The following is a 72089-nucleotide window of genomic DNA, read 5'->3' as shown; positions in this document are numbered from 1 at the left end:
GAAAGTAATTTAAATGAGCGGGTCTCATTATCTCCAAAATGCCCCAACTTCTCTCTAAACCACTTTGACTTTAAAAGCTTAAAAAACAAATAATATAGTATATTTGAAGTATTTTTACAGTTATTGGTTGCGGAGAAAATTAAAACAATTGAAGGGCCACGGGGAAAAACGATCAAAGTCCAATTTTTTGACAAAATTAGTTTCCAAGGGAAACCAGTAGCTTAGTATTGATATAAAACATCTGTGATATCATTCGGGCAAAAAAGATCATAGTCACGAAGTTATATAAACAATAAGATAGGGGCTAACGGGCAAGAATGATCATAGTCCTCGCGCCGACGGGCAAGGGGGATCAATGTCCAGTATGCCCCCTCCACTCACAGTCCCATTCCTGCAGCTGTGTTTAGTTGTCTATGTGCAAACATAACCTCATTTCTTTAACCTAAAACTTTTAATATTGTGTGTGGTGTTGGTGTAGGCCTACTTCAGTACTTCAGTTAAAATGTCGAGTGATTTTAGTGGTACAGACAGTGAAGAAGGGACTAGTTTCCGAAGTGATGTGAAGAAAAGGAAGAGTACAGGTAGAATGAAAGACGTGATGAAGAAGCTGCGAGCTTCAACTAATGAATTAGGAGAGGATTGCAAGTGCTTTCGCCATAAATGTTTTAAGGTTATTTCGCCCGAGGAACGGCAGCAAATTATATCTAAATTTAATGCACTGGGTGATTACAACAAGCAGAATCAGTATTTGAGCGGATTAATCAGTGTTATTCCAGTTCAGCGGCGTCGCAACAGAAAGGATGATGCAGAGGCAAGTAATCATGTTTCTTCTTATTCTTATCGTGTACGTGCACGGATCAATGGTAGTGATACATTGCAAGACATTACTGTTTGTCACAAAGGGTTCATAGCCTTGCACGGCATCACAAACCGCCGTGTGCAATCTATTAAGAAACATTTGACTGAATTTGGCAATTTTAAGACAGATGGTCGAGGTAAACACCAAAATAGACCAAATCAATTAAGTGAGGAAACTAGAGTTAAAGTGTTAGATTTCATCAAATCTCTGAAAGGAAGAAAATCTCACTATTCATTAAAAGACACTTCTAAGGTGTATTTACCTGCAGAACTAGATAAAGCCAAACTACACAGAATGTACAACGATTCTAATAAAGAGCACACTATTGGTTTAACAACTTTCCGTGAAATTTTTGATTCCAATTTTAACATTAGCTTTGGATACCCGAGAAAAGATACCTGCAGCAACTGTGACGTATTAAAGTCAGAAATATCTGTGCTAGAAGGAAAAATGCTTAATCCTACTGACGAGGAAACTAGAACATCTTTAGAGAAGGAGTTGCGGATTAAGGAAAAGGAGAAGAAAGTACACTTGGCAAGAAGTGAAAAGTTTTATTCAATAAAGAAAAAGTTTCGTAAAGAATCAAGAAAACATGAAGAACTTGAGGCATTTACTATTGATTACAAAAAAAAATCTACCAACCCCAAATATAACTACATCTGATGTGTACTACCGACGTCAACTGAATTTTATTTCCTTCAATATTCATGTACTGTCAGACTCAACCTCAGTATTTTACACATATGATGAAAGTGTCGCTCGAAAAGGGGCGGATGACGTTTGCTCAATGCTGAAACACTTCTTTGAAAACATTCTGAGCCCAAAAGTAAAGCACATTGTTATTTTCTGCGACTCATGTGGGGGGCAGAATAAAAACTTTACAGTCATACGTTTTCTGCACTACACAGTTCATACACTTAAGCGATTTGAAAGCGTAAAAGTGGTTTTCCCTATAAGGGGTCACTCTTATATGGAGGGGGACAAGGACATGAGTCTTATAAATCCCAAATCTTACACAGAAACACCTGACGACTGGAGGGACGTCATCAGAAATAGTCGAATCAAGCCATCACCTTTCACTGTAGTAAATTGTTCTTCAGAAGTAAAGTTTGAAACTTGGACGGACTATTTATCGGGACTTTATGTTAAAAAATGCCCTATGCCTACAAGACCAATACGGATTTTGAAAATTGAACAAAGTCAGAAAAGATTTGTACTTCACAAGGAAAACTACTTCGGGAGCTATCTAAAGGCGGCTTTCGTTCAAAATCAAGGCACAGAAAAGAAAAAATCAAGAAAGGCTGTAAGTCAAAGTGAACCAAAGATACTGGGGAACCTTTACAACGGTAAACTACCAATCAAACCAGCAAAACTGAAGGATCTTCTTCATTTGAAACAATTTTTGACAAATGCTAATTTTTCGACAGTGGCATTTCACGAGAGAGTCACGAGAGAATAAATGTTTAGTGGATGTGCCGGGGATTGAACCCGTCCCTCCCGCACCGAAGTCCGAGACGCTAACCTAACCACTAGGCTAGCAACACAACCAACTAGTGACCAGCTATTGACTAGCGAGTCTATCTATTTTTATTTATTTTACATTCCAACGGACAAACTCCATTTTTACATTCTTAATTACAACAAGACAAGATGGAAAAAATATTTAATAACAATAATAGCATTGGCTCTGGCCTTAGTGAAAATACATGCATTTAGATATAAAGAATGTACATAATGATTCAAATTGTACATAAATAACATAAATAATAAATAGATAGTGAAATATACAAAAATAACAATACAAATAGACTACTATTTACAAAACAACAGCCTTGCCAAGAAAGTCCCTGCATTTTGATATAAATAGTGTACATAATGATTTGAAATATAATGGCCCTTCTGAGACTGCGGTCTCAGCAATTCCTTCGAAGTTGTGAGTCACGATCTGCTATGGCTAAAAAGCAAAGCAAAGAAAGTATGGAGTTGGAGGAGCTGTACTCGACACCTTGTCCTGCTACATGGCCGACCCGACCGCAAGCAGGTTGCCTCCCTAACGGTGAAATGCCAGCTTGAAATCTGACCAAATTGAAGGGATCCCGTTTGAAACACTATTATATGTTTTTCAGACTTTCTCTGAAGGTACTGTAACCATAGAAAATTAAGAAAACTGTGTACACTGTTCCTTACTTCCTATGGCTGAAACCTGAAACCATTGACTAAGGAAATAAAACTTTATTTCCCTTGTCTGTGCTGAAACGAAACACACCTGTTCACTGTTCTATAATCAGCTGTGAAGAAAAAGTAGTTGTCGAAACAGAATAGCAGAAAGCAGAGAAGCAGAAGAAGAGCGTAGCTAGCAGTTAGCGCAGGCAGAACAGGAACAGAATAGAAAGAAAAGAAACAGAATCATAGTTCGCACTTCGCAGATGTGGTGAAGTTCGCCGAGGCCGAATGTCAGGAAAACATTTCTCTTCGCTATTCATTTTGTTCGGTTGTCTTGTGAAATTCGATATGCATATTTAATTTGTGGCCAAATTATTTTTACTTACCAGTATGACCGATAATTCGGTGGTAGAACAGATCAAGCACTACCAAAAAGATATCATAAAATGTCCTGAAAATTCTAAAAGGGTAAGTTCCTATGTGATCAGAAATTTCTTCGCCCAGCATTTAAACATATTTCACAGAAAGCTGATTTAACTTATCTCTGTTCTCCCATCCTGTTAATTTCAGCAAATGTTAAAAATAATTATTAGTATATATCTTAGCAATCGAATTGCTTGTTAGTTCTATTTCACTTATTATTATAGTAAAAATATTCAATTTAAATCCTTTTCAATGAAGCATGTCAATGTGGCAACTTTCAAGGATAAGTAGGCCTAAGTTAGCTTTTAGCTTAATACTAGTAGCCTACTACTTTCAAATAATTGCTTTTAAGTTAGGGTAGCCTATATAATTTGAATTTTATTTCTCGATGCTCAGCCATGCTATTTGAGCTATGAAACATCATTCATGTAGATGATTGATGTTTAACCTTATTTTACAAGTTCTTAATATTTGATTAAGAATATTATGTTTGGCTTAACTTAGTTGGTTATTAAATCTTTCTCAAGAGAATGTCAAACCCAAAATGTTTTAACCAACAATAGATTAGGGCAAGTCATTCAGATAACTTTTTTTTAAACTTTTACTAAACTTAGGTTACCCTAACTTGTAAATTTGTATAGGCTATATATTAATTGTAAATAGTTTGACTCTGTCTATCCAGCAAGAGCTGGTCATGGACGTCGAGGGAGGTAAGTTAACTCAGGTAATTTAGGCTATTCCTTGTCTCAAATTTTCTCTTCATGGTGATAACTAATTTTCTTTGTCATAACTTAAGTCAATCGATTTTACTTCTCCTGGGTACACTTCCATATCTGTTGGCACAAACAACCAAATGAGTAATATTGATAATTCGGTTGTTTAATTCGATATATTGATCAATATTTTCATTCGGTTTTTGTGTCAACGGTATTTCTGAACTTTCTAGACTTTTCTTTTAAACGTTTTTAAATTATTCCTACAATCTTAATAAACAATAAAATACCTTTAAAACATTTTTTAAGGCGCAAAATTCACTGCGAAAATATACGGAACTACTTTCTCAATGCGCGGAGCATATCGCACGTCAAGAAACAAGGAGCAGAGTGATACGGACCGGTGACTACTTATTTATTTTATTTTATTTTTACCTTCCAACGGTCAAGAACCAATTTACAATATGTTGTATAGATGACTTAATTTAACTCAAACATATACATACAAAAATAATTTTTGACAATGACATGCAGTACGGTAACTTAAGTAAATACAATTTGAGCAGTATCAAAATAGACTTACACAAAGCAGAACTTTAAATAACAACCAATGAACAAGAACAACAAACAAGAACAGTAAGTGAAAATATAAATGAACGACAAACAATAAATATATGAGTTTCAACAATAACAATAAATATACTATGAGTTTTAACAATAACAATAATATATGAATTTCAACAATAACAGTAGGCCTAAATATAATTTCAACAATAACAAAGAAAACAAGATTTTTAAAAAGAGAGAAACATTCATTGGTTTGAAACAAATATAATAACAGTAATTTTGGGTGGTAACTATGATGAGCGGTGGAAGTCAGCCAGTACCCTCTTCCGGATTGTTTTTTGGCTGTCTGTGAAGATGTCAAAAGTGGCACAGAAGACATTCCCATTTCGAAGCATCCTTACAAGGGGTCCATGGTACAGGTATCCACGTGCATAGTGCCTCCTTCCGAATAGGTCCTGGGATCTTGTACCAGATGGAACACGAATGTCCACTTCAGACAGCAAGGCAGGACAATCAATCAACCCGGTTACGAGATTGGAGAGGAAGACCATATCAGATGCACAGCGCCTCGCCCGAAGATCCTGGAGATTTAGGTTTTCCTGCATTAGAGCCACAGGCACATCCCGATACTGTAGACTTACTCTTGCACCTATTTGTGTTGCCAGCTGATTAGAAATAAGAATTAAATAAGCGATATATCGAACCGCATCGAAATTGATATTTAATACCTCACAGGTTATATTTTGAATTACATTGACGGTAAGTTACAGTAAGTTATTAGCCTACACATTAATAAAACACAGATTGAACACTGATCTAGTTTAGGCATGTGGGGAAGGTAGGTCGGGGTTTATGAGTATTCGTGGCTCCATTAAGTGTTTTGAAGTAAGGTTAGATTAGGAAGGTAATGTGTAGGTTATAGGTAATCGAGTTGTTTATTTGTGTTGCACCATATTGTTTTTTATCTTTTAGAATCGTTTCCCCGTTTAAGCAACTACCTATTCAAAGGACTTAATGGAGCCACAAACTCTCATAAACCACGACCTGCCTTCCCCACATGCCTTTTCTGCTGTAAAACCAATTTATGTAACCATACAGCACGTTTGTTAGGTTAGGTTGCTTTAGAATAGTTTCATTTTATCAGTCAGTTGGTAACACAAACCATTCTAGGAGCCCAAGAGTAAGTAGTCACCAGTCTGTATCACTCCGATCCTCGTTCCTCGGCAAGCGATGTGCTCCGCGACTTGAGAAAATAGTTCCGTATATTTTTGTAATTTGCAGTGGTTTCCGCGCCTTATAAAAATGCTTTAAAGGTTTATCAATATCGTAGGAATAATTTTAAAAGTTTTAAAGAAAATTCCAGAAAGTTCAGATTTACCGTGGCAACAGATATGGAAGTGTACCCCTGTCCCCTTCTCCTTGCTTAAATGAATTGTTACAAAGTTGCAGTAGCCTTATAATTTCTTCCTGATGATTAACGTCAAGGATTGAATTAAAATCTAAGATTTGTGTGATGAAAGCCTGAGTAAAATTTTCGGATGGCTGTTTCTGAAAGCAAATAACGTAGGCTAACTTATTGGCCAAGGCCTTAACTTATTAATGATGTAATGCAATTTTATCCACTTTATGATAAGTTAGTCTTTAAGATGCAGTGTCTTATAGCCTATAGCCGATAACTTAACTTATTAGGCTACCTACATCAGCTTACCAACTTAAATATGTTAGTCAGGTTCAAGTGTAAGAAATTTGCCTGGATAAATAACGATTTTTTCATTTCATGGGTACAGTTTCGTAACTGGGCTACGCCAATATGTAATGTCGATATTGTAGCACAACGGATTGAGTTATCAAATAATTAAATAACTTACGTCATCAATCCATAAATTTCTGTGGAGTACGCGTTTCAACCATCAGGTCATCCTCAGCTCCACTGTCATATTGTAGACATATTGTAGCCGCAAACCTGAGCCCGTCCAGCCGTGCGCACGGTGTTATATAATAGTATTTCGTTACCTAAATCTTTCGTACGTGTCGTGTATGTGTTGTTAATGTAAAATGTGTTTGGACTATTTATTTAAATCGACGCTGTTGCTACAAAGCAACATAGAAACAGATTCAACCTAGTGACAGTGGAGCTGAGGATGACCTGTTGGTTGAAACGCGTACTCCACAGAAATTTATGGATTGATGACGTAAGTTATTTAATTACGCCAATATGGATTGAAAATATCGATTAGTAAACCTTCATTTGATTTTTTATTCATCAGCAAGTTTGTTCAGTTAGGTTAGTTATTAACAGTTTCATTTTATAATTATATAAACTTAGTTTAAAAAATCTAATGAAGTTTTACTAGGTAATCAAATCAATATTTTCAATCGATATTAGCTTAGCCTAGTTAAGATACTGTAGACTACCCATTGTTATATCAAGGCTAACTTAAATAGGTATGCATTTTCAATTTTTAATTCAAATACGGTATTACAATTAAATTGCATATATAACTTAGGTAAGTTAGGCACTTATAGGTTTTCAAAACAACTGGCTACAGAATATACAAATGAGTACCGGTAGGCATAAATCTGTTTTAAACACTGATATCTCAATGAATAGCTAACTTACTTCGCCTTGCTAAAAGGAAAAAGTTTTTGCAGTAAGTAGGCCTATGTTGGTATAGGCCCTAATATGCAGTATTTTTGTTATAGTCTGGTTAAGTTATATAATTGTAATACCGTTACTTTTCAGTCTGGTCTAAGTTTTGCACATGGGGATAAAAAAAAAATAAATAAAAGCGAGCTATTAGCGCTTAGAGATGTAAGTTTTTAGCATGTAAAATAAACCTTAAGAGTCCATTTCATGATTATGATTTCTCTTTACGTAGACTTCCTTACCGTAAGGAATTAAACAGGTCAGGGTAATTACTTTATTTGTCTCAGTGACTTACTGCTGGCCGGAACTCTAATAATTTCTTCTTGAGAATATATTAAGTTACAACAGTTTGTATGATACACAGCAAATTTTGTTTTGAGTTTTTGAACATTAGTAATTTTATCTGATTTTATAGATTTATTTTATTCATAGAGTTTTTCCATTATTTTTAGATGATCCGTTGCATTGAGCGACTAATGGTACTACCTGTGACCATCTCTCACCTACAAGAGACAGGTGTCGGTCGTTCTGTCAATGAGTTACGCAAGTGTGGAGGAGAGGTCGGAGCTGCTGCTAATGCTCTGGTCTGTAAATGGAAAAGCATGGTGCAAGCAGAAGAAGATAGTGATGCAGAGTCAGAAGTTGAAGAAGATGTGCCCAAAGAAACTGTGCGAGTTTCCTCACCTGATGTAAGAAACAGCCCTTCAGTAAAAAATGATTCGGTTGATAAACACAAGAAACCCCAAATCAGTGAAGAGAACAAGAAGCAAAAAACAGACCATAGTAGTAAAAAAAGACAATCTTCTCATTCAGAAAGCAGAAGTTCTGAAAAAACACTTGCTGAAAAACATGATCATAAGTCACACCGAAATAAAATGTCAAGGTCAGAACATGGATCAGAATCTGACTCTAAACATAGTTCGAGTCATAGATCTAAATCTGACCATGGTTCAAGATCCAATAATAGCCGTAGATCAGAGTCCCAATACAACGGAGATTCTAAGACTGAAAGGCGAACTTCCAAGTCAATAAATAGTGATAATAAATCTAGTAAGTCCACTTCAATAGAAAGTAAAAATGATGATATTAAACAAAATAATTACAAAGAAAAAAGAAGAAAAGAAGATAGTGGAAGTCGGAGCGAAAAGGAAAACAGGAGAAAAGACGAGAGGTCTCATTCAAGTAGTAGCTCGAAGAAGTACGATGCAAGGAGGATTGAGTCTGAATCCAGTGATGATGACAGTGTTTATAAGCCTAGAAATAAAAAAAGGAAAAAGTCGGATTCTGAAGAAGACAGGAAATCAGAAACTGAAAGCAGGGGAAGGTCAGAGTCAGAAGAAGATATTAAGCCTAGTGACAAATTTAGTGGTCGTAGTAAACATAGAGAATTTATAAAACGTGAGAGTTCAGAAAAAAGTGACGCAGAAAATGATTCTGAAGAAGAAGAAAAGAGTCCTAGTAGCGTACATTCATTTCCTCAAAATATATCAGACAATGATGAGGAAATGTCTAACAGAAGCAGCCCTAACAACAAAGGCTTAAGTGACAACGAGGTTGAAAGTGAAGGTAGGAAAAGCTCCTCAAGATGTGAGGACAATGAAGAAAGTAATTCTGACAAAGATAGTGATTCCGATGAAAAGTTATATTCCCCCGAGAGAGAAATTTATGTTCCAACCAAAATTAAAAGGGAAAAAGAAAGTCCACCAAGGCATTCTAAGTCTTTAAGTCCACAAAGGCATTCTAAATCTTCTAGTGATAAATATAAATCAAGTCATTCAAAATCTAGCCATAGCTTATCTCACAAATCCAGTAGCCACAGTTCATCACATAAATCGGATAGTCGGTCTACAAATGGAAAAATATCTAGTAATAAAAAAGAGGGAAATGAGCATGTTAAAATCAAGAAGGAAAAAGAAGAAAGTGATAATTTAAAGAAGCGTAAAGAAGAAAAGTCTAGTGAAAGCAAAACTCATAGGTCAAGTAATTCACATTCAGATCCGAATGAAGGAAGCAGTTCTAACAAAGCTGAGAAAAAGGCCAAGATTAAAGTAGAAAAACAAGATGATGGCAGTATTGACTGTGTGTCTGGTAAGTAAACTTCATAGGTCTTACAATTTCAATTTTTCAACATATAATTCTGGTAATTACTGGCTCTAATTTTCATTAGTCAGGGATGCACAGGTGCGTAGTTTACTGAATATAAGTTATGAGTTAGTGTGGAATGGAGTGAGATGGTAGGCCTATGTGTTACAATTGTAAGTAGGCGTAACTACATTTTTTATTACTGGGTATTATCATAGACTAAGCAACACAAGTAGACTCCTCATCCCATTGTAAATTTTGAAGCTTGTTTTTTGCGTCTAGTTCATGTACGTCCACACTGATCGCTAGTGTAGACAACATTTTGTTTCTATTATTTTAGGGTTATTTTCATGATTTGTGCTTTACTATTTGGTTATATAACTAGGAGACCAGTTATTGTTTATGATTATATTGTTTTATTAGGTTAAACGAGGTTTTAAATTACTGAAATAACAAGAAACAAATTGTAAACAAAACATAACCTCTACAGTTGGACGTACAGAACTAACAATAAAATTGGCTTCAGCTGTTCTATTAGGATGACTAATCTACTAAGGGAGTATGTTTTATCTATGGTATTATCGTGCAATCACTTAGTCTAAATAGTTTACAGAAATAGTACGAATCCAAATTGGTAGACGGTGTCTGTGTCACTTTACAAATTCCAGGGCATAGTATAAACCAATGAAATTCTCTTTTAAAATTAGGCAATTTACCTACTGAAAATATTAAAATACAATCTTTTGAAGATATAATTTGATGTGTTTGTACTTTATCTTTGAACTTTTCCAGGTGCAAGTTTTGCTGATGCACTAATGGGATTGTCTGAACTGAAGAAAAAACAGTCACTAAAGAGAAAGTCCACACCATCCTCACCGGAAAAGCGATCTCGGCCTACTGAGAAATCAAGTGATGAGAAGTCGAAAATCTCTATCAAGTCTGAAACTCGCACTTCTACTTCATCGTTATCATCCTCAAGTAGCAAGACGAGCTTCAAAGAGGTATGATTCTTAACTTATACAGACATTTAGCAAAACTTAGTTAACAATATTACTTAAGGATAAATTTAGTAAGCTTTAGGCCTACTAATACATTTTGCAAAATTGCCAAACCAGTGTTAACCGTTGGATTGTTATATTCAATCAAACCACCGTTTTTATTTGAAAAAATGTATGCCGTATTAAAACTCTCATTGGAGGCCATTATAGAGTAAAACATGACCATTGTAGGTTAAATTATGATGTACATACTTGCAAGACCACCAAACTATTTTGTGTCTGGTCACTGACATTTTCGGCTAATTGTATTAAGTGTGCTAACTATTGTTTCATAGATTTCCTAACAACGTCCAGACAGCTTACATTTGTTTGTTCAAGCCTTATAGGATCAACCATCTGGGTGCAAAGATTCTGAGTCTTTTCACTTTTATTGTAGCAATTTAGGAGATCCTACACTCATTTTTCCAAGAAGCTGTTTCTGTTTACTTTGAATCCAAATACAAACCGTATAGCACACTTCTGAAGTCTTCCGCTGCAAGATTCAATTTGGGTCAAGTTACATTAGGATGTCAAGTCATTATTTGGGTCAGATTTTGTTAGGTTTGTTAATTTCATTTGATTATTTTTTTAAATGCATATCAATTAACCATTTTAACCTAACATGATATTACCATTTGCAGAAGCAGTAAGGGGCAGCTGACAGATTTTTACTTTAACAGTAGTTGTCTCAAAAAACTACTGATTACTTACATTTATTAATTACTTATTTAATAATCTAAAGCCTAAGTAGGTCTATTTACCTTGCTGTGTTAGCCTACTTGAACTGCAACTGTGACTACAGTAGCAGCAACAGGAAACGCAAGAGTACAAAACCCTTTAACGAGAAAACACTAACACACATCCAAGGCGTTTCTGCACGCAGACAGTCATATTTTAAATGTTCAGTCAGACCTCGGGCACGTAATACAAAATTGTATATATGAAGTGGAGGTAAATACAATACAATTAACCAACCCCAATTGACCATTTTAGCCTGATCTGCTGTCAAAGAATATAAAGTTGGAACCTCTTGATGTGGATCTCAAATCCACCTTGCCGGAGATATCTCCGCACTACAAGCCCCTCCCCCACTACTCCCCTCCCGACAGTCCGGCTGGGAAACGCAACAAACAGCTCACTCAAGAGGAGGCCCTCAGTACGATCATGTCCAACAAAAACCAGAGGTAAGATAATAGGATTTGTAGTTTTGTTAGTGTACAACACATACCTATTAATTTTGCAAATTTTTTGCTGGTTTTAATTGTAAATTTTTAGTTGATTTAGCCTACATAATAATAGTGTTGTTTGTACCATTAATAATATTGTTTTTGGTGTAATAGTAAATCATTTGTTGCATAGAAATTACAATAAATGAATGATTATGTAATAATACTACATATAATAATAATATTTAGGAATCAACTTAAATATTGGTGATGGTGGGAAATCTTCATGGACGTTGCCATGATCGCTTGAGATATCACAAACTTTGCCGGAATTTCAGGAAATCATCACGGATTATGCTGTGATTGCATGAGATGTTCGCAACATTTCTGCTAGTACAGTTTTACCAGTTTTGAGAGTCAGTCGTAAATTTAGAAGAAATAGGTATAACAAATTATTGTAAATAACCACTGAGAAGTAAGGAACAGAAGAGAGATTCAATGGTACATTTGAGTGGTGTCTAGCACTAGAGTGCTGGTGACTAGGGCAAAGTTCCGAACCCCCCCTCACCACCCTCACCCTCATGTACTACAACGCTCATTGTGGAGGAAGACCCCAAGCCTTGCGCGATATGAATTTCCCCACAGTGCTCGCCATTCGGGTTCTTCCTTGCTCGTCACAAGTACATTTCCGCCCCAACATATTAGAGCTGAAAGCACTGTTGTCCCATAAGCATGAATCCACTGTTCCTTACTGCTCTGTGAAATAAGGGTGCAGACATAAGTTCATAATATGTTCTTGTTGTGTATTTACATTTTAATGTATTCATGATTGAGACTAGTTTTTACTCATTAAGTTTATACTTAAATTAATTAAGTTCTCAAAAGCTACTGTTGATGCAAGGACACTCTAAGGCAAGGATAAAACCTACCTTTGGCATAGGTTGAATATTAAAATTGAATAAAAAATTACCATGCCAAGACTGTTATGTAAATATTTTTTACTATTGTAGAAAGAAATTAAATAATCACCAAATGAACAAAAATATGGTATTTAGGGTGATAGTGACTATAATACTATAACAATGAATATTAATACTTTACATACACTTATTTTTATTTTGTATTGTAGAGATAGACCTACTAATTTGTTTAGTTAAATTTTTTAAATTTCAGAACTAAGGGGCCCCCCTCTGATAGGTAGTTTATATTAAGCCCCGGGGCAGCATCTAAAGCCGGCTCTAAGTAAACATTAAAATAAGTCAAATAAATATCAAAATTGTAATTATTAAATGTATGTTTTAATTACAGGACAAAAGTGTTTTCTGGCAGTAAATCAGGATATTTGAAGGTCCCTTCGCTGTTTGACTTGTGTATACAAGTTTTAAGAGACAATATTGAAGGTAAGATAATTATTTTATAATTTGTCGACGTCATGTTAAAAAAGATATTAGACTACACTGTGAACTTATTATTAACGAATATTGTTATTTTATTGAGAAGTATTATGAGCTAGGCTACTGTATTGGTTTTTGTGATGGTTGTATTAACAGTTATCAAATTATGAGTTCAAAACTTCCAAAATCAAACTTCAATTTTAAAATATTTAACTAGTGTTATTATTTTATTTAAGGCTATAAGGGCAATAAATAATTAAATAGCTCTGAAATGAGCAAAACTATGGACTAACAATTAATTTTAACCTTTGCAAAAACAAGTAAATCTTGTAAAAGTTACACAACAGGCCAATATTAAAACACCCACATAGTATAAGAACCAGTCCATCTAAGCCCTGTTTCAAAGTCCTTTAACATTGAAATTTTTGAATAATTAAAGATTGGAAGGAGAAAATGGAAATGTGAGCAAAAGGTTTAATCATTGACTAGTGGTACAGTATCTTATTAGTCAATGGTTTAATGTAAAGTGTAATTTAGAGGCAACAAATCTGGCCTTGAAGAAGTAAAAACTCAATTGGATAGGTTGAAAGCGTTATGGTAAACACATTTAAAGGATTAGTTTTGTCACATCACGTAATGCTACAAAGTGGTTCAGGGAGCGCCTGTAGCACAGTAGACACTCACTAATTTGGCACGTTAAGGACTTTTGTAGTGCTTAAACACCTGAATTGCTGGATTGCTCAGTCTAAGAATAGACGTTGCTAAAAAAGCAGAAATGCTGCTAAAATCAAGAATCAAAGATATTACTCTACTATTTTCCTATGAATTGTGATTGCTCAGTTTGCAAGACCTTGTGTCTCAAAACTATTTAAGATTGGTGAACTCTGCCAAATGTGTCCAGAAGGCTTACTTAGAAAAAACCTTACACTGATTCGGGCTTTTTGAATGTTGCTGGAACTGAGAAGGTTTTCTTATAGATTTTCACAAATGACAGTTTTAATTTTGCGTTTGCAGCACTGGAGTACACTGGAGGTGTTCCTTACGACCTGTTGAAGCCTGTCCTAGACAGAGCCACAGCCTCCCAGCTGTTCCAGTTAGAGCACTACAACCCCTACCTGGTGGAGGATACGGACGGCTTGTGGAAGTTCCATTGCAACAAGGACTTCCGCGGCAAGGAACCCGACGAGTTTGAGACTTGGCGAGAGTTGTATGTGGTGAGTTTACTTTCAAATTTTTTCCTTTTAATTTTGCTGCCAAGTTTTTTGTTTCACCTTAGCTTATAGACTGGTGTTCACTTCGGGAATTTTGTTTTATCGTTTGTGTACAACGCCAGTAGCTTTTTAGATTATTTTATATGTAACTGTTCACATTTTGATTTTATTACTTCCTGATTTTCAGGATGAAACAAAATGTTTCCCGGTGTATAAAGAGGGTTTGTTTTTAGAATCTTGAGTAAAAATTCTTGCAGGTAACAATAATGACAAACAATTCAATCCCAATATTAAAGACGTTATTGTCACTCGCGACTTGGCAAAATGTATGACAAATCTAGAACTTTTATTCGCCAAAGTAAACCGGGAAAATAAGACTAATAATGTAAGGGTATACTGCAGTACTTACGCCTGTCAATACTTATTTTTATTTTTATTTTTTTTTATCTCGCTTGTTGCGAGTCGCATCCACGCCTTATGCTCTCCGCTGTAGGGTCTTGGGAGAGGGTGTTTAGCGAACGTACGCTCGCCGTCAACTGTCCTAATTATCCTCTACTTCTACTGTCCACCGGTCTCAGCGCCCCCACCATCGCTATGTCAGCGCCCCGAGGTCGCGGCGGCCAAGTCACGAACTAGGACACTTGGACAAGTGGACAACTGGACATGTTTACTTCCGATTATTTTTGTCGAGCGCGCTCGAGCACTTCACGGCCTTAAAATAATTAAAACGAACCCCCTAATAAAATTTGACCATTACATCAGAACAAATCCCATAACGAGAAAATCTGAAATCAAATGTTATTCCGTCCCTTGGATGATGCTTGGAAATATATTGTTCCCGAAAATATCACAAAATTTCAGGACTATGTGATCCCTAATTACTATCTAATTCGTTTAGAAAAACCTACTGGTTAGAAATTTGCCTCACTTATCAGATCTACTCGTTGATATCTCAATTTAACAATGGTTTTAAAGTATTTTAATAAGTTTTTACAAAAATTAAAATTGTATTAACTTTTTTGTTTGCAAATTTAAATGTTATCTTTGAAGACTTATCTGCTTTTCTACAAAAATTAAAATAGTTAGGATAGTCAGAATTGCGCATATGACTAACAAATAAACAAAGTGTGAACATCTCCCCATATTATATTATTTACCTCCTGCAATCGTCCTAAAAAAATATTTATTAGCATGTCTATACAGTAAGTTACAGTCAGCCATGTTTGAGCTGTTGTGTGTTGTTTCAGCGACTGCTTGACGAGAGGGAGAGGAAGCTAGAGGCTCTGAAGGCAAACATAACACAGTCAATGGCCAAGAGCACTCCTGTGAGGCAGACCAAGCTGGCCTACGTCGACAGTGTAGTCAAACCTCCGAGGAACATTGCTAAGAAACAGGTTTGTCTTAGTTGCATACCTATCTGACAGAAACCCAAATCACAAGAGGTACTGCTCTTGTGGTCCGTGGTTTTACACCTTTCACCGATAGTTTTACTATGTGATAATGCTGTGACTCGGTACTTCAAAGCACAACTTAGAATGAAGGTTGTTAGTCTCTTATCTATCTGGAAATTTATATGTATTTCGGGCAGAAAGAACTTTGTTTGTATTAGAAAATTGCCTTTTCTTAAAACCATGCAAAATGATGATGATGATGGTTGTTTATTCACCAAATTCTCACTACTCCTAATTTATTTATTGTTAGTAAAATATAGAATTTTGGTGTATGAGGTACGTGAGGGAGCAGTACAGTAAAACCTCGATTATCTGGGGTAGTTGGGGGGAGGGAGAATACAGATAACCGAGAACCACAGTTAACGGAATGTTATACAAAAAAACAACCTTAAAATGCCGTAGTAACATATAAATTAGACATTAATGTCATACTTTGGATTTTTACATAAACAAAACTCAATATTATGCAATCATGATATTTTGAAGTCATTAACCTTGGTTCAGTTTTATAAACGGTCAGTTTAAAAATCACATCTTCCTTAAACTAAAGTATTTCAATAATTTAACATGTAAAGAACAGTTTATTAAGCTGCTAGTGATAGGCTGTAAATGCTGTTTTAGAACTATAATTCAACCACAGCTGTTAAATATAAGCGCACACTACTGTACTGATAATATGTACAAATTCAGCTATTCTAAAATGAGGATGTATTTCAGATGAAGTTCGGCACAGGCAAGGCAGTCAAGCATGAACTCGTATCCAAGGCGATGGTGGGGGCAGCTAGTAGCAACCCCGCACCCGCTGCAGTTCCTGTCCCCGCTCCCCCCGCCTCTGCCAGATCTAGTCACTCCAACGCCTTCCCCATCCCAAATTTCTGTGAGTACCCCATGTAGTTTAGTGGTTATACTACTCACCTTTATATCTGAAGGTTGCTGGTTCGAATTCAAGCAAGATAGATTTTTTTTAACCTGATGCCTTGTCATTGGACTATCAATGATGTTAAATAACCAAAAGTCATCGTTAGTTAACGAGGACTTGAACGGTTCGCTTGCAAAAACAAAAAGACCAACAGTGTGTAAACACAAAAACAGTTATGAATTAAGGATGTTTAGAGCTATTAAAGACTTTTAGGTTAAATAATTGTTTTTAAATTACTCACTAAGCAAGAAAACCTTAAGGAAGAGGGAATGGATACACAACACAATATAGAACCTCAGGATCTCAGGAGAAACTTCCAGACAGTTGACAGTGCACATAAAGTTAACAACACAATGTGTTCAACAACACAAGTTCAACCCTACAATGTGAAGGAAATACGGTATGGTACAGTAGGTCTTTCTCCCTCCAGTTGGCATACAATGCCAGACCGGCTACGTTTCAAGCAGTGCTGCTATCTGTGAGTGTTTTAGCGAATTACGTCGACTCTCGTCGTAATGAAGCACATCACCGCACGTTATTTGCTATTCGCCAGACCGAAGTTTGAAAGCCAATCGCCTGGCACTCGGGTTTGTTCAACATTGCGCCGCACCGGGGCTACGCCTGCCATTGATGGGCTGCAGCGATCGTGTTAAATAATTTTAATATTATTTTAGGTATTGATAGTGTGGAAGATCTTCTACTAAACAGACAACTTAATGAAAATTGTGAAGATGATGTAATTAAAGTACATAATATTTGGCCCAAAACAATAATATTTTGTCAAATTATTGGAGACTGAACTTTACTATTTACAAGATACTATATCTGGATTGAATGTTGACATTTAATGTAGGTGCTGGAAATTTTCCACACATAGCCTATTTCTGTATTTATTTTTCAAAACTCCCAAGTTGATGATACACTCTTACACAAAACCGTTATCCTAAACCTAATTATATTTTTACGATACTAGCCTACTGAATTGATACAATTTTCAATTGGACATAAATTTTAATTCTGCACCTCTCCATGCACGTTTTAAATGTGTAGCTATGATTCTTATTAATTATTCATACTAAGTAAAGTGTACTTAGAAGTTGGAAGATAACATACGCCATGAGATACTCTTATGAATTTTATGGTTATGAATTGTCTTCCAATTTAAGCAAAGTAAGGGTCTGCGGCAGTTTGTCGACCTACTACTATATTATAAATGTAGCTTACTTAATGTTGAGCTTTTTAATAAAAGTGAACACCTACATTTTTTATTTGTAAATTCAGAAAGCCATTGGAACTCAAAAACTGTCATAAGTGTTTCAGGAAGTTATTTGTTTGGAATTTAACCAAGCCTAACTCTTATTTAAACCACAAAAACTCAAGTTTAAAAAAACAAAGTGATTTAAAGCATGTTTCATATGTTTATAAGTTGTTATAGTTTATTGTGTATTTACCAAAATCCTTGATTATAATTCATAATTACAGAACTAAAGTGATCATCTCCCACAATCTCTGTTTACATCAGAAAGATTCATAAAAAATGGATTAAGTTGATCTGGTGCCAATTTGCACATATAAAAAAATTAAGAAAAACCATGTAGGAGGCATTTTCCAAAATCGCACTATTAGAACATTATTCCAAAAAATTCCAAAATCATTCAAATCCAAGATTGGGAATAATGATTTTTACATTCAGTCCTGAAAATACCTAGTTTAAAGCTGAAAATCACGCCTATGACGTTACATTGTCAATATAATAAACTGTTAATATACTAAATCCATGTGTGGAAAGTTAATAAAAATAAAATATAGTAGTATGGCAAACATATTTTTACGTAGGGTACTGCCTTGCTCCTTGCTAACTAGACATTATTACCATAGACGTATGTTTTGCCTATCGTGTTGCTCTGGTGATTAGACGTCCGTTTTTTGCGTTCTATCGACTGACTGAAACTCTTTTCTTTTGTGAGTTAGGAAACAAACTCACCAAACTTCATTTATCAACATACTGAGTTTGAAGTCTTACGTTTTACTGTATCACTTCTCACTAAATGTTAGTGAACGGTGGTTGGTCTTAACCAACCGTTTCACTATTGTCTTGGTACAAAATAGAACATTATACACAAGAGAAATTAAGAATCTGAAGGTAAACTCGTTTTGATCATAAGAGAAATTAGTGAAAGTTGTTAAGGTGTTAAGTAAGTTTTCTCGTTCCTAGCTCATTTTACTTAACCTGATTAATTATAAACTTTCTTTTTTGCAGTGAAAAAGAAAAAAGCTCCCTTAATGCAGAAAACGCTCCAGCTAATGAAGGGTAACCGGTTCAAGAGGTGATAGATTATACAAGTAATTAAAAAAGGCTGAGTATCCGCAGTTTCTGATGTATTTGATTTTCTGTATAGATCGGACGTAGTAGTTGAATGTGTGAGATGACTATTTTTGTAGTCTGATGTAAATATTTTTTATTTATACAACCACTAAAACGGTAGTACCTAGTAATAGTTGGAGCTGGTGGGTTGTTATGAGTATTTTACAATTTTAAATTTTAAAAATTAGCTTTGCTGATTTCCAGTTCCAGGAAATGTTGTGTAAAGATCACATCCGTTTTTAATGCGCTGTAAGTAGTTTGACAAAACATTGTGATTAAATGTGATTCATCACAACTACCGTGTCACCTTATCAGGTGTTTTACTTTGCTTTAAGTCTTTTTTCATGTACCTTATTTATTCTTATTAGTTCACATTTTACATTTTTAGATTGTTAGGACCGAATTTAATAGGTTAAATTTTATGATTAAAATCACAGTCCTGACCAGATTGTTTTAAAAATCCATTTTTACATGGTGGTACATTAGGAATGTCGTAGAAGCAATTGTAGAAGTATTGTATGTAGTAGATAATATGATTTCTTCACATCACAATTGAAGTTTGAACATTTTCAAAAGCAGTGCCTTTATTGGGTAGGTGACAGTAGCTTAATGGATTTTTTGTGACGTTTAAAATCAACACAGGTATAGGAGTGTGCAAATATACATAAACAACTTAGATATGAAACCTGTTTGAAGTGTAAAATTGTGGTATTGGTTATAAAGAGCAACTACGTTTTAAAATATTAATAGAAAGTAAAGTGGTTGATTAAGATTTTTTGGAGAAGATGATAGAGTTTAGCTAGCCTACAAGAACAAGTTAGAATCCAGGGGCTCATAGATACACGAGAAAAAGTCACTAGGTCCTATAGGACTGTTTCTGAGAGTAGGTTGAAAGTCTATGTTGAAATTTAACTTCTCTTCAATCTATTCTCTGAATAAGTCTATATACACACGAGATATCATTGTAATTTTGTATGACTTTTTATTGTCTATCTATTAGCTTCTGGACTCTGACTTTCTCAGGCAGGTTCTTGCTGAACTCCGATCATTGTTATTCTTGGTTTGTTGGTTACTCATCACTAAATTAAAATTATACACAATTACTAAATAATTAGGTACATTTCGAGCTTTCATCAAAACTCATCTTCAGCCTCTGGTAACATCATATCAGGTAAATAAATAAACTATAATTTGTTATGTTTGTTTATAACTTAATACATGTTTGAATTCTTTTAATGATGAGTTTTGATGAAAGCTCGAAATATACCAAATTTTTTTAGTAATTGTGTATAATTTTAATTTAGTGTGAGTAACCAACAAACCAAGAATAACAGTGATAATTTCAACATGAAAAAATATACCGCTATCCACTTCTCCGTAAAATCCAATTTAAAAAAATGTAACTTAAACTTTCTAGAAATTGAAAAAAAAACATGTAGTTTCGATGAGGTATTTGTACACACCATTTTTAGATTTATTTATAGTTTTGCCTGTTTTCAATGATTTCTAGAAACGTTAAATGATGTGATCATTATATTTATTTCAATATTTATGACTTCATTTTAAACAAGTTAGAGGAGATATTTTTAGCGGAAGTGTGAGCCACAGTGAGAATAGACTGATTTGTACCATTTAGTAACCATACTGCACCTTAGATTTGCTTAAGCTTTATAAAAAAGTTTGGTTGCCTGTTTATATATATATATTTTATATGTTCATTGTTGTAATTAGTATCATGAATTGCCCAAACTGCAACAGTTGTGTATAGTTCTGGCTGGAAACCAAAATATACCAAATGTTATGTAGGCTAACCAACTTTTTGGTAATATTGTTTGACTGTACACTATTCTTTTGTAGATTCAAATAGTTTCTTGTCATGAAATACAGTGGGGCCTCAATAACTCAAACCTTGACATCTCGAATTCCTTGATATCTCGATTTTTTTCATAATCTTGAATCTTAGGTAAATTACAATGTTAAAAATAACTTTATTAGTCAAAAGTTTAAAAATTTAACCTTTTAAGTCAAATTTTGACTTATTTGATTATTTGAGTAATCTGTAATACTTAATCCTAATCTCTTAATTTACTCAATCTCAATTACTCAAAGTTTTATCCTATACTGTGCAAGTCAACTGTTTTTTTTTATTTTATTTTTGTTGAGCTGTGAAAATCCATCTTCTTTGTTTATTAAGCTAGTTCTGTTGTGTTTGCCTATTATTTATTGAGATTATTAAGTGCATGTCTGACGTCATGTCGTCAATGTACAATGTTGACACACGACACAAAAGAATAGTGATGTAGTCATTGTATGACAAGGTAATGAAAAAAGTTGAAATCGTTTGGGAATGTCGAATTCCACCTGACATCTCACACCGATGATATTGTAAAACCGGGTAAAGTATGAGCTTGAAAATGGATTGTTTGCAGACATAAGTCCAAAAAATCAATCTCAATGTTCAACATAAATTTACAATTACTATAGAATAAATTAAGTACGGTGTATGTACTAATAATTGTGGTTTTTTTTCATCATACATTTTTTAAATAAACAAAGGAGTTATTCTTTGTTATTATATCGTAGTTTTTCATGTTCTGTTCAAAATCTATATTTCGTAATTGTTAACTTGAATTGTACCATGCAAAAGGTTTGACTTAAGTTCTTCCAAAATTGCAATGCATATTAAATACTGTACTGAGTATTCGCAATAAATTGTTTATCTTGCTGCTACAGTTACTCTTCAGTATGTAGAAATAGCTTGAGCTCTTGATAAAAGCATAGTGTGTAAAATTCGCGTTATGAAAATCGAGACGTAACATCTTAGTTTAGTTCTGAAATTCTATTGCACTTAATTGCACTTCAGTTTCTCGAATTTTTGGTATTACACCTTGTTAACTCAAACCTCCTTGCTTACTCAAAAAACTTGATAACTCTAAATTTTATCTTTACCCCTTCAACTTCGAGATATAGAGGTCCTACTTTTTACTTTGTATGATACTTTTCTAATTTGATTTGATTGTTTCAATTAAAGAAGTGTTTGAAATTAAGGAATACAATACTGTGAAATGCAATTTTTTTCTCTAATTGATATACAAATTCTATGATACTAACGCTCAATTGTAGCCCAGTGGTTTAAATAACTTTGATTAGCTCTGGTTTGGTTTAAAATTATACTTTCTTAATTTCTTATCTACATAAGTACTGCAGAAGAAGCTTTAAAGCTAACAATAAAGCTGTGTTAAACAAATATTGCCAACTGTTGGATGATTTTGATTTAATCTAACTCTGGATAGTTGACAGAACTGTAAATTTAAACTACCAAAAAAGATTGTGTGCAAATTTTAGTGTCTGGTTCTTACTAAGATTGAGTTATTCTGTAAGCTCCTTTGTGATCTTGTGTGCTTGTATAATTTATCACCATGTCAAGTTAGTAAATGCTATTTATTTATGAATCCTCAATAAGTTTGAAACAGAACTGAGTTATGTTTATTTTTTAAAATATTATTTCGAGTAAAGCGCTTGTCATTAAGTAGCTTCCAATTTTACACAGAATGTTTTTAAAGAAAGCTTTAAGATAAACTTTATGTCTCAAGGGCTTAAAAAGTACAGTAAGAATGTTATACAACCTATTTAAAATTTAGTTTTTAGATTCTGTGATATTCACTCAGGAATGAGAGCCTTCAAAAAGTTTATGCATGTAAAAAATTTGTGATTGGCATGTCAAGTCAATGCTGACATTCACTTCCATGTTTTGATTTAAATTAAATAAAATGTGTCGCCTGTAAATCAGTTTACCTTTTAATGACTAATTTTATTACATCAGTGAAAAAATTCTACCATTAAAAAATGGCCTACTTTACTTAAAATAGTAGGAAAGACAATTGTTAATAATGGACCTCTATAATTTGTCATAGTTATAACCATAAGATTCCTAATATCATATTAGATTGATGTATTTAATTTATACCATTATTTTAAAATGTATTGTTTTTGAATGTCTATTTTATAATAAAATAGCAATTTTAATTGAGGTTTTGGTATTTTCCGTGTCCTCTTACAAGATAACTGCACTCAAGTCTTATCATTTGTTTATCTTTGTTATTTGTTAAATTTAACCAATTAATTCATCAGTTTTTGTTATCTGAAGATAATCTATTCAAAAATAGTTAATTCATCATATACTAGTTATCCAGAACAAAGTTTAGTATCATCGACATGATGCGAGTACCTTGACATCAGATACATTCATTCAGTAGATTGTTTTGTAAGCACAAAACTTGGGAAAAGGTCAACAATAACAAGTGACCTTGAGTTCTGCTGATTACAGTTGGACTCAGCAAAAATTGTGAGACCATTAGAATGAACTTGCTCACCATACAGTTTTTTAATGTAGACAGATAATTTGCTGACTTTGAGAATAGCTTCTTACAGTAAAATGTGTTAAATTCAATATTAAAAGGGCTAAATTAATTCTACACAGGGTGTTCAAAAAAGGTAGGGACATAATTTACTTATTGATTCCTCGGGTCAAAATAAAGAGAAAATCAAGAATACATTTTTTCTTTCAAAACCGCTTCCTTAACCAGATATCCGACATTACATTACCATAAAATGGCAATGATTGACTTACAAAATATTGTAACACCAATCTCAAAATTTGTATCTCTTATATTTATAAAATTTATCCTTTTACTCAAACTCCCTGAGAGAAGGCAAGTAACCCACCACAGATAGTAATAGTATGCACATGGATAACAGTTTTTGAGGGTATTTTTCCAAGTTTAAAGTCACTTGTTGTTTAAGCCAAGTAAGGGTTTGGCTTGGGAGCGTTTCATAAACTCCAAATTTCACAAACTCCAACGCTTAAAATATTAAATAAACAGAGTGGTTCATAACCTCCAATTTTCATAAGCTCCAAATCTATAACATACAAATAATCACTGTTTCACAATGTCCAAATTTCACAAACTCCAACGATAAGATACCAAATAAACAGTGCGGTTCATAATGTCCAAATTTCATAACCTCCAACGGTACAGTCTGGGCCAGAAGTCTCTACAGTGGTTGCCACAGTCAGATAGCAGGCACCGTTCGCCAGCGCTCAACTACTGATAATACGTGCATTTTATGATTGAAGACCACTCAGCTGTGTGACTCAAATATGTGTTAGCACACAATGTGCAAATCAAATTTACATTTTTAATACCTTTAATTCAAGCTTTCAGCTGAGTTTCTTAACTGTTCCGTCTCTCAATTAAAAAGTCAATTATTACATTACAAATATCGTAAGAGATTTTTTTACCGATGAAAAATTTTAAAACATATAAATATGTTTTATAAGTATATTTTCTAATAGCTGTTAAAATTTCATAATGATTACATCAGTTGTTTTTTTGTTATGTGTAAAAATAGCCCTTTGTTAGAAAAGTGCCGAAAACCTTGTACTTTATTCATTCAACCCACTAAAAGGATGAGTTTAAACTACATAAAAAGGTAGAAACTAACATACATAAACGCAGAAATACATTTTTATAAGTAGGATTTAACTTATACATCATATTGTAGGTATACTGGTCACGTTTCAATAAAAGCTCATACTCGAGTATTTACACTTTTTTACTCGACAGCAGTCTCGTTTTCTCTTTGCAACTTAATGTGGCTAGTTCAATAATGTTAAAGTTTTGACAAGGTGATAATTTATATTTTGATTGACTTTTCAGTGGAGAGCTAAGCATTGTATACCTTTTATTTACCAATAAAAATGCGTAATCACAAACAGTGGAGTCTTTGACTGTCGTATAAAATATTAAGGTATGAAGTTGTTGTTGTTGTAACGATTATTGCATATTCTATTTAAAAATAGTGTTCAATGTAAATAATTCAACAAGTTATTAGATAGGTACCTTTTAAAGTTTTTAGATTCTATTTAGCAAATTTCCCTATAAGAAAGTACAGTAGCTATTACCGTAGGTGGCATGGTAAGACCTAGGTCCGGGAAAATTGTTATATTTGTATATATATGTGTACAGCTGTCCGTGTGAAAGCATGCATTTTCTAAATTTAAACCGACGACAGTCAGGGATTGCCCTGGTGTCTTAAAATGGTTATTGCGAAAGCAAGACAAAAAGGAAATTTTAGTTTCTTAAATTCAGAGGGTAATTCGGATGAAATCATCATTATTCTTTGGATTATGACTATTTCTCCTTTAAACTTACCACTGATAACTTTTGCTTCAATCATTTTTGGTGTCATTTTTAGCGAATTTCCTTATAGGGAAATAAGCTATTACCGTAGGTGGCATGGTAAGACCTAGACCCGGGATGGATTTACTCTTTCATTTTGATGTCCCCAGAGGCCAAAAACACCATTCGTTAAAATTTTTATATATGTATATATTCAATTCAATTCAAACAATTTTAATTAATGCAATTTTTTTATTAAATACATAATCCCTTGTGACATGCAAAGCACGCGCGGGATGAAAAACATATTTTTCTTAATACATTTCATTTTCTTGTTTCTGGCAGAAAAAAGCTCATTTTTCCTTTTTGTCACTTAAACAGAACAGTGAGTAGACATTTCCTATTGCAACAGCTTTAATCATATAAATAACACTTAGACAAATTAGAATAATTTAATAAGAACACGGTTTTTAGAAAGACAATAAACTCTACATGCAAATATAAATATTTATTTATCTAAAACAAAGCTAAAAATAAGTTACAGATTAGTTATGCTATATTATGATTGATAGAAAACAACAAAGCTTTTGACTTTATCACAGACCTTTTATCATTATAAACTTCATTACCGAACATTTTTACAAACGCATTAAACATTTTTGGACCAAGACAACAAAACTGATGTCTACTAGTTTCCTTTCTGCTAACAAGTAATATTGTGCTGATCGAGATATTCTATTGACAGGTTTCATTTTAAACATGTACGGAAACGGATATTAAAAAACAAACATAATCAAAGAGTTTACGTGCAATTGATTGAAGGTTAAAAGCTCTTCATGTTCAAAAAGATAACTTACTCTATCATATTTTTTTAATCCAAAAACAGCCCTCAGTGCATGTCTTTGGTTCGTGATGACAGGTTGTAATATGGTAGGATAAGTACCCCCATAATGTACTATTCCATATCTCATCACACTTTCAAATCAGGAGATGTATACCTTTTTTAAATGCTCACTCTTAATGTTGTCTCTTAAGTGATATAAAGCATAATTTATTTTCCTTAATTTAATTGAAAGTTGTTTTACATGCTGCTCCCACTTTAAATGATGATCAACAAACAATCCTAGATATTTAACATATTCTACTACTTCAATACAACTGCAAGAACAATTATACAAACAAGGGTGTTTACGGTACAATAAATTAAATTCATTTTGTAAATTTTCTCGTGATTGATTATAATGTTTTGAGTGAAGTGCTTGATTTGCAATTTGACAACCCTCAAGGAGTGGTTTTGGGCCCCATTATTTTTTGATATATATAAACGATTTGCTGGAGCTTGATTTATGTTCAAAAATATTTGCCTATGCTGATGACACAGCTCTTGTGTGCTCAGCTTTCAATAAAAGGTCGCTGAAACTAAAAATAAGAAAAGATTTAGACAAGATATCAAATTGGCTAATTGAAAACAGATTGTTAATAAACTCCTTAAAATAGAATTGTTTATTTTTCGATGTTTATATATAACTAACGATGTACGGAGGGATAATGCTACTTGATATTTAGATTCAGTGATATCACTACCGACCGTCCCCCCTCCGCGCCACTTCCGGCGTTCGAGGCCGGGTAGCACTGGTAGCAGTTCCTCACTCCGTATTTACTCGAGCCGTGCGTCGATTTTAGGATAAGTAAAAACAGTCGATGATGCGTAGAACCATTGCAATAATTAAATGCTGCTAAGTTTCATCGTAGGTGAACGCATTGCTTAGAATCTGTTTTAAATTACACAAAAAATGACAATATGTATACATGTACTATGATCTGCTAATATTTTTAATGGTTACGTAACACTAAACATTACGTCAAGTTATTTATAGGCCTACTGTGAATTTATATATATTCTGTGATTTACCTTTCGGGTTTTGGACGACTTTTAACTCGATGTATAAAAAGTATATGTAACATAGTTACTACTCGGTGTAACATATTATGTTTTTCCGAGGGAAATATATTCTTCAATAACCACTAACGATTACAAATGATAAAATTGTAAGTAGAACCTTTGTTTTAGTAGGGTGATCCTTAATCCGAGTAGTTTTTGCGTGGACTAAATAAGATCGATATACGGTTTACTGTTAGTTTTTTATATGTCAAAGAGTCGTTTTCACCAAAATTGTTACTGTTAACACGCATAGATTTTTTACTAAACTCTGTACTACATTAACATTTCACTTCATGACGGTTACCCCTATTGTATTAAAAATACTAAACGGCCCAATCCATCCCATGTATTCCATCCCATGTATGTACATATATTATCGGTATTATACAACATACGAAAGGTGACAGTGGATTGGGCCGTTTAGTATTTTTATTACAATAGGGGTAACCGTCATGAAGTGAAATGTTAATGTAGTACAGAGTTTAGTAAAAAATCTATGCGTGTTAACAGTAACAGTATTATTTATAAATGTATTTAAACATTATTTTTTAATGTTTTGGTGTAAATTTTATATTTTTGAAATGTTTTAGTTTTCCTGCAAAGTGATCTGAAGGAAAGTGGTAATTGAGTTTATGTTTTGAGTATGGAATATTCGTCTCTACGGCCACCAGAACAATCAAGTTGTACAGATAATTAATTGCTAATGAGAGGAAAACATATACACAATTTAACATAGGTGATGAATCTTACTCAAGGTGAGTGTTTGATGTTCAGCAGTACCAAAATTTACTTTCTCGAGATGGCGAGTACGCTGGATACGTTGAACTACAATGTAAATTTTGTATTATTGAAAAATGAGGTAATTGAGTTTAAGTTTAAGTATGGAACGTGTAATAATACCCATAGTAGGGGACGTAAACCGTTTGTTCTGATCAAAATCATTTATTCTCTACGGCCACCAGAACAATAATGGGGAAATCCACTTGCAAGTTGTGCTGATAATTGCTAATGAGTGGGAAACATGCAAACATTTTATCGTAGGTGATGAATCTTACTCAAGTTCAGTGTTAGACGTCCAGCAGTACCAAAATTTACCTTTCGAGATGGCGAGTACTGGATACGTGGAACTACAATTTATCAGTAAACTATACCCAAATATATTTTTTTTTTTTGTACACAGGGAAGTTGCTTACACAGGGTGTGAAAAGTACAAAAAGAAAGAGAAAAGGTAAAAAGTCATTAACTGTGCGTAAAGAGACAACCAGATTGAAAAAAACACGTAGAGGAACCATCAAACTAAAAAAAAGTAAATTGCAGTTAAACGTGCTCTGGAAGTCCCTACAAAAAACACTGACTCTTTTGAATTGGGTCGTTAAATTAGATTTGTCACTACTGAAAATCTATGAATTTCGAGTCAGAATAGACTAACAGGGACACAAATATACTCTCCTGATGTTGTCACAATGGGAAGGTAAAATTAGCTCCTTATCAACATTCTGAGTTAATGGAACATCTTATCAACGGGGCTACATACATCGACTATAAAGAAAATATTAAGTATCAAAAGAAACCAAAAACTTTCAAAAAACTATTTGAATAATACATTTGCAATGGTGAGTTATAAGTCTCACTTAGATGAATCAACATCATTCTGGTAGTCTATTTAATCTTAAGATCTGGGACTACTACTTTTACCATCTGATTGGACCGTTAATACCCTCTAACATTGTACCAAAGTATGCTCAACTTTATATACGACGTAAACACAGCTGTTGCTCACAGAATAGGTCAAAGATGCGACCAAGTGCTGATGCGTGATTTAAGTGACTAACTTTATTCCACACAACAAATATAATGAACAGAAATCAGGGAATGTAGGAGTATACATAAACAAATTATCTCCATAGAATAAGTAGCTTATTAGGTTATCAGCATTGCGCAGTTCGTACATTATTTATTTTTCAAATGAAACTCAAATTAAAATAAAACATTCATTTCGTTAAACTAATAAAATGGGTTTGATTAACATAAAATAGTTTATATAGGCCAACTATCAGTTCTATTTTATGTAAAAAAATAAGCTGCCCCTAAATAAAATACAAAGATAACCAGTATTTGTTAATTATTATGTCTCTTATTGCTGACAATATTCCCGTGGCAGAGCACGGGTGGTTAACTAGTATATTTTAAAATCAGTAAATAGTATTGCAAATACTTCTTTTGGACAGTTCAATAACTCCCAATAAACGTGTGTTGTTTAAAATACAATTTAAGAATTAACAGCTGTTTAATTCAAAAGTATTATCCACATCATGAAAATGTAAACAAATCTGTGGAGGAAGCTTTAAGGGCTTCTGGGGCAGAGCCCTAACGGGATTCACTTCGTTTTTTCTTTTGGTAACTCATCTAGAGACCAAGACCTTTCTTTTTACACCTCTACCAAGTTTCTACGACTACTAGTAGTCGTTCTCTCAAATTAGCGGAGACAAAGTTTCCAATTAAATATTTAGATTCCTCCATGTTAATCCTATGGAAGAAAATCCAACTTTGATGGAAGATCCTGCCCAAACTAATAAAGATTTCAAATAATGACAAAGACTTTGCAAAACTACAGATCAGGGCCATTCTTTTGGCACTTTAATCATCGAAATCGGTCCAAAAATGAGGGAGGAGGTCTGTTTACAAAAATCGGCTTAGCGTATTATATATATAGATTTCCGTAGTGGTTAATTATTCATGAGATTTACTTTCTGGAGAGAATTTGTAGAATAGTGTTTTATTAACTGTAAGGGTTTCTGTAATATTATTTATAATATGTTACCTTAAATTATCACTTACATTTCATTACACAGTTTAACTTTAACTAGTCTGAATCTCAATTTTTCAGTGAATATAAATTAAAATGTATGCAGCACTTAGCTCGAAATGATTAGGGGTTTAGGTTGGATAAGAAAAAGTACAGTCCAGCAAAAACTTCGCACCACGGCCTTGCTGGCGTTGCAGTCAAGAGGGAAGCTATCGTCAAGAGGAAACACCATACTTTGCAAAAAAATATATAGGCCTATTTTTTGTTTTGGTCAGAGAGGTTCTGCCTGTGGCTAAATTGTAGCCAATAGTTTAATGCATAAAATAGCCTGTATTTTTTAATTTTTTACAAACAATGTTTCTGTAGATTGCTTAAACAGGTAGGGCAATTTAGCATTTTGCAACGTGTAGAAAGAAACTACAATCGTACGCGTGCCGTATGGACTAATGTTTAATTACCTAAGGACAAAATAAAAATTAATTTATCTTTTACTGACTTTAAAAAAAAAACTGCAAAATCGGCATGTAAACTGCGAACTCAATTAGGCCTTTTACCATCACTAACTTTAACAACAAAACCAAGATACCAGAAAACGCCAAATAAAATTTTAACACAAATCACTAATTTCACTAATTAATTATGGATTCAATATTAAATGGAAAACTCCTGCTTTGTTTTTATTTCAAAAACATTATAATGAGATGATATATTCTAAACGTTTCTGTAAACATTTGACGCTTACTTTAGTGTTTAATCAATATTTTGTTTAAAGTGGAATGACCTCAACGGCTACTCTGGAACTAACCTGAGAATTAAACTAAAAAAGTTCGTAGAGACAATATATTTTTTCACTAAAGCAATTACTATGACAAGTTCCAGTGAGCGGGATTTATTAATTTTGTTTGGAGAAGGTTTTAACTAGGTACATTCTGTTTCTCAAAGGAAAAGGGGTTAAAATCATATAGACTAGCATGCATAGTATGAATAAAGTACAGGGAAAACCTATAACAGTAATATTTTGAGGTAGTTTCCTTTTCTTTATATGCTTGTCAATGCTGGAGAAACGTAATTTCGTGATTGGTTTCGACAAATGGGTAATCAAACCCTAACCATGCACTGCAGTGGCAAAAATGTTAGACGTGAGCCGTTGATTAGCTTTTTCAAATATAGATGAATATAAACTCGTTAAATGTTTTAAAATAAAATCATAATATATCCATTGAATATAACATGTAATACTATCTAACAACTAAATGGCTAAAGAGGATGAAGAAGCAAATAAATAGGTATTGTAATGTGGTCTCAACCATGGTCTCAACTGAGAACCCGCTGAACGTTTTAAATAGGCCTATTTCGATAGAATGTAAAGTCAATCGCACTTTTAGCAAGAATTCCACCACATAAACTTAGAATAAGAGTAGTTTCTATTTTCGTTTATATTATTTTGACCAGAACCAAATCTAGGGTAAAGTTTAGTCAATGGGATGCATTTACACTAATTTAGTTTACCTTAACGAAAGGAGAATAAAAGTAGAAATAATAACTGGGCCAGGTCGCTAATTCAGTGGGTTTTACCAAGAACTTAAATTATCTCCACATCTTTATATGCCTTTTCATATTTCACGAAGACAATTTCCGAAATTACAATCGGGGAAGCATTTGTATCAAAGAATTTTGTTAACTATAGACTACCGGTAAGCATTAAAATGCACAAACATACGCCTGTAAATTAAGTTACCATTCTTCGTAATGTAATGACATATTTGATGTAATACAGTATAATGATAATTAAATGCTAGAAACTCAGTTTCTATATCCCGTAAACTGATGCTGAGCCGGCCAAACTCCTAGCGCCAATGCCGCGCCAAGCGATTTTATGCCTATTTTTAATCGCTTAAAAATGATACAAGCAGGCTCCGTATCAAAAAAAGCTTCAAATAAAAAATAAAATTCATACTTTGATCTAAAACTTTGCCGCAGGAATTTTTTTCCTGACCAAAAAATAAAAAAGTTCCTCGCTTACTACATTTTTCATGTTTCTTATGGTGTTAAAAAACAATCATCTGTTTTAATTTGCCTAAATAATTTATAAAAATTATGTTAAGGTAAAAACTAGCTACATAGTAATGAGCACTGGTTTTTCCAGAAAAATAATATATCAATTTGAAATTTGTATGTTAACAAATAAGTGTAGCAGAGCAGGTTGAGTGAATGTATGTTTGTGTAAAACAGAGAGGTTCATTCGGCCCGTCCGCCTCGGTATCCCGCCAATTCGATTGACTTATGGCAGAGACTGTACCGTTGGAGCTTATGAAACTTGGAGGTTATGAACCGCTCTGTTTATTTGATATTTAAAAGTTGGAGTTTGTGAAATTTGGACATTGTGAAACTGTGCTTATTTGAAAGTTATAGTTTTGGAGTTTATGAAGTTTGGAGGTTATGAAACACACTGTTTATTTAATATTTTAGACGTTGGAGTTTGTGAAATTTGGACATTATGAACCTCACCCTTTGGCTTGCAGTTAAATAATAAAAGGTTTTTTACTTCAATTTATAAAAGAATCAACTTGCTTGGACTACACTAGGAGCTACTATGGATTTAAAAACACTTTTGCAAAGTATACATTGCAATAATAAAAATATTTTAAATAGTGAATTTGGCAATTTACAATATCTAGTTTTTTACTCATTTCAGGATATATTTCACAAATGTAGGGCCAAGTGTGGAAAGTTTTTCTCCATTGTTGGAAATTAATTTATACTGAATTTCAACTTTTACTGTGAACATTGACTTTTTTAAATCATAGAATAATTAAGGTTAACTTGTGTATGTTGTTGTTTCGTATAGTCCTATAAGGTCAAGATACGTTAAAATTTTTATATTTCAATTTCTCACTCTTAATGGCGAGAATGTTTAAAATTTGAATATACTGTAGACTCCATTGCATTTAGCTCAGTTTATTTTGGATGACCACCTATATACAATGTCTGTGTATGATGACCACTCGTACATTCCCTCAAACAAATGCCTCTTTTGTCTAAAAGTACAAAAACAAACAAACAAGGCATAACCTGTTTGTAGAGCGCCTCAGTACAGATGTTAGTTTCATACCTCTTTATTGTACAGTAGACTCTCAGTAATCGGGCAGATATAGGACTGTGGTGCTGTCGGATTAGTGAAAATGCTGGATTACTAGAATGTTGTTAATTAAAACACTTAAAATGCACTTAATACACGTCTCCGGAGATCACACAATCGGAAACCGCTATTGCCGCGATCGGGCATGACGGCGATGACGCCTTTGTGACCGCGGGAGGCGATGATAAGGTCTAAACGGTCGCAGGAGATGTTCATGATTTTGCCGCAATCGCGCATGACGACGATGACATTTCTGTGACCTCGGGAGGCAATGATAATGTCTAAACGGCCGCGGGAGATGTTCATGATTTTGCCACGATCGCGCAAGACGATGATGGCATTTCCGTGACCGCGGAAGGCAATGATATTAGATCAATGGTTTGTAGGTAGTACTTATCTGTATTTTAAAAGTCAAATGATGTTGTTAAAAAACATTATAAAAATATGATTTCTATTACATTATGGAAATCAGTTTTTCACAACCATTATTTCTCTTATGGTAAACTACTCAAACAGTTCAATATATCTATGTTTCATGTAGTTTTTATCTTTTTTCAAAGCCTCTTGAAGATCTTCTTTAGTTTTGAATATCACATCTGCTTGTCCATTTGGTTTTCCTCTAGAGGTAAAGTGGAAGTCAATCCCAATTATTTCAATGGGGCTAAAAAACTGAAAAAGATAAAAAAATTTAATTCCGACATGCGTACGATTGGTAAATAAATTTATGTGATTGTGCAATTTTCAATGTTACTAGTCTACATAACTATGTATCTCCTGTAGTCCAGAGAAATTTATTGAGAATGGATCTAGAATATAGTAGAAATCTAATGCCTTGCATATGTCCCTTTTATACAATGGTTTTCACCATTTTCATCATAAAAAAAACATTTTACAGAGTGTAAGAGACATTGGCAATAATTCTGTGAAATATACATAATTTTTGCCAACCTTAAACAACGTAGACAACGATTTTATCCAGCCAAAGTTAACAATAAATTAACATTACCTATTTCAGGGGTCTCCAACCTTTTTTACTCAAAGGCTACATTGACAATTTTCAATTTTTGGATGAAAGGTGGGCCGGACCATCAACTTTTTAATGTAGATAGGTAGCTCACCTCCAAATAACGCACAAAGAGGTATTTTTATATTTAAGAGTTCAGCGATGAAGTTTGAATATTTCTTGGTAATGTTTTGAGTTGATATAAAACCTGTTGACTAACTAAAATTCTGAACGTTTTTGTGTGAATTATACTGTGACCAAACAAAATAATTTACCTACCTCACATAATTATTTATGGGTATATAAAATGTGTTTTGTCATATTAATTTATACTTTGTCATTACATTAGGCTTATGATTATTCAAATTCATAAGCAAGTTAATATAAATTAATTTACAGTATATTTACAATGATATTAGTATTTGTTCTATTATAGATATTTTAAAAAAATGCCTATCAATAGCAACAAAATTGAAATACTACAAAGCATTTATATTTCCACAAATAACATATGCAAGTAAAACTATATTTAAAACAACTAACACTGTAGCAATAGATAAAATACTAAAAATAGAAAGAAGAATCATCAGAACATGTATAAACCAAAAATATCAAAAAGATGGAGTTTGGAGACTGGCCTCAAATAAAACTGTATATAAGGAAATAGAGCCAGTGACAAGTATAATTAAAAAGAAAAGAATTTCATTCATTGGACATCTTTTAAGGACACCGGAAAATAGAATAAGCAAGAAAATAATTGACAAGTTGTGGAATAGCAAGAGTGACTTTAGGTGGATTACAGAGATTAAGGAGGACATGAGAAGGTTGAAAATATCATTAGAAGATTTGGAAAATAAGTCAGAGGCGCTTGCAGTACTCAAAGACAAAAATATCATCCTGCCAATAGGAGCAAACAATCAGAGACAAGGAAGAGTGGTTTCGGAAGAAGAAAGAAAACAACGGTCGGAAAGAATGAAGAAGTATTGGGCGGACACAAAGAATAGACAGAATTTAAAAAGAACCTAACCATTATATTGACTTAAAAGTTCCAATGCTGGCCATAAAATAATAATAATAATAATAATAGATATTTTTAAGTAGGACTGATGAAAACACAGGATGACACAAAACCAAATATTTTTTATGTACTACTCAGCTAACTTGATTGAATATTTAATTGTTACAACGATAAGAATAATTGACAATGAATTGTATGGCTAAAATTAACAGAAATTTTTAGGGAGAATTTAGAATTTTGTAGTTGCCACTTTAAGGTCAGCCAAATCAGGGTTAACGTTTGTTGTCCTGATCCTTCAAGGATTGTTTTCAATTGAAAACAAGGGTCAATTAGGTTCAACGAGGTTCAATTAGTTTGGAAGATCTGTATTAAGATGGTGTGTCACTTGGCTCCGGCCAATCACATGCTTACAGCTGATTTTCTCTTATTGAAAAAAAAATTGGAAAGTGTGAGATAGGTGTCACATATTTAAACTGGGCAACTGAGTAGCCAGCCAACCTGGGCACAAAGAATTGTACTTGAATTCGGTATGGACCAAGGACTACAATGATCACCAATAGCCAATTATCAAGTCTCAATTCCTTGATGCCGTTCCATTGGTTTTCTTTTAACATCATGAGTATAGGCATAAATCATGATCAATGGAGAGATCATCACAATATTACTGATACCGCAAGAGATTTTCAACGTGCAGTCGGGATCGCGGTATCCCCGAGACTGCACGAGACGCGAAAGACGATCAAGTATTCACCGAGACGGCAACTCATGGGTATTTTCGCGACCGTGATTGAGGACCACGGTTTTGCCTAGCTGCCACGATCCCTAAAGACGATCATGCTATCACCGAGACCGCAACATTTAATTAAGGGTAATGCCGCCACCGTGAGTGACGTGACGACCAAGATATTGCCGAGTTGCCGCGATCAGTAATGATGATCATGAGATCACAGAGACTGAAACAGTTACGTAGTGGTGTTGCCGCAACTTTGACGATCGTCAACCTATACCAAATATATAAAACAAAACTATTTCCCAGTAGACCTTCGCGGGGCCGTAGGTTGGAGATCCCTGACCTATGTCATAAAAACAAAATTTAAAATATACACCTGTTTAACAGTTCTAAGGCTAGATTTACTCAATTATTTACAACTTTTGAAGCACTTTATAAAATTTGGTATGAACATGTAAATCTACGTTATTTTGAACAAGTTCTGAAACCAGCATGATTGAATAACCGGGGTTCGGGAAGGGTTTTATGGGTAAAAATCTGTTTTCCCATTTTTGACTCCAAAACATGAAATGTTGTAATTTCTTTCAAAACCATTTTGTAGAGCCTAAACAAAACTTAGCACACTGAAGCGTTGTTGTATGCTTACCGGTTATAGAGAGAAAAAAAAAGTGTAAATAAAAAATGCCCATGTTTACTCATTAAATTGATTGTTTGTTTAAAGTAGAGGTTAAATCTGACAACTTAAAGAAAATATTGAGTAAAAATCTCTAAAGGCAAATGGAAATTCGCTTAGTCTGCAGGTTTGCTGCGGCAGGTGTGTTTAGTTTTATATCTGTTTGACTACTACAGTATACTTGTTCTGTGGGTGTTTTTATTCTGTTTTTCCAGCTTTGGATGTGTTTGTATACTATCCTTGTAAAGTTTTTAATACATTCTCAGCTGAGGATGGAATCAGATCCAAAACCCTAAACGTTATGAAAAACTTTGTTTTTATTTTCACTATTTGTGATGGAAAATGTGTGCAACATTCCCTTAAATAATTTAAATTCACCTTCACCAATAATGAGCTTCAAACAAACCATAGTCACAGTTGATTGGTCTTACCTCCGTAATGTCATCTCGAGTAGCATTGTAAGGAAGTCCTCGCATGTGCAAAGCATTTGATTTACGTTCTCTACCTTCGCCCTGGTGGTACCTTGGTTCTGGGTCCCGTTGTCTTCCATGGTTTTGGTCGTATGGTGGGTATCTGGCGCCATTCCATTGTTGTCTAATGTATCTGTCTATGAAAAACAGGCTTTTATGACATAGATCATTGGGATGTTAGTAAAATATTGTTCCTACAGTTACCTAACAATGTACATGTTCTCTCACTGATTTGAGAAAGCAAAGTGGCCAATTCGCTCATCAGTGAGACAATGTTAACATTGTCTCACTCTAATTACTTTGTCTCACTCCAGATTTTCAACGTGAAGGCACGAAATAGTGAGCGCGTAACCTGCAGGCAACGTCGTATGCGCGCGAAATACGTTGGCAGCACTGGCTGTAAATCAGCTGGTCAGCTGTTGTACTGTTGTATTTGTCACTTCACATTAAATGTTATATCAAAAGTTCACTTTTGTGTAAAAATAGGTTATGTTTCTTCACAAATTTATTTGTTTTATGGTAACTGTAGGAAAAGTATAATGTGCAACTCGAGTTCAAAGTACAATTGCCTCACTCGAGAAACCATTCCTCACTCGCCTACGGCTCGTGAGTAAGGATTTCTCTCGAGTGAGTCAATTGCTCACTTTTCTCACTAGTTGCACAAATAACTATTGATAGATAAATGGTCAGCTGGTCATCAGCTGATTGTAGGTTATCTACCTACACAGTGTGGCATTATTATTCTCATTTAATAAACTTCGTGCACAATATTTAGGCGGTTTTAGGGAAAGAAATCTATCCCCTCCACTTAACCCTTACCTTTAATAATAGCTCAACAGCTAGCAACATACATTAAATACAAAAAAGTGGTGGGGGAACTTCCCCTTCAATTCGCCTAGAGAACGAAGTATATATATAATTACTGACAGGAATTAGAACAACACTCAACAGAACTCTTGAGTTTTGTAGTTTTATTAGCTTGATGTCACTCAAAATAATGGAAGAACTTGATGTTTCATGAAAATGTATCTAGTCTATATAGTTAATTCCATATATCGTTCCCCACGAAATATCTCGAGCTAGGAAAAAGGTAGCATGGCTGTTGAGGATTCATTTTAAAGCTTAAGATCCAAGGACGATGGGAAAAATATCAGAAGTGTCAAAAACTAAACTGCTCTGCCCCATAGGCCATCAAAGATCCGGTCATTTTCTAATGGAAGTACTGCTACAGTGTTTCTATAAGCTGTTTTAAGCATACCAGATGATGTATACATTGTGTATTTGTTGTTATGTTTGGTGTTATATGTGGACCGCAACTAAATGTGTAAAAAAGTGTGTATTTCATTTAAAGTTGTATGCATAGCAATAAAGTAGCAATTGCTGCTATGGTCCCCTAGTTTAATTTAAACAGGGTTCTACTTCTTGCCTAGAGTGTTCATACTTGCACAGGCAGAAGTTGCAAACAATCATGTTAATTCCACATATTCCTCTTTGCCCGTCTCTTTCTCTCAATGAAATGGAGATAGTTGTACACCGCGTGCTCTTAGAATAATTAATTGTCATGCATTTTTCTTCTCTTAAAAAAGAGCAAAAATCTGAAACTGTAGTGTACAAAATACAAAAAATTGAGATTAATACCTGGATAACCAGAAAATCGCAGTGGTCTCAGTATTTGATAACCCCTGTTGTTCATAACCGGCCCTCTGTATTGGGTCTGTGGAGGGGGAGGGGGAGGGAGGTACTCCTCTTGATCTGTCTGGGGCGACTGAGCGAGCCTCAACTCTCCCAAACTACTTCTAAACACCTCTATATACCTAATGAAAAACTTAGTTTATGACTCTGACATTTTACAAAGCTTTGGAGTGGATTCTATGTTACATTATAAATACATACACCTAGTCAAACTAAGATGCAAAGAACTTACACACAAGATGACAACTAGATGAAAACTAACAAAAAATTAATAAAATACAGTCTGATTTTACTTTGATGTGCCTCTTCATGTGTAACTCTTTGACCAGACTGGGACGGGTGGCGTCGTCCTGTAATCCAGCTACTAGGAGGTCACGAATTGTGGATATTTATAGGCATGCACTGTGGATGTGATACTCTCTGGTGTGGATTAACGTCCGCACGAGTGAGTACTACAACTATCCGCAGTACTATCCTGATTAGACCAACTCGTATATACCAAGGCGAAAATGTGGTTCGGATTCCACTATAAACTGTAGGTCCCTTAGTTGCCATTGGCTGTATGGGCTATTAATTAACAGCTGTGTCTAAGGAGTATGTCGGCCTTAGTCACTAACAAGACTACAAGATCACGCCACTCATCCTACACTCATCTCCATTCATACTTGGCTTAAAATACCTACTTAGTATGGTCGCCATTTCATCGAAAAGTATTAAAAGTATTAAAGTATTAAAAGTATTAAAGTATTAAAAGTATTAAAGTATTAAAAGTATTAAAGTATTAAAAGTATTAAAGTATTAAAAGTATTAAAGTATTAAAGTATTAAAAGTATTAAAAGTATTAAAGTATTAAAAGAAAAGTATTAAAGTATCATACCATTTTAAAAATGTCTATGGACACTCAGTCAGTTGTTTATTTAAATATCGTCCTTTGTAATAGAAAATTGTTCACGGTTAATCCACATGGATGGAATGGTATCCAAAAGTCAATGATAATATAGGCTTTGAAATAATAGGTTATTTTCTTAAAAGGATAATACGAGGGTTGTCCGTAAATTAAGGTCTCCATCTAACTCCAGTCGTAACCAAGCAAGCTGGTTCAGATCTCAAACCAACGTCGGGCTCCGGACTACTATTCTAGCTCGTTCCTATTTCAATAACCTACCAGAACAACTTAGAAATGAACAATTCACCGTTTCAAGAACCAATTAACTGCAAGAAAGAGAATTGGCTGCAAGAAAGGCCATTTACTCAGAAAAAAAATTCCTTGATAACCAGCTTTAACAACATATTAAATCCACAAACTTTATTTATATTCTGACGCATGTACTTCTCTCAGCGAACATGTCAATAAAGATTATTGTCTATTGTCTATTGTCTATTGCCTATCCTTCCTTATAAAACGATTAGTCTATTCATAATATTGAAAGTTGTTGGAAATGAAAATAAACTCCCCCACTAATATGAATTGTGTTAGGTTTCTTTAGGAACTAGGAAGGGGATCGATCCCTGTTAATCTGATTACTGATACCAGTTGACAGATGTGTGTGCAGAAAAGTGGTTTAGGGTAGCAAATGTGCATTAGTGGCTTAGGCAGTGCGCAAAAGCATGTAAATATTTGCACAACGGGGCCCGAAGCTGATGTTCATCAGTTTCCATTGTGACAATGATTTATTAGGAAACTTTGCTGGTAGATCGGCGTGTTTCAGACTTACAAAGGTGAGCATAGTCCTGATAGTCTCATAGAGACTGTATTATTTATTTTTTGTTGTTTTTGCCTCCTGGATCACAATATAAATTAATACTAGAGGTAATACCTTAATCAGTTAATGTGATCATGTCACCGATGAGCGGCGACCGGTTTCAACCCAGCAATGGGGTCATCCTCTGGCAAAGCAAGGTCATAGAATTACTCTTAAGAGGTTGTCATAAAGTCCAACACTAAATACTAAAAATCCCAACACATTTTGAAAAAAAGGCTCTTTGAAAGTAATTTATTGTATGAAACAGCAGTCGGCTTTGAAAGAAAGTAACAACACGGAAAGGACCTGATAAGAACTGGAAGAGGGGGAGTGGGATGGCAGATGGACAAGACGGCAATGACTACAGTCTGGACTTATAACTCAATTTACACGTACCGTCCGCAGAGCAGTCAATTTCTGGCAAAACATTTTCATGTAAAAATGTGTTTAATTGTTACTGTTCTTCGCATCGTATTTATAGACTTTTTAACAACCTCTTCAGAGAATTCTATGTCCTTTCTTAGCCTGAGGATGACCCCATTGCTGGGTTAAAACCAGTCGCCGCTCATCGGATTAAGGTATTTTAACCTCTAGCTCGACTGTATTAGTTTGATAATCTCTCTCATTGAGTCACTAGATACGTTTGTGAAATTCGCCTAACTTTGGGCAGATTAAACTGATTAAAAAAACAGTCAACCTCCACCATGGAAAGCATTGTGCCAAATTTAAAATCTTTCAAACTCCTTTCACCCCTTTTGCTCATTTTTTAAATGCGAACATTTCACTTCATACGTCCGTCAACTGCTTTGGACTTCAATTGTGTTGACAGGTGAGAACACAGAAATTTAATAACAGAACTAATTTTGTATTTGGTGGGAGCGTGAATTTTCTTCCACAACCATATTCAATAACATGACCAGAGTAATCGTCCATTAGAGGTGGGAACCATCTGAAAAGTAGTGAACGAAGTAAGAAACATGATGTTGGTATTATATTTGAACTAGCCTGCCTCTTTGCGAAAGATGGATGGAGACCTTAATTTACGGACAACTCTCACATTTAAACACTAAATAGACAACAAACTGAGCTGAATATACCTTGAATTCTATTTTCATTCAGAAAATATTGACTTTTTCTGTATTTTTAAAGCTTTGAAAAAATTGCTCAGTTCCACCTTGTGAGTAAATGCTATTCCTTACTTATTTGCTTGGCAATTTGTTGCTAGTTAAGCATACTTTACTTATTAATCCAACATTTACAGTAGAGTCCCGCAAACTCGGCGTAATGTGGACTGAAAGGGTGCCGAGTTTGTGAAATGCCGGGTTATCGGGAACTGGGGTTAAAAATAAGAGCGATACAGTTTCTAAGCTTTTTAACCGCCTTTTTTATTTATATTTATATTACAAGTCAGTATTAAGTCATCAGATAAAGTACAGGGTGTTTATAAAAAAACTTTACAACTTTAACATTCTCCCATTCATGATCCATGGGACATAAACGTTTCCTATTGACACCACATGAAAGGGATGCTCAACAAGTTTTAATCAGCTGGCAGTTCAATCAGCTGATGGCCTTACATTGTTGTTTGGTAAACAAAAACAAATAATTGAAAAGTCTCATTAGCATCGCAATGGAAGCACGAATCAAAGCGCAGTGTGTGGAGTGGTTCATTGAAACGAAATCTGATGTTGTTGTTCAACGGAGATTTCGGACAAGATATAATAGGAATCCTCCTTCAAGACCCACAAGATCAGGAGAGCGTTTGATGAAATAGATCATTCAATTTTGCGTCGTGTTTGGTCAGAACTGGAATGTCGACTTGATTTTTTGCGAGCAAACAACGGGAAACACATTGAAGTTAGGTAAACTTCTTATCATGTAAATAAAACTTGAGAAAATTTCCTAAATTTTAATTTTTGTTTCATAGCTGTAAGTGAAAAAATAAATGTTTTATGATTGTTTAAAGTTGTAAAGTTTTTTTATAAACACCCTGTACAACAAATCCTTAGTACCAGTTTAGAATAATATGACTTAAGCTGGCTTGAATCCATGATTAACTCGGACTCAAAAAATCACTAATTTTCTGAGCCAGGTGATGGCCGAGTTATCCAGACTGCCGGGTTATCGAGTGCCGAGTTTGCGGGACTCTACTGTATTTCCAATTATAATGCAAATTTAAGTATAGTTACACCACTTTTTTATTGTTATGTTTATCACAGCTCAAACAAACCTGTATATCATAGATTTATCAGGAGCATCAATAGCACCGATAACCCATGCAGAATTTCACAAGGAAATACTACATCCTAACCAGGAATTTCCATGATGAATTTTACTCAGGATCCAGAAGTTATTCTTTAGATTTGAAGGTGATTCCTCTTGATTTGTCTACTGTCTGTGATTCTCATGGACCAAAATATAGCTTCAATTAATTTATTACCTGAGATCTACATTTGTTATAATGGCGACTGATGGTTTTACCTGTGATACAGTCGTCCCATGTGCCTTTTGAGTGCTCGTTCCGCTTCTTCTTGATCTCTAAACTGCACGTACGCCTCCCCTGTAGTTCTTCCTTGATCATCGTGTACCAAAAATACTCCATCAGGTAATATGTCTAAACCTGAAAGACACATTCTTTCATACTGTTTCCTATTGAAATATTTTAAAACTTTTAATTCATTGGGTATTATGATTGATTTTGTATACTGGAGTAGAGAGGGGCTAGACCAGCTGTAGCAAATTTTTCATACGAGTTGAACATAGTTGTATCGTTGTATGTGTTGCCCAAGTTGCAACTCTATCCTATTGTTACTAGGTGTGCTAATGCAGTTATCTGCTTGCAATATTGAGCGGAGCTAGCATATTAATCCAATACTTTTCTTTGCTTCATCTATTTTTATAAATTCATTTTCTACTTGCAATATCCAATATCAGTGGAATATTTGGATCACATAAATAGAATGCCTATTTGCAGTACCCAAGGTCAATGGTACACTGGTTCACTTAAATAGAATGTCTAATTGAGTATTCAAAGTCAATGGCATATTTGGTTCATGTACATGGAATGGCTTTTTGGAGTGTCATAAGTCAATGGGGCATTAGCCTAGTTCCGGGAACCCTAATTAGTTATTCATTTTGTAGTAAATTATGCTCAACGATTTTAATCCAACTGTTCTTCCCTTTTGTTCTAGAGGTAAATGTATTAAATGTGTTAAATGTATTAAAATGTACTAAATGTTAAATGTTTTAAATGTAAATGTATAAATGTATTAAACCATTTCAAAGTAAAGTTTTAAAAGTATCTGGAACACACTAGTTTAGATGAGTCGTTGACCAACATATGTTACACTCTTTTGTTTACCTCTTATTTATCTTGCAAATAATATCGTGGTGAACAATAAACCCATAAGACCCACTTTCAATTTGTAAAAATGTAAATCAACGTAGAGAAAAGCCCTTTGTCTAATTTGTAAGGTATGAATCTTAAATGAGATTTATACCTTCCGATTGTTGGTTACTATGACTGTGCTAAATTTCATGCAGATCCCTTCAGCCGTTCAGGAGGAGTATGTGGAAAACAAAAGCAGGAGTGTAGAATAAGAGCTTTGCTCGCTCTGCTCAAAAATGAAATTTCTCTGTGAGCTTTCTTTTCAGTTAAAAAGTTCCTTCCCTCACAATCTGGTTACAAAAGAAATAAGTAATTGGCATCAGCATACTCTGACAAGGACTTTAATCAACTACGAGATTTTCATTCTAAAATTGGCTTCTACTTTGATATGGGAATGGCATGCCTACATATCTCCATAATCAGGGTATATTACCTTACAGTGTTACAATGGTTAGTTTTCTTAAAATACATTAACTGAAGCAAGTAACCTGCCTGCATAATGCAGGTTAGTTGATAATGGAAAAAACCAACCTTCAAAAAAGTTGATAACATCCTGTTCACTGGTCTTGTATGGAAGGCCTCTGACTCTGACACAAGCATCGGATATTGCTCGTTGGATGCTTTGTTTGCTTCTTCTAATCGTTCTCTGCATCTCACTTACAGTTGCTTGGAACACTAGATAAGTAAATCAGTCAAAGTAACTTTCCTGGTTATCTATAATATCTTTATACAGTGTGAGACAGACAGCCGTACACAATTATTACGTCCGCACTAGTGAGTACTACGACTGTCTGCCGTACTATCCTGATAATTAGACCAATTCGTTAATACCATAAGGCAAAAATGTGGTTCGGATTCCACTATAAACTGTAGGTCCCTTAGTTGCCATTAGCTGTATGGGCCATTATTTAACAGCTGTGTCTAAGGAATATGTCGGCCTTAGTCCCTAACAAGACTACAAGATCGCGCCACTCATCCTACACTTATCTCCATTCATACTTGGCTTAAAATACCTAATTTGTATGGTCGCCATTTCAATGAAAAGTATTAAAAGTATTAAAGTATAAAATTATAGCAGTCAAACTAATTGAAGTAGATTTTTTGTAACTAATTAGTAATTAAATCCCCCATGTTTTACATTGTAGAATTTGTAAAAATAATTTTGAAATCTCCCAAACGTACCAAAAGGGTAGTTTTTGGAAAATTTAAAATCCGGACAAGTGATACCTCATTTTAAAGGTAATTGTTCACTGATTATTTTGATTTAAGAAAATAACTTTAAATCTTTATGCTTACAGGGTGTTTAAAATGTCTAAAACTCAGGGTCTTACAGTTAATTTTTTTGCAACCGCCTACATTAATGCAAGGGAACACAATTTGTATCCCAGATTAATGAAAAGAAGCCCTTTCCAAAATTACCTTCAAGTGTACCGGTACAATGTACCACTGCGCCAAAGTTTACTAATTTTAAAAATAGAAGGAATTTTGGAAAATGTAATAGCGTGTGGGGTACAAAGGTCTTAAAACAAACATTTTCTACATTTAAAGTTTAGTTCTATCTCATACGGTTTTAAAACTGTGATTCCTGAATAATATATTCTAATCAAAAATGTGTACAAAACTTTTAAGCAAAAATAATGCTGAAAAAATTGTTCTTTACAAAAAATAAAAACAATAGTTTACCTTCTATGTACCTCTCCCCTAAGTATTGACCATCCTTTTTGTAAGCCAATTCCACATCATCCTGGGATTCCAAGTCTACATAAGCTACCCCACTTGGCCGTCCTTCTTTTGTTATTACCAAATGGACTCCCATAGTTCCGTTCTTGATATTGCAATCGTCTAAAAACATATAACAACTATTAATTACTTAAGTTAACACCTGCTGATGCATTTATTCAAACAAAATTAAAAAAATAATTGTAAATGTTTGGTAAGTTACAATTCAACAGGAGAAAATATATTTGTTGACTTGTCAACATAAATACTGAAACATCAGTATGTGTGTAAGGAAACATGATTTTCTAATCATTGATATGAAACCTTTCCTAATGATACTGCCAGCTTGATATAGCTTAAAAGTTTCATGATCAAGGACAAGGACATTAATTATGTCCCTTATTCTCTTAGGATCCAGTTTTAGACCTCATTCCTATATGATGTGGTCAGGAAAAATGGTCTTGCTAAGAGGTTATCATAATAAACTAAACTAGAATAAACATTATTGTAGTGCTCCTGCTACCCAGAAACTTTTAATTAAACTATTAATTAACAGTTGTGTCTAAGGAAAGTGTCGTGCCTTAGTCACTAACAAGACTAAAAGATCGCCCCCACTCATCCTACACTCATCTCCATTCTTACTTGGCTTAAAATACCTATATATTGGTATGGTTGCCATTTCAAAGTTAAGTATGTACTTTGTTTGTGTGGGTAAGGAACATCTTTTTGGGGGAAGGCGTTGGAAAATACAGCGTTTGTTTGGCTAAGCAAAAACTATTTTCAGAACAATTAAAATAATATTTTTTGCTTGGTGATTGGCTGGATTTGAACCGAGGGCTCCAGAGGACAGAAGTCCCGCACCCTAATCACTACCCAAGTAATTATCTAAAAACTACTAATACAATGGTCAGTAATTTAATGCATGTTGTTTATTGTTATACATTTTATTTATTTAAGATAATTGTTTCAAGTTGTTTTAAAGCAAGCTAGTCTTATACAGTATATAGAAAGGTAGAGAATAAGTCAAAACAACAATATAATAGCAGATCTTGACAAGAAACAAGGAAAACCAGAGTGTAATATGGAGAAGGACTGACCAAGGGACAAAGTTCATTGTTATCTAGAACAAGTTTATCTCTATGAGCTGCAGACAAGCCAATTTTTCCTGGCTTTTGCAGCAAGCTTTGTTTATAAAATGTTGTAAGATTTTTTTGATTTTTCAAATAAACAAATTAATTAATTAATAATAATTATTACAAAGCATTTACAACAAGCCACTTAAGTTATCTAAGCATTAAATTGTACGTAATGTTTACAAACCAAAGAAATTAACGACATCGTCCACAGTTGCAGTCCAGGGAAGTCCTCTGAGTTTCACTACACAGCTGATACTGTTGTTGCTGCTGCAAAATTATTCACATTTTATTTACAGATTAATAACACCTGATTGACAGAATGCCAATGTAATACTAATAGTTTGTGTTATGAAATCAAACAAAATCTCACCTTAGAAATGAACTGTTCGAAAAGTGGATGAGAAATTATATTTTAATTACCTTGAATTTGAAAAGTTAGATTGTTTTACATCTATCGTATACAATTCATTACATACGGTGTTGGATAAGTTGTGTCTTTACAATGTACTATCAGATAAAGTTCTGGCTTGAGCGACCAAAGCAACTGCAATCACTGTAATATATATTATACAGAAAAGGTTGTCTGGTTTAAAAAAGATTCCGAGAAATATTACTGTATTTTACTAAGTTTCATCGGGTGTTGAAACATAAACTGATTGGATTGCAGTAAAAAATTACAGAATGATTTTCAAAACTTACTGATTTTCGAATCCTTGACATCGACTGAGGAAATTCAACTGAATAAGATAAACATAAATGAAACTGGTCAAGATCACTTTAACAGGTAAATCCATTTATTTAAAATATCCAACCATTGTTTCACTACGCCCATTCAATGTTTGATCTGATAAGATTTTCTTCAAGATATGAAAACCTAATTTAACATTGTATGTGTAACACATTGTGTGTGGTGACTGTAGAATTATTACATCATCGAGATTCTGTCACCTATCTTAACACTGCCACAGAACAATCATTTCTTAGTAGCTTATATTACTAATGATCAGGATTACCGGTACTTTTGTACAGCAGCTTCAATTCTCTTGGGCCAACATTTGAAACTGTTTTTAATAAATTAACCTCTGGTATGTTTGCAGGTTCAAACAAATTCACGTTTTTTTGTTATTTGTCTGTAACATTTCAATTTAAGTGTTATTAAACCCTTTTTAAGGGAAAGCTGTCCAAACCCATTTTGTAATATTGATGTTCTGAAAATTATTTACTGCTCCCTTACTAATATAGGTATATTTCATTGTTTTAACATACACACAAAATTTAGCACACTAATTAAAGAGCAATTAACCTAACAAAATATACAATATTTTGAAAGAAGATAATAATTTAAAAAACCAGATATATGCCAATAAAAATTTAAACAAAACTGAACATTTAAAATGCCCATGTTACTCTTATGGAGGAAAAGAAAACTGTTGCAGCTTGTTTGTTTATCAAAACAAATCAAATCATGTTTATTAGCACATAAAAGTACAGACGTTATAGATAAATGGACAGGTGCTTCGCCATTCTTCTTATAGCCTAATATTATATAAAGCCCTTTCTTAAAATGTATTTAGTAATAATAAATAAAATAGTTGTTTCACATTTGTGGAACTCTTTGTACCGGTATAGACTAGCCGAAAGGCTTAATAAAGAAGATAATGTCAAGGTTAAAACTAAATAACAGGATTTATAGAATTTAATTATAAATAAAACATAAAAAATGTATAAAACATTTAATGTAGTCAATAACAAAGTCTTCATTAAAATTTCACAACAAAAACAATCTACTGAATATAATATGTAATATTTAATAATCAACAAGATTAACATGGAGAAGGAACTTTTAGTGTAATTCTGTTCACTAATGATGCCAGTAAAATGGTGATTAGCCTCAAGCGAACTACAGATTTATACCTGAAACCAGCACCGGCCCTTACTTAAAAACCACTCTCGTATTTAAATATTTTGAGGAGTCAGTTAAACCAAGGATGAATACAAGAGATTCTACTGAAGGGAGACAAGACCAAAACCGGTTACTAAAATAAAATTGAAAAGAAACCATGGTTGAAATTATAATATTTAAAAACGCTCCTCAATTTGTCCAGTCATTACTAAAGCAGATGTAATTTTGTAATGAACTCTTATAAATAAAAAGTCCAGGCATTTCTACTACATACATTTAAAACCAAACTGTCAAGTCTCTAAAAGCTGGGCTGATAAGTTATACCAGTACCACTTGTTAATATTATTGTTAAATCTTATTAATTTGGTTAAATTTTAATTTTCATAATCTGAATCTATAATGGCTATATGGTTTGTAAACTTAGGTTTAAAATTTGCTTAGATAAAAAGGATGGTAGAATAAAAGTTATCATTAATAATGTAGAATCAAGTTTCTTTTTCTTGGAAGGTTTGTATGAGTCAAATTGTAAGCATTTAGTTGATAGTAAATTGTGTACTGAAGATAAATGCATCCTGAAATGCCACAATAACTATTACAAATACTTTAGTACGGTATTTGCATTAACTACAATATATTAGGCTATATTAATGTAACCAGAATTGACAAATTGATTTAAGGTTAGTATTTGATGTTCAAGGGTTGGTATGTGTGTCAGGACAAAAAGAAACATAGATCTGGTTCTTTTTATCCATTACCCTTTCCGGTTCTATACTTGTAGTGAATAAAATCTACAGTCAATGATAAATACAACTAAACTTAACTCACATGATTAATTATCTATAAGTATAAAAGAGGATGTTTGTATATATATATATATATATATATATATATATATATATATTTGTTTGTTTGGCAGTGATAAACTCAGACACCGCTGAACCGATTGCCACGAAAACTTGCTACATACGTGTAGAATGTCATGGAATAGGTTTATACACCATCAATTTCGTGATCCGCCCAATCGGCTCCGCCCCAGTGGCTCTGGAGTTTCCCATGTTAACCTTATGAGAAATGGAATTAATGAATCTTAACAGCTGTTTCAATTAAACAAGTTGGTTCTGTTCTATGATGTTCAATAGCATTAAAGTTAAAAGGATTACCAACAGGGTGCAGCACTATTATTTCTTTTACATTCATGACAACAGCTAATTTGCAACCAAAAGGTGAGTGAGCGTAGCGAACGAGCTCCAACCTAAAGGTGAGTGAGCGTAGCGAACGAACTTCAACCAGGACGTGATTGAGCCATGCGAACGAGATCATCTTGAAAATTAAGAAGTTAAACGGGGCAAAGCCCGCGGGTTACAGCTAGTTTAATATATTTACTGTCAAATGTTATTTGTAAATACTCAGCTTTGTTTATATCCCATTATTGTTCATAGTTCAGTTTTCAGATGAATATAACCCTTTATTCTGATTACAATTAATCTGGGGTTTACTTTCATTACAATACTAGCACTAGCAGCTAATCACTGATCACTGTTCAGTGTTTGTTTAGTTTAGTAGAGTAACTTAAGGTTAACTGTACAGTTGTTATCTTCAACACATGATGATAAGCTTGATTTGATAAACTATTGCAAATAGGAAGGTACAGGAATACAGTTAGTATTGATGCTTTTCAAGTGCTTGGTATATTGTTGTCAAATTCTCAAACTATACTTGCTCAAGACAGTGATATTGCATGTTTAGTTGAAAAGAAAAGGATATTAAAACATGGTAAGTAAGGTTATTTAATACAGGCCAGGGTGTCCACAAAAGATTAGTACAATTTCATACATTAGCCATACTATAATGTTTTACCAGTCCACCTTAACCATAGAAAAAAGTAAATGATCAAACAATTAGCATTACAACTGAATCTAAATTTTCCTTTAACGTACTTTCAGTAATGATACCAAGTTAAAAAAGATTGAATAAGAAATAGTTGAAACATTACGATTCTTGTTGTAAAATGACAGTATAAGGCTAAACTAGACAGGTTTGCCCCATTTTAAAACTAAAAGTCATAATTTTTCAGCTATTTCTTATTCGATATTTTTTTGAAGTTGGTAACGTTTGATAGGGAATTAAAAATGCTAAGTCAAATATTCTTGAATTTTTTCATACAATCAGCCATTTTCTAATTTTAGTCGAATCAAGATGAGTTTTTTTTCTAAGATGGGTCTTTTCAACCTTAACATACATACCAAGACCAAGTTTCATAAATATAGGTTGAACAATTTCAAAGATAAAAATGTTCGTGTAAAAAATACAAAATGGCGAATATCTGATTAACGAAGCAATAAAAAAATGTTATTCTTGAATTTCTCTTTATTTTCACCCAAGGTGGTAAAATATATGTAAAATATATGTAAATATATGTGGTAAACTAAGTAAAATATATGTCCCCACCTTTTTTAACACCCTGTATAAGAGTCAGTGGAACCTTGACAACAAGTCTCATGAGGAAAATTAAATAAGACTTGTTATCAAGGTTGACTTCTTATCGAGGTTTGCAATGTTATTAGAGGTAAAATAAGTTCTAGGATATTTGAAAATTACACTTGTTATCAAGGGTCCCACCTAACGACCCCCCTCCTCCGAGGGGGAGGTTAACGAGGTTCCTCTGTATGTATGTGAATTTGAACAGATAGTGTTTTTGGCCTCTGGGAAGATCAAAACAAAATAGTAAATCGGTCCCGTGTCTTACCATGAGACTTATGGTAATAGTTTAATACCTATATGGGAAATTTGCTAAAAAGATTATCAGCTGTCTGATGTTATTTCAAACCTGTTGTTGTTCCACTTCCAGGGTAAGGTAGAGGGGATATGGATTCCACTCAAACCTCTTAAATTTTGTGGATGTAGTTTTACAATGAGCTTGTGCTACGGTCTGCACACGGGGACTATTTTTACATCTTACATTCATATAGTTATATTTATTTTGTGTTAAAATAACTTTCTTAAGGTTAGTTTAAATAGGTATACCAAACATAATAGAACAAACAGACGAGAACCCCTGAGTAAAATAAAATATCCATAGCAAATTTATGTGTAACGTAAGTTAAAGAACATAGAAAGTTCCCTTTAGTTCCCCCCCCATTAGTTCTTTTATTTTTTAAAGATTTCTACCTTAAATGGCAATTTTTCAATGAATAGTTTTCTGCAAGGTTTTTTATCAAGACAAATATTTTTAAGTTTTCTTTTATTCTGTCCAAGTAATCCTAAAGTTGTCAGTAGGGCAACCAGTTTTGACGTCTATGGTTGGTCTAAGGAGGTTGCGATTTAAAGTCCAGCTTGACAATGACGCTATAGACGTTGAAACTGGCTACAGACGACTTTAGGATTACTCGGACAGAATAAAGGTAACTTAACCTCTTATATATCGTTTGTGAAGTAATCCAGAAGGCAATACACAAAATAAAGTTATGTTGAAGGTCGTTAACTTGTGTTTTCTGAAACAATTCTATTTCCAGGAGGATGAAGATGTAAAACAGTATCTGGATCGGGTAGAGAGGATCGCTCAATGCCCAGTGTGCCTGGAGTTGGTCAGAGCACCAATCGTCTTGTGTGTCAACGGACACGTAACTTGCGGCCAGTGTAGGAACAATGCTGCCAACTGCCATGTGTGTCGTCAACCGTTCAGTAATGTCTCTCCCAGGGTCGTGGAGGAGCTGCTGTCAGTGTTGCCACAGCTCTGTCCTAATGAAATGTGCGGGGTTGTTACTATATTGGATAATCACTCCAAGTATTGTGTTTACAGACAGATAAAGTGTAGAGTTGGCAATTGTCAATGGTCTGGAGCCATCATCGAGTGGTTTGAACACATCAACATCCATACCTCTAACATAGCTGAATACCAACTAAACGGGGTCAGTACATGCTTGAGAATCTTCAGTTTCCCAGGCGATTGGAAATGTAGGTATTACAATCATGTAGTTGAAGACCAATATTTTATTATGAAATGTTGGAAGAAAGGAAACGAACTGTATCACAGCTTCAGACATGTTAAGTGTGAGAGATCGATTGTTGAGTACAGGGTGATAGTCGAGTACAAGTGTGGTCAGCAAAATATGTATAGAAGTTTGATCGAAGTCTTGCCATATGAGGATGATGAGTCCATGGAGAACAATGCAGCGGTTTTTCCTATTGACGAATTAGAGGAACTGGTTGATGAGGATGGCCATTTGCCAGTCTTTGTCACAGTAAAATCTAAAACGTTTTTTTATTTGGGAAAGTGAAATAACTATGTAAAACTTTTTGTTGCATATTTGTATAAGAAATGAAATAACACAATTGCCAGGCATTTTTTTCTACATGAGCATATATGCATTATAATTATATTAATCAGAGGTATGGTATAGCATATTATATTTCTTGTTTTGTATTCAATTAAAAATCCTTGGGGAATGTTTAGCTTTAGGGTAAAAAAGAATGTACAATAAAAAGTTTTTTCTTGAGATTTTGTAATCTGTGTAGTATTTTTTCCCTTTAAAACAGTAAAACCTCCTGAAATCCTGTCAGTCTTAGGGGTTTTTTGCAGATTTTGTGAAAAACTACAAAAGCTTACTTTACTCACCAAAAGAATAATAAAAAAAAATTAATTTACAATTAAGTTTACAACCCTTTATAGGTACCAAATTATTTGGTTTTTAAGCTCAACATGACTTTAGAGAAACTATGCTTAACTATTTGTTTTGTAAAAAATGGGAACATCCTTTTTTTACCCCATTTAATCCTGTTTCCTTAGTCTGATCATGTTGGTCTGTGAAGATCGAATAAACGTTGTTTACTGTTTGCAGTTTATAGCAGCTAGCTTACCTTGAAAAAGTAAAGATAGGCCATAGAACATACAGCAGACACACAATAATGCGTCCCCTGGGAATTTGTCAAGTGTAGAGAAAGTGATAAAGTTAACAAAATAGCTGCTGTCATGGCTATTGCCAACTATCTAGTGTTACTACAAATCACTAGGTATATCTTAGGTTAAGGTTGGGGGGAGTTCTGGTGTTGGTTACACACTGGATTGCCTATGTCAAACTATGTAAATCTGGTTGAATAAATGACTTTGACTTTACTTTATGACTTCTTAAATTGAAAAGCTTTTTTTAGATGGATGGTGATCAATAATTTGGGGTACGTCCAGAGTGCACGCTGATTCAGATTCAGAATCAGATTCAGATTTTTGGCCCGTCGTTAATCTGAGTCAGATATATTTGGTGGCTACAGTGGAAGCAGGAAATACGTCGCTGGTACTGACTCGGTAGCAAAGAAGCAAGTCAGTCGTTAGGAATTGTCGGATTGTAAAATTATAGTGTCTGAAAATGTTGTGAAGTTACAGCCAGTGAAAAATGGTGTTAATGATATTATATAAATCTTTTCCTATAGCTAGAACAGAAATGTTAGAGCTTCTTTCTAGGTATATTGCGATGAATGGAGCTCGAAACCACCGAAACTTTTTATTAAAATTGGACATTGTATTGTAAGAAACTGGTGTAACCTACATAAACAAAAACCCTGAAGACCGTTTAGTGGTAACCCTAAAAGTAAGAATGAAAAAAATTAAATATTTTACTATAAAAACATAATTTATTGACCTAAATAGTATGCGTACGAGCAAAATCTGGATTGGAATCTGAAACCAGAATGAAGAATTCCGGTAAGCAGGTGCCTGCGCACGGGCTCGGAAACCGGCAGCCACTATGGCCACTTCAATTTAAATGCAAGTGCCATTCCTGTCGCCAAAAATCTGAATCGGAATCTGAATCTGAATCCGCGTGCACTCTAGACGTACCGTAGACATTATCAGACACCTTATTATCAAATGTTTGTGATTTTATCTTTAGAATAAAGTCTAATTTTTTAGAATAAAACCAGGGATGGCTAAAGATAGCATGGAAATTGCAGAAATATGCTAGGGAGTTTTAAAATGGCTGTGAAAATGCTCATTTTGGAAGGAATTGTGTTTTTGGTGAGTATCCAGACTTCTCAAAGAAGACCAATAAGAAAAAGATTTCACACTCCATAACGCATTTCCGCACTTTACCCATACTCATAGTACAGTATTAAAAACATCACCTTAATTCATTTGGGGATGAGGCGATGAATGTCAGCATCGGAAATGTTTCTTGTATTCAAAAAACATATCACTGACCTTACCTTGGACGTGGCAGGAGATTAGATTGTTTAAATTTTTTTTTAAACATGCAGCAAAGCATACATGACAACTACAGAGCTGATATTTGTGTCATTCTGTTCACTAATAATGCCAGTAAAATGGTGATTAGCCTCGTTGTGGCGTACAAGCAAACTACAGATTTATACGTGAAAACGGCACAGACCCTTACTTAAAAACCACTCTCGTATTTAAATATTTTGAGGAGTCAGTTAAACCAAGGATGAATACAAGAGATTCTACTGAAGGGAGACAAGACCAAAACCGGTTATTAAAATAAAATGTAAAGAAATCATTGATAAAATTATGATATTTAAAATTCTCCTCAATTTATCCAGGCATTACTAAAGCAGATTTAATTTTGTAATGCACTCTTATAAATAAAAAATCCAGGCATTTCTAGTACATACATTTAAAACCAAACTGTCAAGTCTCTAAAAGCTGGGCTGATAAGTTATACCAGTACCACTTGTTTTGTTAATATTATTGTTAAATCTTAATTTTGTTAAATTTTAATTTTCATGATCTATAATGACTATACAGGGTGTCCCGGAACTCTCTACCAATATTTTAGGGCATTGCTCCTGGGTAAGAAACATAACTAAATATCATATTTAAACTGTCCGGAAGTCCTTAGTTACTCACACAGCCGCCATTTTGTTTTTTTCAGTTATTATTTTTTTCTAAAGAATGGTTAAACATACGAAATGGAAACTTTGCACAAACATTTATGACAACTAGACAAAGCTACAAAAAAATTATGAAGATTTTTCAAATTCATAAAACAAAATGGCGGCCATTTAATAGTATATTTCATTACTAGGACCGAAAGTGGCATTTTCCGGAGCGCGCTCAAGTTTTTGTGTGAGGCGAAGCCGAACACAGGAAAATCCAATTTCACATGCGAGGCGAAGCCGAGTATGTGAGAGCTATTTTCACGTACGAGGCGAAGCCGAGGACGGGAATAATGGAGCAAGAGCCGGAAAATAACTTTCGGTACGAGTTATGAACGATACTTTTCATCACGACGCAAAAATACACAAACACAGAATAACAGACCTCAGTAATATTACAACTAGTTTATTTCTAAATTATTTATTTTAAACATCAAAATAAAATCTTCTAAAAGGAAACCTTTGTATATTTCTCGATTAATCTTTTTTTAAACATAAAAAAATCTAAAGGGAACCTACTTAACAATCAAAAAATTAGAAGTTTATGGTTATGTTTATTGTACAGTTTTCATTGTTGGAGACATTCACTCCTTCGTTTAAAAGTTTTTTCTGAAGTTCTTGAATCGTTGAAACGTTTGTAGTGGTCGTGTTTGTTTCATCAACTTTTCTTACTTTTCTCTGAGGACATTCTTCATCTTCTGAGTTGTTAAACACATGATCAATGTCAAAAAAATCTATTTGGCTTCCTGAATGTGTTTTTTCTACAACATTTCTGTTTGTATTCTCAGCAGCTGTTGAACTCATTGCATGCGGATTTTTAAACAGTTTTCTTGACAGTTGTAATTTTCTTCCAATGGAATTTTCTATGTAACTCTCTGCGACATTAGAGGATTTCCAACCTCCGTGTGATTTAAGGGCAAGTAAATCCCCTCCTCCCTCAACTAGCATGGTGGCTGAGGTACGCCTGAGGGCGTGTCCAGTATAGCGCTTCGGTTCGTCTAATTTAAGGTATTCTGCTACCTTTTTTGGGATTGAACTGATTGTGTGACCCCCTACATTTTGTCCCACGCATTTACCCTTCCTGTAACCAATTAAAAATCGGTTACTTTTCATTTGTCTGGGGCGCAATAACAAATATTTGCGAATCAAATCACATGGTCTATATGGACAGTTGTCATTGGTTATGGTAAAACTGCGTTTAATGTGTGTTTTGCCATCGTTGAGAAACACGACAAAAAAACTGCCATTGTCTGTAATATCTTCTACTTTTAAATTTATAAGATCGTGGTTTCGACAAGCTCCATAAATACCGAGCGTTAGGATGACTTTGCTCAATAGCCATTCATTGTCAGGAGCGTTAACCATGAATCTTTGAATTTCGTCTTCAGTAAAAACCTTAGCTTTTGTAGGTTGATAACCCACTGATTGACGTTTAAGAAATGCTAGAGATTTGTTAAATTTTGATACATCCACATTTTCTTTTAATTTCAAACCACTCTTTATCATAGAAAATTTACTCCACAACGTTGTTGGTTTCATGCTTTTAGATTTCTCAGATAAATATACTAATAAAACTTCGTCACTTACATTCTTTGGTAAAACATTGTGTCCTTGGCACCAGTCCATAAACTTCCTGAACTCCTCATTATACCTCTCTCTCGATTTCTCTGGAAGGAGGTTTTTGGTTATCTCTAAAGCTTTCTTCGATAAATCGTCCGAAATAATAGACATATTTTGGCCGCTTTTAAATACGCACTAAGCTAAAAACACAGCAAAACAAGCTTATGCCTGTTATTTATGTTTACATTTAGATTGTCACACAATAAAAACAGCTGATTCAAATCATTAAATTAAACTGTAACAAAACACTAGCGCGCGTAGTGAATAAATGGAGAACTAATTGAGAGCGACGAAAGTAAATTTAGAGCGAGGGAAAATCAGCTGATCGATTTTTCCTCGCCCTAAATTAGAGCTTGGGAAACGGCTACTTTCATTGATGTCAGCTGTTATCGAAAATAGTTACTTTCGTTACGGAGTGATGAAAAATTTTATTTCTCAAATCACTCAAAAACCATTGATTTTACAAAAATTTTAAATGGCCGCCATTTTGTTTTATGAATTTGAAAAATCTTCATAATTTTTTTGTAGCTTTGTCTAGTTGTCATAAATGTTTGTGCAAAGTTTCCATTTCGTATGTTAAACCATTCTTTAGAAAAAAATTAATAACTGAAAAAAAAAACAAAATGGTGGCTGTGTGAGTAACTAAGGATTTCCGGACAGTTTAAATATGATATTTAGGTACGTTTCTTACCCAGGATCAATGCCCTAAAATATTGGTAGAGAGTTCCGGGACACCCTGTATAGTTTGTAAACATAGGTTTAAAATTTACTTGGGTAAGGATGGTAGAAGTGATCTTTAATATAATGTAGAATCAAGTTTCTTTTTATTTTAAGGTTTGTATGAGTAACTACAAATTGTAAGCATTTAGTTTATAATAAATTGTGTACTGAAGATAATACACCCTCTTATGTTACAATAACTATAGCTATTCCAAACTTCTTTTAGTACATTATTTACATTAACTATAATATTATGTTAATGTAACTAGAATTGACAAATTGATTCACGTTTAGTATTTGATGTTCAAGGGTTGGTATAAGTCAGGACAAAAAGAAACATAGATCTTGTTATCTGTTGTCCTTATCTTGACTAGAAAACAATTAGCAACAGTAGCAACTAGCTAATCAGTGTTTAGTTGAGTAGAGAGTAACTTCAGGGAGGTTAAACTGCATAGTTATCTTCTTAAACACATGATGATAAACTTGATTTGATCAACTCTTGCAAATAGGAAGAAACAGGAATTTTGCTTTTCAAATGCTTGATGGTAGATAAAAATTACTGTAGACTTGCTCAAGAGAGTGATGTTGAATGTTTAGTTGAACAGAAAAGGATATTAAAACATGGTAAGTAAGGTTACTTAATATTTTAGTTTACATCTGTTATCTAAGTAAAGTGTATATTTAAAACTGCATTTTCTGAAATAATTTATGTATAACACTATTGTTATTATTCATTGTTAACATGAAATAGTTATTTACCGGTAACTAGTATGTGCGGTAAGTTTCTCGAGTGCAGTAAAAGCACTTTGCTCTTGAGTTACATTTTTCCTACAGTTACTATCAAGCATATAAATAATTAGTCTTTCAAACACTTAACAACATGTTTTAGATTAGGTTAAATGCAAGTGTTGGACGGAAATAGCCTGCTTTGTCAGGTAACTGTAGGAAAATATGTAGGTATTTATTCGTGTTTGAAATTCTTTCTGATTCATAGCCTACATGAAATTCTATAGTAGATTATATGGTCCCGGTAACCTCTATACAGGGTGAATATGTTTAATGGGACAACATACAATTGTACCCATTAATTTATTTAATTTTAAATTTTAAGAAAATTGGTTCATGAAAGGGAGGTAACTCATTTTAAAGATAGGTTACTGTTGATCAAACAATATGAGTGGTCAATGGTCATTATGGTTAAGATCAACACCATACGTTCAAATTCATATAAATGTTACAGGCAAAGTATTATAATGCAGGAATTTCAGCTTGTTTAAAGCTTTTAGGCAAATTATAAAGTACTAGCAGGATACCCGTCCTTGGTACGGGGTTAGCATATAAGTATAAAATGCTTATTACAGTTATGGGAGAGGACATGGTTTAAGAAAATTTGGTAGGTTGGAGCTCGTTCGCTGCTCTCACTTGCCTTCAGGTTTAGCTCGTTCGCTACGCTAACTCGCCTCCAGGTTGAAGTTCGTTCACTACGCACACTCACCTTTTGGTTGCAAATTAGCTGTTTTCATAAATAAAAAAATAACAGTGCTGCACCCTGCTGGTAAACCTATTAACTTTTTGATGCTATTGAACATCACATAATAAAATTGTTTAGTTGAACCAGCTGTTAAGATTCTTTAATTCCATTTAAATATTAGTACTCATAAGGTTAACATGGGGAACTACAGAGCCACTGGGGCAGAGCCCGAGAGGATTTTTGAGATAAGAATATGCCTAAATGTTAATCGGGAATGTGAGCTATCATCATGCCAAATTTCAGCCCAATCCGTCCCGTAGTTTATGCATGATTGAGCAACACACATACACACAAACTTTCAGATTTATAATATTTAGTAATATGAAATATTATAATAACAATTTGATTTTATTCACTTTGACTAGGCAAGGAATTGTGTACATCCACATGTGTGCCAGGCAAAGTACTAGGAAGTATTTATAGCATATTAATATAAATTATTGTGTATTAGATTAGGTTTGTTAATTTTAGTCAACTCTAAATTATACTCAACAGAGTACCCGCCCTTCGTGGGGTTGGTGTATAAGAGTGTAACATGCTATTGCAGTTATACTTGTGCTTTGTGTGTGCAATGGGGGTAAGAGCGGTTTTGGAAAATTTGGTTATTATAAAACTACGGAATGAAATGGTAAACAAATGTACCATAACCATAATGTTTTACCAGTGCACCTAAACTATAGAAAAAAATAAATGATCAAACAATTAGCATAACAACTGAATCTAATTACCCTCGTACTTACAGTTATGATACCAAGTTAAACAAGATCGAATAAGAAATAGCTGAAATATTACGACTCTTAGTTGTAAAATGGGGTAGTATAAGACTAAACTAGTCAGGTTTGCCCCATTTTACGACTAAAAGTCATAATGTTCCAGCTATTTCTTATTTGATTTTTTGAACTTGGTAACGTTTGATTGGGAATTGAAAATGATAAATAAAATATTCTTGAAATTTTTCATAAAATCTGCCATTTCTTTGTAATTTAAGTAAAAAAAATTAAATGGCTGCCATTTTTAAATTTTAGCCGAATCAAGGTGTTTTTTTTCTAAGATGGATCTTTTTAACCTTAACATACATATCAAGTTTCATAAAGATCGGTTGAAAAAATTCAAAGATAAAAATATAAAATGGCGGATATCTGGTTAACGAAGCGATAAACAAAATTTTATTCTTGAATTTCTCTTTATTTTCACCCAAGGAATCACTATGTAAAATATGTCCCCACCTTTGTTGAACACCCTGTATAAAAGTATAGGATATGTATCAGTGGAACCTAGACTACAAGAGTCTCATGGGGACAATTAAATAAGACTTGTTATCAAGGTTGCCTTCATATCGAGGTTTGCAATGTGATTAGGGGTAAAATAAGTTCTTGGCGATTTGAAAATTACACTTACTTGTTATCAAGGGTGCAGATAGTGTTTTTGGCCTCTGGGGAGATTAAAACAAAATAGTAAATAGGTCCTGTATCTTACCATGAGACTTATGGTAATAGCTTATATGGGAAATTTGCTAAAAAGATTATCGGCTGTCTGATGTTATTTCAAACTGTTGTTGTTCCACCGTCAGGGTAAGGCTTGGGTGGAGGGGATATGGATTCCACTCAAACCTCCTAAATTTTGTGGGTGTAGTTTTACGATGAGCTTTTTGTGCTTTGGTCTACTGACGGGGACTATTTTTAACATCTTACATTCATATAGTGATATTTATTCTGTGTTAAAATAACTTTATTAAGGTTAGCTTAAATAAACCAAACATAATAATAGAACAAACAGATGAGAACCCTTTGGTAAAATAAAATATCCATAGCAAATTTATCCGTAACGTAAGTAAAAGAACATAGAAAGTTCCCTTTAGTCCCCCCTCCTTTAGTTCTTTTAGTTTTGAAATAGTTCTACCTTAAATGGAAATTTTACAATGAATAGTTTTCTGCAAGGTTTCTTATCAAGACAAATATTTCTAAGTAGAGGTTTCATAGGGTGTGTTCCAGACTGCCTCGTGTATAATCCAATTTTTTATATTGAAGTTATATGCAAGAGGTTAAGTTTTCTTTTATTCTGTCCAAGTAATCCTAAAGTTGTCTGTAGGGCAACCAGTTTCGACGTCTATGGTTGGTCTAAGGAGGTTGCGATTTTAAGACAGCTTGACAATGACGCCATAGACATTGAAACCGGTCGCCCTCCAGACGACTTTAGGATTACTCAGACAGAATAAAGGTAACTTAACCTCTTATATATCGTTTGTGAAGTAATCTGAAGTAAACCAGAAGGCAATACACAAAATAAAGTTATGTTGAAGGTCGTTAACTTGTGTTTTCTGAAACAATTCTATTTCCAGGAGGATGAAGATGTAAAACAGTATCTGGATCGGGTAGAGAGGATCGCTCAATGCCCAGTGTGCCTGGAGTTGGTCAGAGCACCAATCGTCTTGTGTGTCAACGGACACGTAACTTGCGGCCAGTGTAGGAACAATGCTGCCAACTGCCATGTGTGTCGTCAACCGTTCAGTAATGTCTCTCCCAGGGTCGTGGAGGAGCTGCTGTCAGTGTTGCCACAGCTCTGTCCTAATGAAATGTGTGGGGTTGTTACTATATTGGATAATCACTCCAAGTATTGTGTTTACAGACAGATAAAGTGTAGAATTGCCAATTGTCAATGGTCTGGAGCCATCATCGAGTGGTTTGAACACATCAACATCCATACCTCTAACATAGCTGAATACCAACAAAATGTGGTCATTACACACTTGAGAATCTTCAGTTTCCCAGGCGATTGGAAATGTGTGTATTACAATCATGTAGTTGAAGACCAATATTTGATTATGAAATGTTGGAAGAAAGGAAATTATCTGTATCACAGCTTCAGACATGTTATGTGTGAGAGATCTAGTGTCGAGTACAGAGTTATAGTTGAGTACAAGCGAGGTCAGCAAACTATGTATAGAACTTTGATCGAAGTCTTGCCATATGAGGATGATGAGTCCATGGAGAACAACGCAGCGGTTTTTCCTATTGACGAATTAGAGGAACTGGTTGATGGGGATGGCGATTTGCCAATCTTTATCACAGTAAAAGCTCTTTCTTCTAAGGGAGGGTAAAATAACTGTGTGAAATTTGTTGTGGAATATTTGTATAAGAAATAAAATAACACAAGCGAGGATTTTTTCATCATTTTATGAGCATATATGCATTATAATTATATTAAGCAGAGGTATAGCATATCAACAGATTTTCTTGTTTAGTATTCAATTAAATAACCTTCGGAAATGTTTAGCTATAAAGGTAAAAAAGAATATACAGTAAATAAAATTTTTTCTTGAGATTTTGTTATCAGTTTAGCATTTTTCCTCCAGTTTAGTTCCAGTTTAGCCTTTAAAAAACCTCTTGAAAAAACCTCCTGAAATCCTGTCAGTCTTAGGGATGTTTTGCAGATTTTGTGAGGAACTACAAAAGCTTACTTTACTCACCAAAAGAATAATAAAAAAATTTAAATCTACAATTAAGTTTACAACCCTTCATGTACTAAATTATTTGATTTTCAAGCTCTGCAGACATGACTTAGACAAACATTGCTAAACTATTTGTTTTGTAAAAAATGGGAACATCCTTTTTTACCCCATATAATCCTGTTCTCTTAGTCTGATCATGTTGGTCTGTGATGTTCGAATAAACATTGTTTACTATGCAGTTTGTACCTTTAAAGAGGATAGCAGCTAGCTTACCTTGAAAAAGTAAAGGTATACTATAGAACATACAGCAGGCACACAATAATTCGTCACCTGGGACTTTGTCAAGTGTAGAGAAAGTGATAAAGTTAACAAAATGGCTGCTGTCATGGCTATAGCCAACTATCTAGTGTTGCTACATCACTAGGTGGTTCTGGAGTTGGTTACACACTGGATTGCCAGTTCCCACCTTCTCAAATTGAAAAGCTTTCTTTAGGTGGATGGTGATCAATAATTTAAATTGTTCTGTAACGATACGTCCAGAGTGCACGCCGATTCAGATTCAGATTTTCGGCACGTGATTAATCTGAGTCAGATATTTTGTTGGTGGCCACAGTGGAAGCAGGAAATACGTCGCCGGTACTGACTCGGTAGCAAAGAAGCAAGTCAGTCGTTGTTAGGAATTGTCGGATGAGGAATTTACGTGTAAAATTATATCGTCTGAAATTGTTGTGAAGTTACAGCCAGTGAAAACTGGTGTTCATGATATTATATAAATCTTTTCCTATAGCTAGAATAAAAATGATAGAGCTTCTTTCTAGGTTTATTGCGATGAATGGAGCCCGAAACCACCGAAACTTGTTATTAAAATTGGACATCGTATTGTAAGAAACTGGTGTAACCTAGATAAACAAAAATCCTGAAGACCGTTTAGTGGTAACCTTAAATGTAAGAATGAAAAAAATTCAATATTTTAACATAAAAACATAATTTATTTAACTAAATAGTATGCGTACGAGCAAAATCTGAATCGGAATCTGAAACCAGAATGAAGAATTCTTTCCGGTAAGCAGGTGCCTGCGCGCGGGGTCGGAAACCGGCAGCCACTACAACCACTTCCATTTGAATGCAAGTGCTATTTCTGTCGCCGAAAATCTGAATCTGAATCAGTGGCGGTTCCAAGGGGGGGGGGCTACAGGGGCTAAAGCCCCCCCCTTGGACCCTGGAAAAATAAATTTTAACGTACATTTCGTCCTTTAAATACTGTCATAAAACAGACATCAACGTAGGTTTATTAAACTTAATGAGCGATGGCAGGAGTAGTATTAAGTTTCACATAGATAAACTTTGTGGACAATAATAGCACAACGAATAAAACAATATTACGCTATGGAAAGTTGTACGCATCATCCAATTTTTACAGCAGTCAGCTGACATGCTAGGGCAAAGGCGAGCGCCGAGCGTGCGAGCGAGGACGGGGAAACAGCTGATTTCGTGAGTTAGATGTCAAATGGTCTGCTAGCCACTAACTTTACACAGGCATCAATCAGCAATCAGCGGTAGCACCACTAGCCTATTACCATTGACTATATAAACACTAAGTGTTAAAGTTTATATATTCAATGCTATTACTGAATTCAATACTATAAATATTGTGACAGATCTATGAAATGGAGAAAAACGTAAGGTTAATAAACGTGTCTACTTGCTTGCGTGACATAAAACAGGAGAAATGGAAGGTTATAGGACAATTAGACACAGTTCTAGCCGTTATGTTTTGAGTCACCAAACGGCTTTTAGGAGATTTGGCTTCGTAGTCTACAGTAGGCCTATGTTTTGGAATTCATGAATGCAAGTTCGTCATAGCTTGATTATTTTAATGTCTACTTGCTCATGACAAAACAAATGACAGGTGAAATGAGAAATTTTTTAATAGTTGGCCACAGATATAGACATTAATAATGGCTTTAGAAAGTCAGTAAACAGCTTTTAGGAAGATATGGCCGTAGCCTACAATATGTTTTGAGATTTATGAATTAATGCAATCGTCATAGTTACTGTAGATTTAATTAAAAATGTCTACTTATTCATGACAAATAAATGGGGAAATGGGAGGTTTTGTACACAGTTCTAGACGTTAAAACTGGCTGTAGAAAGTCGCCCAGCGGCTTTTAGGAGGATATGGCCGTAGTCTACAGTGTGTTTTGAAATTCATGAAAGCAATCGTCATAGTTTAATTTTTAAAATGTCTATTTGCTCATGACAAACAACAGGTGAAATGGGAGTTTATGGACAATTGGGCACGGTTTTGGGTGTTAAAAATGGCCTTAGAAAGTCACCAAACTGCTTTGAAAATTCGAAATTTTCCCGGGGGAGGACCCCCTGGACCCCCCTTCTTTGTTGGGGGGTGCTCCACACCCCCCAAGCCCCCCGGTAGCCCCCCCCTTGACATGGTCCTAGAACCGCCACTGATCTGAATTGGCGTGCACTCTGGACGTACCGTAATTCGACAATGCTGACTACCTTATTAGACATTATCAGACACTTTATTATCAAAGGTTTGTGATTTTATCTTTAGAATAGAGTTTAATCTTTAGAATAAAACCAGGGATGGCTAAAGATAGCGTGAAATTGCAGAAATATGCTAGGGAGTTTTTAAATGGCTGTGAAAATGGTCATTTTGGAAGGAATTGTTATAGTGTGGATAATCTGTATGAATTAAATTCACTACTATATAAATGAGTATTTGATAATGATTTATTTACAAATGAATTAAGTTGTGTGTTGAATCATAACATAATCAAAACTGAACATTTTTACAAAAACAAGCAACAGCTGTTACACAACAAATATGAAAACAAAGCATAGACCAAAGGCAACACAGCTGTGGCTAAGTTGACGCCACATCAGCCCCCCGCAGAGACTGGAAGTCCAGGAAGCTTGAGCTTAACATTTCGTCCATACCGAGTCGTATAGCTTCTGAATGATGCCGGGTTAGGAGGGTTGAGGGATGTGTTTGGAGGTTGTATATTTTGAGGCTCCTTGATTGTTGGGTGATTACACTTTTCGGGTAACATATATGCAGGCTTCACCCTGTCTAAGCTCACTCACACTTGTTTGCCATTCTGTGTTATTACTACGGATTTTTCATCACGAGAAATTACAGGATATGGTCCGTTGTAGGGAGGCTGTAGAGCACGTTTCACAGAGTCGTCTCTTAGGAAAATATCGGTGCACTTTCTAAGATCCTGAAATATAAAAGTTTTGGGTTTGACGTGGCGTGAAGCTTGGACAGGTTTGATTGAAGACATGTGTTGGCGGAGTCGTACAACATAATCAGTAGGATCTTCATGCCTGGGTCCGTCAACAGGGAGATCAAACAATTCTCCTGGAAGTCTCAACTGTTGTCCGAAAACAATTTCTGCCGTTGACGCTTGAATATCCTCGCGGTACGCACTTCTTATACCTAGGAGGACAATCGGAAGAGCTTCCAGCCAGGATGAATCATGAAGACACATCAGTGAAGCTTTGAGATGACGATGGAATCTCTCCGGATGGTGGCCACCAATCCATTTGCACAGGGATGGTAACTGCAAGTCCTGATTCTTTCAGAGCCGAAAGTTCTTCCAAGGGACTTGAAGAGGGATGATTCGAATAAGCGGCCTTGATCAGTAGTTATTCTTGAAGGAGCACCATAACGAGAAAACCAGCACGAGACTAGACCTTCAGCGACTTCTTCTGCAGTAATCCCCTTTAAAGGATGAACCTCAGGCCACCTAGTGTAACGGTCTATGACTGTAAGACAGTATTTGTATGGTCCTGCTGGTGGTAAAGGTCCAATTATGTCAACATGGATGTGCTCAAAACGTGATGATGGCAAAGAAAATGTTCCTAGAGGAGTATGAACGTGTCGTTTTACCTTGCAACGTTGGCATCGCTCACAAGTACGAGCCCAGTTACGACATTCTTTTTGAATACTTGGCCAGACAAATCGATCTGCTACAAGTTTTGCAGTAGCTTTAATGCCTGGGTGGCTGAGGTCATGTAGCGAATGAAATACCCTCTTCCGTAGTTCAACTGGAATATAAGGTCTTTGGGTCCCTGTGGAAGTGTCACAAAAGATGAATGAGTTTGTTCCAGGGATTTGGATCTTCTGTATTTTGAGAGACGAATTGTTGTTGTTTATGAGGTTGATGAGTTCGTCATCTGAGCTTTGTGCTTTGGCAATTGACTCAGGATCCAATGAACATGAAATAGCCTCTACACGTGATAACGCATCGGCAACAATGTTTTCTGAACCTCCGATGTGTTTTATGTCAGTAGAAAACTCGGATATGAATGAAAGCTGGCGTAGTTGAACAGGTGGAAGTTTCTCACGATGTTGATGAAAAGCAAAGATGAGTGGCTTATGATCCGTAAAAATGGTAAATGCCGTGGTTTCCAAAAAATGACGAAAATGCTGTACTGCTTCATACACAGCAAGAAGTTCACGGTAGTACGCCGGCCAAGAGCTTTGCTTTGGTGAAAGTTTCTTAGAGAAGAATCCAAGTGGCTGCCAGGAATTTTCAACAAATTGTTGAAGGCAAGCTCCTATGCTAATGTCAGAGGCGTCTGTAAACAGTCCAAGAGGGGCGTCGTGTTTCGGATGAAATAGGAGTGTCACCGACGACAAACCAGACTTGCAAGCTTGAAACGCTTCCTCAGTTTCCGGGGTCCAAGGCACAGGAAGTGATCCCTTGCTATTTGCACCACCAAGCAGAGAGTGTAAAGGTGCTTGGAGTTCTGCGGCTTTAGGTAAGAATCTATGATAGAAATTGATCATACCTAGGAACCGTCGAAGACCACGCATTGTCTTAGGTAGTTGGTACTCCTGAAGAGCAGATATTCGGTCATGTGGAGGGTAGACACCTGATGCTGAAACTGTGTACCCTAAAAACGTCACTTCAGGCATTGCAAAAACACACTTGGACGAGTTTACAATAACGCCATAGGAATGGAGTCTAATGAACAAAGTCCTAAGATGTTGCTCATGTTCTTCAATTGATAGGGAAAACACTAAAATATCATCAATGTAGCTGAACGTAAAATCTAGGTTTTGTGTTACTTCATCTATGAAACGCTGGAATGTTTGGCCAGCATTACGTAACCCAAAAGTCATGAATGGAAACTCGAAAAGGCCGAATGGAGTTGTGATAGCGGTTTTGCATATGTCATCCGGGTGTACAGGAATTTGTTGGTATGCTTTTACTAGATCTATGACAGAAAATACGTTACAGCCTGAAAGATTATTTGAAAAATCATGAATGTGTCGAACAGGATACCTGTCAGGAGTGGTGCGTGCATTCAATGCACGGTAGTCTCCACACGGTCTCCATCCATTTTCTCCTTTCGGCGCCAGATGCAGGGGTGAAGCCCACAGACTGTCTGATGGACGTGCTGTACCACATTTTACCATGTCGGCAAATTCACTCTTTGCAATGCTGAGCTTTTCAGGGGCCAGTCGTCGTGGTCGGCAGAATACAGGGGGTCCTGGAGTCGTGTGTATGTGAGTGAAAATTTAAAAACGTACGTTTTCATGTCCCTGGCCTTTTACTTCGTAGATACTGGATTTGTAGTTTATTATTATGTGTTTTAATATTTTTTGGGACGGGGGCAACATGTTACACACATTTATTTGGTTTTAAATAGGTTCTAGGTATTTTTTTCGTATTTTTAAAGTCTCAAAATTCACGACCATGACGTGTCCCTAGGGTACATTTTCCAACTTTCACGCTGTTTTTAGACTAATTATTCATGCTGAAATATATAAAGCCATATTTTTATGTCATCAATGGTTATTAAACTTAAAAAAAAGGAGCATATTATAATTTTATTGTCATTGCAAACTGACTACAATGACAAAATAAGTCTGTCCCTCGATTTGGCATCACGACCATTTGGGAAAAATTTTCAACTTTGGAGCCCGACAGTGGCAAGCCTGGCGTCGATGGAGTCAGTTGGTTTGAGAGACTAGTTCGGGGTGTATGTCAGGATTGTAGTGCCGGTCGTTTCGAGTTGAAAGGAGGAATTACAAGATTAATAAAGGAAAGATTGTGTTTTTTGTAATTTTGGTGTGTCCATGACCGTACGTAGTCATTCGACGAAGTAGACATGGTGTTAATTTTTGTTTATAAGATATTTCAATTGCTAGATTAACCTAGAAGTCCACTTTGTATCCTCGAACATGAGGTGCAGGGCTACCGCCAGAACAGAGCCAAATAACACGTAATTTCACGACCAAAGTTTCACGACCATCGCGGGTTTTTTCATGACCAATCCAGCCTTATGGATTATAGTGTGTTTGGTCGTGACAATAACTTTAATATAATTGTGAATTGAACAGTTTAGTTCAATTGAAACACATATTTTTATTATAACTAACAGTATAATTGAAGGATTGCCTAGAAAGATTTAAATTATTCCAGACAATTCACGACCGTACCGCTTGTCCCTGACCATCAAGTTTATGATTTCTATCATAACAATTTCAAAAATTAAAATATCGTCATATTTCAATGTTTTATACACAAAAGAAGCACACCTCTAAACAAACATAACGATTTTTCGGGTCTCAGGTAAGTTTTTTCGTAGTTATACAAACTTAAAAAGATTTTATTGGCTTTTTTTCAATTTTTTGAGTTTTTTTATTATTTTCTGGAAAGACCAAATATAGGCCTACTAAAAGCTTAGTGACCTTTTTATTGTATAATGGTCATAAAAGTAAATTAGTTTATAGCAAAACATAGTTATAAAAATAATATTAACCATTTTTAATATTCATTTAAACGTCCGTTATGGTCGTGACAGGATTTTGTGTTTTTCCACTAAAGATGCTCTTTTAAAAAATAACTACCAAAGATATTGCGTTGCCATGGACATTTTATGAAACTTCAAATGTTAATGAAATAAAAAAAATAATAAAAGTTTTGAAAAAAGGGGGAAAAAAATTGCAAAGTGCTTTTCCTGAAAACGTACGTTTTTAAATTTTCACTCATGTGATGCACTGTCTGGTGCTTCACTTCTCGAGGCAATCCTGGAGGGCGAGTAATTTCAGGGAATTCATGTAAGATTTTAGAGAGGGGAGAAGTAGTGACTACGGATTTTACGCTACTTTGAGTCGTAACGGAAAGTTGTCCTCCTGTAATAAGTCCAGTTTTGGCATCGTGAAGTCGCAACAAACGACAGTCAGGAAGCAAATGGTAGTAACTGAGGAAGTCCGAGCCAATGATTGGAACACTGACATCTGCAACTGTGAACTGCCATGCAAAACTACGGCGAAGGCCTAGGTCCAATTTCATAGAACAGGTTCCGTAAGTCTTGATTGTACTACCATTGGCGGCACTAAGTTCAAAGTCTGTAGATGTGCGACGGTCTCGTAGAAGACGTTTTGGATAACATGATACGTCAGAGCCGGTGTCGATCAAGAACCGGAGTCCTGACTTATGATCCGAAACAAAAATTCTGCGGCTGGATGCTTGACAGTCAGCCGCCGCTGTTACTGGCCGTCTTTGGAGTTTCCCGCGTAAGAGCAAGGAGAAGTACATTTTGAAGCTTGTTCGCCAAATTTGGCATGATACCAGCAAATTTGGCTTGTAGATTTGTTCTGATCTTGATTCGGGTTCTTTGATGTTTTCTTGTCATGATTGGTCGAACGATTATGTGCCGGAGGGATACTTCGAGTGTGTCAATCCTTTGTGTCAGTCTTGCAACAACAGCAGTGAGATCGTCATTAGACTGTGTGTGTTCACGAGATGTAGTAGCATTTACCGATACTTGTGGTGTTCTTGTAGAAACTTCAATGACTTTATCGGCTATATCTGCAAGTTTATCGAGTGGAAGTTCATTTTGAGCAGTGAGAATCACTTGAATGTTAACAGGGAGACGGCGTAGCCAGAGTGCTCGAAGGATGTTGTCCTGTAGTTGGGCTGGACCGAGCAGAGAACGTAGGTGGCGTAAGAACTGCGATGGCTTGCGATCTCCGATATCTTCGTCACTCATCAACTGGCGAACACATTCTTCTTCACTATTAGAGAGCCTTTCAATTAGCTTCGAACGAAGTACCGCGTAACGATTTGTTGCAGGCGGATTTGTGATTATGTCCTCTACTTCCACTGCGTAACGTGTTTCAAGCTGAGAAACGACGTAGTGGAACCGAGTGTCCTCGCTTGTGATGCCTGAGATTGTGAACTGGGAATCTACATGAGCAAACCATAGACTAGGTCGATCGGCCCAGAATGGTGGAAGCTTTACTGCAACTCGATTTACTGATACATTACCAGAGTCGTTACGTTGCTGAACGTTGGTGGAAAGTTCATTTTGTTGCTCCCGTAGATTTGCCAATTGAGCTTCGATTTCTTCTAGCGACATTGGTAATACTGATGTAGGAATGTCGTGCTTCTTGTTGTCTTTGTTCAGGGTCACCAATATATAAATCAAATCAAATCAAATCAAAAAATCCTTTACTCAAACAGTACATTTCTATACATGAATTGTGTCAAGTCAAGAATAAACATAACTATACATTTGGCAAATTTACAGCACTAATTAATTAAGAGCTATAATCTATACTTTCTCCCCTACAACTACTTACTGTTCAACCATTACAACTAACTATTGATTTGACATACTAATAGCTAATTGAAAAAGTCCCCAATCTTGTAGCAGCATTTATCTGACAACAATTTGAATAAACTGGTTTTAAATCTGTTAAAATCTGTCAAACCCTATAGTGTGGATAATCTCTATGAATTAAATTCACCACTATATGAATGAGTATTTGATAATGATTTATTTACAAATGAATTAAGTTGTGTGTTGAATCATAACATAATCAAATACCCCCGCCGCAGCAAACCTGCAGACTAAGCGAATTTCCATTTGACTGATTGGATTTACACTGAAATGTCTATTTAAAAATATAACATTTATTCCCGATTTAAATAGAATTAGTTTAAAAAGTACTTAGGTTTGCTGCATCAGAGAGGGTAAAACAGTTTTTTTTTTTTTGTTTTTTTTTGTAAAATGCTAATAGTTAGTAAGAAATAAAAAATTTTCTAAATTCGATCAAAATATGTTCATAAACAAGCAAACTACAACAGTTTACTTATTCTCCATAAGAATAACATAGGAATTTTAAATTTACAATTTTTTGAAACCATTAGGCGCATAATAACGCTTCAATATACTAAATTATTTGTTTTTTTAAGCTCTACAAAATGGTTTAGAAAGAAATTGCAAAATTTTATGTTTTTTGAGTCAAAAATGGGAAAAACCTATTTTTACCCCATAAAACCCCCCATAAACCCCCGT

The 72089-nt window shown here is 34.7% G+C and overlaps 5 protein-coding genes across 5 annotated transcripts; 3 read left to right on the top strand and 2 right to left on the bottom strand.

Annotated features, from left to right (window-relative positions):
- The first annotated feature begins 3337 nt into the window (after window positions 1-3337).
- Window positions 3338-20164, top strand: LOC128990605 (transcription elongation factor B polypeptide 3-like). Its single transcript, XM_054413073.1, has 9 exons — window positions 3338-3490; window positions 7825-9460; window positions 10247-10455; window positions 11485-11675; window positions 12966-13057; window positions 14066-14265; window positions 15510-15656; window positions 16431-16590; window positions 18893-20164. Exons 1-9 carry the CDS (start codon window positions 3413-3415, stop codon window positions 18961-18963), a joined length of 2784 nt encoding a protein of 927 aa, XP_054269048.1. The 5' UTR covers window positions 3338-3412; the 3' UTR covers window positions 18964-20164.
- A 13309-nt stretch (window positions 20165-33473) lies between these two features.
- LOC128990763 (heterogeneous nuclear ribonucleoprotein H2-like) lies at window positions 33474-47460 on the bottom strand. The gene is made up of 8 exons (XM_054413328.1): window positions 47337-47460; window positions 46822-46904; window positions 45466-45624; window positions 44314-44457; window positions 42876-43014; window positions 38599-38774; window positions 36922-37097; window positions 33474-33735 (listed from the first exon to the last, which is right to left on the bottom strand). The coding sequence occupies exons 1-8, from the start codon at window positions 47429-47431 to the stop codon at window positions 33571-33573; spliced, it is 1137 nt and encodes a 378-aa protein (XP_054269303.1). The 5' UTR covers window positions 47432-47460; the 3' UTR covers window positions 33474-33570.
- Window positions 47461-50199: 2739 nt separating this feature from the next.
- On the top strand, window positions 50200-53036 carry LOC128990508 (E3 ubiquitin-protein ligase Siah2-like). Its single transcript, XM_054412883.1, has 2 exons — window positions 50200-50313; window positions 52053-53036. The coding sequence occupies exons 1-2, from the start codon at window positions 50311-50313 to the stop codon at window positions 52815-52817; spliced, it is 768 nt and encodes a 255-aa protein (XP_054268858.1). The 5' UTR covers window positions 50200-50310; the 3' UTR covers window positions 52818-53036.
- Window positions 53037-58233: 5197 nt separating this feature from the next.
- On the top strand, window positions 58234-62468 carry LOC128990707 (E3 ubiquitin-protein ligase Siah2-like). The gene is made up of 2 exons (XM_054413232.1): window positions 58234-58389; window positions 61635-62468. Exons 1-2 carry the CDS (start codon window positions 58387-58389, stop codon window positions 62391-62393), a joined length of 762 nt encoding a protein of 253 aa, XP_054269207.1. The 5' UTR covers window positions 58234-58386; the 3' UTR covers window positions 62394-62468.
- A 7794-nt stretch (window positions 62469-70262) lies between these two features.
- LOC128989326 (uncharacterized) lies at window positions 70263-71147 on the bottom strand. Its single transcript, XM_054411207.1, has one exon. The coding sequence runs from the start codon at window positions 71145-71147 to the stop codon at window positions 70263-70265; it is 885 nt and encodes a 294-aa protein (XP_054267182.1).
- Window positions 71148-72089: the final 942 nt, after the last annotated feature.

This window comes from Macrosteles quadrilineatus, unplaced genomic scaffold (genome assembly GCF_028750875.1).
Source record: "Macrosteles quadrilineatus isolate MER2022 unplaced genomic scaffold, UCM_ALF_1.0 Scaffold_3__2_contigs__length_128488019, whole genome shotgun sequence".
Taxonomy (NCBI): domain Eukaryota; kingdom Metazoa; phylum Arthropoda; class Insecta; order Hemiptera; family Cicadellidae; genus Macrosteles; species Macrosteles quadrilineatus.
The sequence above is the reverse complement of the archived record's forward strand: the minus strand, read 5'-3'. Positions and strand labels throughout refer to the sequence as shown.

What these genes read in the sequence shown, in the direction of transcription:
- LOC128990605 (XM_054413073.1), top strand. Translation starts at nt 3,413, where the DNA reads ATGACCGATAATTCGGTGGTAGAACAGATCAAGCACTACCAAAAAGAT. An exon ending in CAGTATTGACTGTGTGTCTG is followed by an intron (nt 9,461 to 10,246) that starts GTAAGTAAACTT and finishes GAACTTTTCCAG; the next exon opens with GTGCAAGTTTTGCTGATGCA. An exon ending in GCAAGACGAGCTTCAAAGAG is followed by an intron (nt 10,456 to 11,484) that starts GTATGATTCTTA and finishes TGACCATTTTAG; the next exon opens with CCTGATCTGCTGTCAAAGAA.
- LOC128990763 (XM_054413328.1), bottom strand. Translation starts at nt 47,431, where the DNA reads ATGGATTTACCTGTTAAAGTGATCTTGACCAGTTTCATTTATGTTTAT. An exon ending in TGTCAAGGATTCGAAAATCA is followed by an intron (nt 46,905 to 47,336) that starts GTAAGTTTTGAA and finishes ATAATTTTGCAG; the next exon opens with CAGCAACAACAGTATCAGCT. An exon ending in ATGGGACGACTGTATCACAG is followed by an intron (nt 38,775 to 42,875) that starts GTAAAACCATCA and finishes GTTTTTCATTAG; the next exon opens with GTATATAGAGGTGTTTAGAA.
- LOC128989326 (XM_054411207.1), bottom strand. Translation starts at nt 71,147, where the DNA reads ATGTCGCTAGAAGAAATCGAAGCTCAATTGGCAAATCTACGGGAGCAA.